The 72,089-nt window shown below is 35.7% G+C and overlaps 1 protein-coding gene across 1 annotated transcript; it reads left to right on the forward strand.

Annotated features, from left to right (window-relative positions):
• The first annotated feature begins 1,688 nt into the window (after positions 1 to 1,688).
• LOC149571479 (inositol-pentakisphosphate 2-kinase-like) lies at positions 1,689 to 50,477 on the forward strand. The gene is given in 9 exon segments (XM_089812997.1): positions 1,689 to 1,966; positions 42,701 to 42,834; positions 43,112 to 43,324; positions 47,632 to 47,779; positions 48,298 to 48,338; positions 48,614 to 48,724; positions 48,913 to 49,209; positions 49,211 to 49,567; positions 49,831 to 50,477. Coding segments are annotated over 8 exon segments (1,419 nt in total). The 5' UTR covers positions 1,689 to 1,966; positions 42,701 to 42,732; the 3' UTR covers positions 49,981 to 50,477.
• Positions 50,478 to 72,089: the final 21,612 nt, after the last annotated feature.

The following is a 72,089-nucleotide window of genomic DNA, read 5'->3' on the forward strand; positions in this document are numbered from 1 at the left end:
ATCGCGATTTTACTCAGATATCAATTTCTGAACATTTAATTGTTGTTGCAGGCCGACTTGTGGCATTTAATTTATGAATTTGTATTTAATTTGTGTTCTGGGTTGACTTGTGGCTTAGATTGGTATAAGTAGGGGTCTTGTGGAGTCTTTTAGTCAATGGGGTTGGGACGGAATGAAGGATAGATGCGAATTTGAAGAGTTAGAGTTGCGACTTAGGAACTAGAGGATCTCTTGCTGGACCTGAGGGTATAAGTGTGGATTCCTCTTGGCGTTCTTATCTAGTTGTGTATCTGGACTAGCTGAGATTGATTGTAAGTTGGATCTTGTTGGATCTTGTAGAAATGATTATATTTTGTAATAGTTGTTTGTATTTGGCCCTAACCCGAAAGGTCTTATAACCGGGCATATTGCATGTAATCAGTTATATCTATGAATAAAGAGTTGTGATTTGGTATTAGATCTTGCATTATTATTTCTTGCTGTTTTGTTTCCACTATGTGGTTATATAGTTGGGGGCTAGAACATCTCCTTTGGGGATTCTCTTGCCTTGCACTGCATTAGTTTAGTTGCTGGAATATGATTTAGAAATTGAAATTTGAAACCCTTGATTTGAGATTTTGGAACTTGAAATCCAGATTATGATTTTTGGAAATTGTTTTGGGACTATTTGGTTCAAACTTAAAAATATTTGATATTCAAAATTTTTTATTCCAAACACGTTTGGTTCAAAATACAAATATATGGTTCAAAAAATGAGTATAAAAATCACAGTGAGAAAGGCTATTTATATCTCCAATTTTTTCAAGGACCTATTTATGATGCTTCCAACTCTGCATATGCCAAAAATGTCAATGTTCATTGCAAAATAAAAATTGAAGAAAAAGTTAAAAGAAAGAGGAAAGAATTTAGATATGTGCAGTAATAGTTATTTTATTTAATCCAAACATATGAGCAAGTAATAGTAGAAATTTTTTTCTCCATTAAAAAAATTAAATTTCAAAAATTTGTGCAAAAATAGGTGCCCCCAAATAGGCATCTGAGGTCAAACCCAATTAAATTTTACTTTAGTTGAAATCCTCATTTAAAAAAAATGAGATTTAAAATGGAAATTAAAATAGGAATTTCAAATAACAAGTATTTTAAAGCCTTGTTTGGCAATGGGAATACAAGCAGAATAGGCATATGTAAATTCTTAAAATTTTGAATTCTTTGTTTGGATGCACCAAATCAAAATTGGAATACGAAATAAAATAGGAATACATATTCCAATTTTAGCCCAAAAATGAGGTTTTGCAATTCTATCCAAATAGATGGAATTGGAATACATATTCCTATTCCAGTTTTATTTATTTTAAACATAATTTTTTGGGTCCGTGAATTCCTATCAAATTTCTGGCCGAACCAAACAGAGAATAGAAATATGTACCCCCATTTTCTATTCCAGAATAAGTATTTTAGAATAGCTATTCCTATTCCCCTATTTCTATTCCCACAACCAAATAGGGCCTAAAGGAATTTCAAGTTCTTGTTTCAGAGTCAAATTGGAATACTGCGTTCTACTTTTCTCAATTCCAATTCCAACTGTGCATACCCAAACAATAGATTTGATTTTTTTAAAAATTCAGAATGCCAATTCCATTCTAATTCCAGTTACCAAACAGACAAAGTATTAAAAAAAAAGGATTTGAACCAAGGTTTCATTTCAATCTATCTTGGATTTCAGATTGGTGGCTGGCATTTTTGCTTGTGTAAAACCATCTGGCAACCAGCGGCGAAAACTAAGCATATCACCAAAATGAAGGTACTGGTGGAAGTGGCATTTGCAAAGCAGTTCACGTGTCTTTATTTTATTGTCACGCTTTGCATACATGCCAGAGAGCTCATGAATCTAATCCTTGCGAAATGAGCATTTGCATTCTTCAGTATCCAAATCATAACTGGTGGAAGCTTTCCTCTCGCATTCCAGGTATATACTAATATCATAACAAATGCCTTTGATCAATCATTAACAATGCCATTTCTATGCATTTGCAGTTACAATAACAGCTCGTAAGACTTATTTTGCTTTACCCTCTCTTTCTGTAAGTTAAAGCCTTTTCTGAAAATAAAGACCTGTTGTATTCTGCATGTTACATTTTTCTTTTCCATTTCGCATATTTGTTACTTGGTATGAAGCAGTCCACTGCTACCTATTTGCAGATTAGTATACGGACAGTTCAAGTTTGGTTAACTTTTTGAACTCATTAATAATTGTTACTGAATATGGTGTTGAGCGCACCGATGTTCGTATTGTTAAAATAAATTGACAAAGGGTTAACGGAATTCAATAATACAAAACAGAGATTCAAAAAGAGAACTTAATTTTATGGTGGTTCGCTGGGCAATCCTTTTTATTATAAACTGTTTTCGAATTTCATACAATGCAGCAACAACATCCTTTTATAAACAAGCAATATTTGGAATACGAACAGCCAAGAGATTTGGAGGGAAATTTGACTGTTCGGTTACAGATTATTACAATCTCCCAAACTCAACCACTGCTTCTGCAAACCAATAATCTTGCATTTTAATCAAGCCCGGAAAAGCTCTGCAACTTAGGCATCTCCAAGTTCTGCTCAAGAATACTCTTAATAAGTCTTTTCTAAGCAACATCAGATTTAGTAAAACTTAATGGCTGTGCTGACATTCCAAACCATAATGACAATGTAATGGGCACCTTGGAAATGCCCAAGAACTGAACCAACTGCTGAAAAAGATTCTAATGTTTTTGCATAGATTTTGAAACCATATAACATGAACAAGAAGGAATTTATGCAAACTGAAGATTGAACCACTGCCGAAATAATATAAGTTCTCAAACTAATAAAATCAAATACACAACAATAATTCCAAAGGCCAAACCCCAAGGGAATGACGTCTATAATGCCACAAGACAGGATAGATGTCCTCTAATGCCAATAACAAATCTGTAACTCACATATCCAAGTTCTTATCAAATGCCATTCACAATAATCGGATGCTAAACAATGAAGCTCCCACATCTATTTATACTTTTCCTTCACCCCTCTAGAGGGAAATAAAATATTAATTAATTGCATTTATTAGGAACTTCCCCTTTCCAATAATTAATGCACTCTCTAGAAACTTCTCCCTTGCAGTACAATAATTAATTGTGCTTTTAGAAAATTAAATTACTAGAGGCTTCCCCCTTTCCAATAATTAATGCACTGTCTAGAAGCTTCTCCTTGCAATACAATAATTAATTGTGCTTTTAGAAAATTAAATTAATTAAATATAAAGTCATCTTTTAATTTTAATTTATTTAATAACTTTATAAGAAATTAATTTAATCAATTTCTTATTTCTCCACTTAGCCTTTGGAGAACGTAAAGGCTAAGAACTCCACTGAGTTGCTAAAAGATAGGGACATTACAATCCACCCAACTTGAAATTGCTTGTCCTCAAGCAATCCAGCAACACAATGAACTCCAATCTCCACCTGGAACCCAAATGAAGTAGTATGTGATATCCTTGTAGACATTAAACAAACTGCAAACCAACATCATCAAGACCAACCACATGTTTTGCAACCTAGCACCCAAAACTTGTGCTGATGATGTAGAAGTCAGTCACCAAAAGACAACTCCGTAAAAGATCTATGAAACCTCTTCTTCCCTGTATCCACCCACATAATATATATTGGATTGGAATCTTGATCATCACCGACATGCATTGGAAAAGATGTAGCTACATCGAAATATATGGACATAGGAACAACAGTAACTGCCACAACAGAAAACTAAACCGAATCTGTAGTTGATGAAAACTCATAATCATCAACATGTGTGCCATCATTAGAACACACATCAACATCTGCATGCATATTGCTAAACTCTTTATTGGATGGTTCAACTGACACAAAAGTGGCTGCTGATATGACAGTATCCTCGCATTCTCCTAATCCACTATTGCTGCATCGCCATTCCCTGACAAAGCCTTATATGTGGACTCCTGACTCTGCACACATGATTCAACGCCAGATTGCAAATCAATAATACTAGAGCATAAACACACATCTACTAACTCCGCTAAAATGCCCACATCACCAACATCATAGCTGGGTGGCTCTATACGTGTCTTGATCCCACCTGAGGAATCAACTATCTCCTGCACTGGGGCAACACCATGAGATCTCACATACAAATCTTCAATAATAATCTTGTCCTCGAGAGAGCCGAAAGTATTAGTGGTAACAACTGCATCAATTGTCTCTGCACTAACTGTAGCAACAGCTCTGGGAGTCTCAACTTGTTGAAGCTTAGTGCTGCTATCCTCTGCTGCCACTAACACTACCACATGTCCCTGTGAAATAAGTCCATCATCAACACTGCAGATAGGACTAGCAGGTGTCATACTAAATATAGGTACATTTGCATCAGAGACTCCTGTTGCAGAAAACTCAAACTTCCTTCCTTGCAACCTTGATCTTCGCTTTCTAAAAGCAGAAACCATATACCTCGCTGCACTTTCAATTGTCTCTGGATTTGAAAAGCTCTCCCTCAATTTTTGTTGATGAAGCTCAAGTTTCTCCATACCCTCTCGCAAAGCATTCATCATCGCGCTAATTTCATCATTACTCCACTGACTTCTAGAACTGCCTGTCCTCCTATGCTTGTCCATGGCTAGAAAATGCTAGAGTGCTGGTCACTCTAAATGCAATAGAAAATCTAACAATAATATAAATTTCCTACCCCACCAGATGGTAGGAAACTGCTTTGATACCACTTTAATGGGCAGCTACCGGTTATAACTTCGTGAAGCACTTTGCAAGCAAGCTCTGATACCACTGTAATGGGCACCCTGGAAATGCCCAAGAACTGAATCAACTGCTGATAAAGATTTTAATGTTTTTGCATAGATTTTGAAACCATATAACATGAACAAGAAGGAATTTATGCAAATTGAAGATTGAACCACTGCTGAAATAATATTAGTTCTCAAACTAATAAAATCAAATACATAGCAATGAATTCCAAAAGCCAAACCCCAAGGGAATGATGTCTAGAATGTCACAAGAGTGGATAGACGTCCTCTAATGCCAAGAACAAATCTATAACTCACACATCCAAGTTCTTATCAAATGCCATTCACAATAATCGGATGCTAAACGATGAAGCTCCCACCTCTATTTATACTTTTCCTTCACCCTTCTAGAAGAAAATAAAATATTAATTAATTGCATTTACTATAAGCTTCCCCTTTCCAATAATTAATGCACTCTTTAGAAACTTCTCCCTTACAATACAATAATTAATTGTGCTTCTAGAAAATTAAATTACGAGAGGCTTTCCCCTTTTCAATAATTAATGCACTGTCTAAAAGCTTCTCCTTGCAATAAAATAATTAATTGTGCTTGTAGAAAATTAAATTAATTACATATAAAGTCACCTTTTAATTTTAATTTATTTAATGACTTTATAAGAAATTAATTTAATCAATTTCTTATTTCTCCACTTAGGCTTTGGAGAACGTAAAGGCTAAGAACTCCACTGAGTTGCTAAAAGATGGGGACATTATAGACAATACTCTTAGAAAATTGAGATGAAACCTCATTCCCCAAATGGAGACCACACTTCGTTCCATTCTCTGGTAGCCTGAAATGCTCCAATCCTCTGCTCACCTTTGTGTAATCTCCCCTTCTAAAGGATAGACTTAATGGGTCTTTAACCACCTAAGGTAGTGAAAGGGAAGGCATGTTTACATGCAACAATACACTCTTCGCTGTTGAAAGTACTTTGGTTGGACTGGAACACGAATTAGAAGTCCATCTCAGCATTCCATTTCTTGATGACAAAGCACTTTGGCTTCTCCATGGCACTAGAGATGAAGCTTGATCCCTTCACAGCTATTATTTCTATGTCAAATGCCCAAATTATTCTTTTCCCTTCATACAAATTCTCTACATGATATCTCTGTGCATTTGAGGGGGACATTTTGTGAATATAAGGGTCAAAACCTGTATCAAGCATATGGTCAGCCTCAATAGATAGTTCCCCTAAATCCCCTGAATCTGGAATCTATGCAAAAATTTGTTCCCATCTGACGGCATCATCTGGATTCTGTACAATGAGTGGTTGAAGCTAAATATTTATCTTTGAGGCTCTGTGCTGTAGCCGAGTTGGCCTGGCATTTCTCCTCAGCCTGTGGCTTCAAGTCCAGGATTCCTCCACTCATTCCTCTTGTCTTGGACGACAAATTCCACACTGAAACATTAGCTGTCCTTTGATATCTATCCTAAAAGAGAGAAATATGTACAGGAGACATGTCTGGTGTTGTGACTGTCATAAACATATCACTTTTTGGTTTGAAATCCTCAAGCGAGGCCTTCATTGGGAATGATACTTCCATAATCTCTTGAGGCTTAGCATCTTCGAAATAACTCGTAAAACATGGCAACTTCCTTCGGCTTGTGAAATTAGACTGTTCAGTCCCACGCTTACTTCCGCCATAAACTAGATCAATATTTCTTGAAACCGCCTCCTTTCCAAGCTCAATGGCTGCATCCCGATAACTACTCTTTTTCCCATGGCTGTTATCCCAAAATACACACAACCTCTTGAACCTCAATTTTCCATTGACATCTCCATTGTTTCTATGGCCATCAGATGCAAATCTCTTCTTCCATGCTTTTTTCTTCCTCTCTTTTCTTGCCCTTCACCAGCTTCAATGGCATGGTAATTTTCATTATCACCATTGGGCATAGCCTGCAACCTCGATGTTGCCCTTATTTTCAGTCTCAGCGATGGCACAGATTCTAAATCAGGATCATAAATACCTTGAGTTATTTCATCTCTCTTGTTGCCTTTAAAATCTTCATTGCCATGAGGAATGAAATGGTCTTGAAGCTCGGTGTTAAAAGCCTCATCATGAACACTGTCTTCCATAGGTGTCCTATCATCTGCCAGTACCTTTGTAATTGGAGATGTCAGTGTCTTTTTTCTATCATTGTGTGGGTCACAAACTGGGATCTGCAAATTTACAGGAAAAATTAAAACCAAACCTTTTACATTATAGCTGGGTCTCTTCAGCACAGACTTTATTATCAGGCCTTCCCAACACATGGTTGAGTTTTGAGCTGGACTTCACCCAATTGACATCTGCACTATCATCGCAAAATCTACTACCTTTAGTTGTGATACAACTCCCACTTCAGAATGAACCTCTACTACATACGAGGTGTCAGTCTTGCTGTTCCGAACAATTATTAAGGCCTCTTTTTTCACTTTCCCTATATTGGATTCAAAACTGATTTCACACCCTTGAGAACCCAATTGTTTATCTGAAATCAAATTCTTTGCAGCTGAGGAACATATCTAACATCTTTTAGCAGCCAAATATTTTCATTTTTTCGTTTTAGAAAAGACATCCTCTATGCCTATAACACCATAATAAACATTTCTACCAAGAAAAGCCTTACCAAAGTCACCAATTTGCAAGCTTTGAAAAAACTCTTTACATGGGGTGGCATGGAATGAAGCTCTTGAATCAAGCACCCAAACGTTGGTTGTAATTTCTTCTGATGTCGAGGACTTTGTAAAAAGCCCAGCTGGCTCGTTCTGTAGCTAATGGTGAAGAAGTGTTTGATTTTTGTTTTGTTTTGGGGTTTTGCAATTTTTGGATTTCTAATTGAATAATAAAATGCTGAAACAAACATAACACCAATGCAACTTCTAGCTATGCCAAAAATTGGATTCCAACAATAATTTGCAATTATGAAAGTTGTGATGTGAATATCACACAGTTAAATCCTGATATTCACATCACAATTTGACTAGCTGTGGAAATCATCTCCTACTTATCATTATGAAAGTTGCAAAGAATTATTCTCTCAATAACAATGAAATTACAATTGAGAAGAGGAACCTGGAGGAATCTGTATTGAAATCGTATTTGTAGCAGTTATAACATGAAAGGCCAATATTCCCAGCTGAATTCCAACGCCAAACAGTGAACGCTGAGCTTTCTGAAAGAAATGCTGCCTCACAAAATATAATTGCAGGCTCCCAATGTATATAAATGCAGCAGCAGCGAGTTGCCAATGATTGCAACAATAAGCAGCCTTGCAGTCACAGGAAAATTATAGTAGAGAAGATGCCCAAATCATATTATGGAAATGACTCAATTCACTATATCTCTGAAATGATTTGATTGCAAAATTCAGATCCAGGAAACCCAATCCAATTTGCTAGAGAACAGCAGCAAATTGTTGAACAATTCAAGAGGAATCAATCCTCAAGAAATTTCATAACTCAAACACTCACAAGAAATTATATCAAAAGCATTAGACATGAATGAATGAATTCCTCACAAAGCATTGCTTTTATAATAAATAAAGGTGACTTCTTCAGACACCTTTCACTTAAAAGCCTCTTTGCTTTATACTTAAGCACACAGTATAATTTATTAATTTCCTTTGGCTCCAAAAATGACATTTTCAACCATATTATGATATTTTGACACACAAGGTCATTGTTTCTTGTGCCCAAGATTTAAAACTTTTCAACCTGGCTATAATGAGATATGACACTAAGGTGGCCGATATACAATACCAACAAAAATAGCAACCTCAACATATTTAGTTGAATAATAATAATAATAAACCTGTCTTGCGAGAATGACTAAAGAAGCATCATAATCAAAATTTGACAACACGAGTGATCCCGATGAAGAAAGACAATGAATGAACTTGACGGGGTGACGTACTAAAAATAGATGCTCCATCTAAGATTTTTGGAGCTCAAACCGGAAGACAAAAATAAAAATTGAGAGCATCACTCAACTTCTCTAACTCCTCTCAGCTCATCAGAAGCAATTGTTGACTTACTATAAGTAGGAAGTCCCTCAAAATGGAGCCGAAACTTACCATAGGTGTAATGTTCCCATTTTTTAGCCTCTTAATGGAGTTCTTAGCTTTTCATTCTCCAAAGGCTAAGTGGAGAAGTAAGGAAAAGCAAGGTTTAGTGTTACCAACTTTATAAGAAATTAATTTAATCAATTTCTCCATATTTCTCCACTTAGCCTTTGGAGAATGAAAAGCTAAGAACTCTATTAAGAGGCTAAAAGATGGGGACATTACAATAGGCCACTGGAGAGCCTAATAACTCCACAACAAGGCCCTCTAAACACCAGTATTAGCCTACAAGGACCCAATAATAGATTGAATCCATCAAATCTGCCACAACTAAAAAATGGGGAAATTACAAACTTTTCATACCATTTATCCAATGCGCTCATCAAATCAGAAGTTGTGGTTCCCTTGGACATGTTAATTGCTATACAAAGATATAAGTATGTCCGAATAACTTCAAATGCTTTTCTCTAAAGAATATCCCAATTTTCATCTGACATGGCTGCTGGTTTCTTTTCTTTATTGTACATTGGGCGCCACAAATTTTCTACATAGAGATAATCCTCTTTACATCTCTCCTCGAATTTTTCTATCTTTCCTTCAACCGATATTGCTCCCACCCAAATTTCAATCTCTCCCGCCACCTAATCAAACACCTCCACAACTTTGATACCAATTGTTAAAATAGATTGACAACAATTCAAAGGAATTGAATGATCCAAGACAGATACAAAAAGAGAACTTAATTTCATAGTGGTTCACCATAAAGGCTATGTCCACTCTCAAGCACGACAATCCTTTTTATTGTCAACTAATTTCAAATTTCATACAATGCAGCAACACCAAGCATTATTTGGAATATGAACAACCAAAACATTTGGAGGGAAACTTCATTGTTGGATTTCACATTTTTGCACATACTTCCTAAAAACTCTGTTTTGTTACATTAGGAATTTGTGCTGTTGAGAGAAACTTAAAACGATACAACGATTAGTTTGGTAAATCCAAAATTCTAATTTTTAATTAATTTTGTAACATTTTTTAACATGCATCTTCGATTATTTTATTGGACAAAGAATTACCCCAATCTAGCTAAGGAAGTCTTTTACTATGAAAGCTAGAAAAGATAACGAGATACATGTATTCAGTTCATCTTCTCTCTAAATGTTTGTTAGAAAGTAAAGTCCACCAATATAATTGATGGAGGGAGAGGCTGAATCAGTTATGCATTTTAAACAACTTAAATTAACTTTATCAAATCTGAAATATATAACCAATAGATGGAACAACCACAAGATGATAACCATGCACAATGACACAAGATATGTTAGCTAGGGAAACCCTTGATTAGAGGGAAAATCCCAGTGGGAATGATGCCCACAATGATGTACTAATATAAAAGTTCTTCATGAAAGGATAAGGCCTTGTTAGGAGCCAATGAAATACAATTAGTACATGTAGTCCCTGTTAGGAGACTTTGAATCCCTGCTAGAAGATTCCAACCCTGTTACGAGTTGCTTCAACGCTGTTAGGAGTTGATAGGAAGTCAACTAAACTCACTGTCCAAATTGCTCTGCAAGCCGTTGATGTGATGGGAGTGGGTAGAGGGTCCATGGTGCGGTCAGTATACCCACAACAGTATCCCAGACCAAGAAACTTGAATGTACTGAAGCAGGAAGAACAATGGAGTAATGGAGGAAGCCCCAAACCAATTGTGTGCCAATTGTGAGGCGTAGCAGTGAGAGGTGAAGCCCAATGGTGTATGGAGGTGCACGGACACCAACAAAGCTAGGCAAGCTAAAATTGCAAAAAGGAACACAAAGACAATGCAAAGAAGCAATACATAGATGTTGTAGGAGAGTGATGCCCGAAGAGCAGAGGGAAACAAAACAAAACACCACAATAGGAAGCCTGCAAATGTCAAAAAAGGAAGAGGGTTGCCAGACTAATGCCCGAGGAGGGCGGGCAACCCGCAAGAGCTAAGCGTGAGAGCCAAAACGTAGATATCTAAGATTGCTAGTAAAAAACAGTGGGAGTAGATGGCTAGGGAGCAAAATAGAGCAAAAACAATGGCGGGAGCAAGTTTCACTAAATGACAATGCAAAGATCAAACCAAATGATAGGAACAAATTGCAAGGGAGGAATTGAAATGATACTGAGAGCAAAGTGGAAGAAAAGATGACATAAAGAACAAGCAAAACTACAACCACGGGTACAAAGCACATAAATTAAGGATGCCATGGATGAAGGGTAGCAGTATGGGAGCTAAGAACAAGGAAGTCATAACACAATAGCGCAAGAGCAATGTGGGAGCATCATGTTGGGACTAGTTAACTTGTTTTTCTTTCCTCATTCGTTTTGCGTAGTACCATTCTTGAGCAAAAGCATTATGCAAGGACATTATTTGAAATTTACATGACATAGACAACTCACATATATGCCTTGACAATCTTCAATAGCAGAAGAGGGAAGAAGGCATACTTGAAAGTTGGAGATCATATACATCAAAATTATTATTGCAGATAACATATATTACCAGCCACACAAGACTTTACGTCAATTGAATTCTCTTGACAAAAGAACTCGATCACTTGACCATGCATCAATGATCAATATTCTCTTAGTAAAGAGAGAACATAAGAGTGGGAAAAATTGAAATGACGCCTCCATGCCTAGGAGGAAACTGTTACAAAGAGAAGGAAGTGACACCATGATAAATGATTAATGAGACACAAATAATCACCATCAGGCAAGAATGAGAATCGACACAATAACATATCATAGCTAGAACACAAACATTTTATGCTGCTCAAGATACTTGAATGATGCCAGCTCAACACACAAAAGGCACATGCCGATGAATAGTCACCAACAATAATGCAACGTCAACAATGACGAAGTCCCACAAAGTCAGAGACAATTATGGTAGAAAAAAAATGGTACCACTCAGGAACAAGGAGTCACATTGACAATGAGTATAACCAGTGAATAGGAGAGGATGAATAGTTTTAGAGAAATTCCAACTGAGAACTTAGAGCTGATCTCTAGCGCAACTATCGAGAAATTCAACAGAACTGAGCTAGGTGCAAGGAGGCAATACAATAATCTAGTGTGCTATCTAAATAAAACTATTAATTTTGAAGTAAAAGATAAACGGTCATAGATCAATACCTTAGGTTGATTAACGATTCCAAACAAAAATCATACAACATTAAGTCTAATTATATTTTTTGAATTTTAGATTATGTAGAGAAAATTAATCTGTACTATAAAGTGATATGAGAAAGGCATTATTACTAAATAGAATTCATCCTACACAATATAATGATTAGGGATAGCTGATTTAAGGTGCATTTATATCGATTTCAATAAATTGAACATCTTCTTTGAAGAATTTATATATTTTGAAACCCGCTAACATAGTGGAGGACATTATATGCATGTGAAATAAATGTTGCATGTATAAAGATTGTGCTAATTTAATTACCATGAAGATGTAGGAATTCTATGTTAGCATGAATATTGAAGGCATTCGAAAGGAGGAGATTGTTCACATATTTGGGGAGATGACTGAGTGGTTGGCACTTGTATTGATTGCCTATGTGTTGCATTCATGCTTTGGTTTGTCATTGATGTCAACATATATGTATTTTGGCTATGACAGTCAGAGTTGTAGAGGTAGATTTGTTCAGCAAGGTCAAAGGATGGAGAGTTAAGGGGGCTTATATTTGTATTCAGGGATATGTCTAGATGCTATATCTATGCGTGTGGAAAGTTATATGCAGGATTGCATGAGTTTTAGTTGGATAATTGAAGACTGGTCACATGGCAATACAAAGGAAAAACTATTTACTGTTAAATCAATTGTATCTATTAAGAGAGATGGAATTCAGTTGAGTGAGCTTGGATTAAGGTTGAAGACATGTTTGTGATGATCCATTCGAGGTAGCAAAATCTAGAGTTCACTTGGTGTAGGCCGTTGAAGGATAACGTGTGATTTATTCATTGTCAACTGACTTTTTGGTTATGTTATTTTGAGATGTGTAAATGCAATGTAACATGTAATGTAATATCTTAATGAGGTCCCATATTATTCATTGTACATTGAGGAAGCCTCAAGGCTGACTCAATTAGTTATTAAGACAAGGTATAAATGAAAGATGTTTTCCTTGGTTGTAAGGGTATCATATTGTATTGTACTATTGATGTGGTTAGTGGATGTGAACTTGGTGAGATCAGAGCAGAAGATGATGATGGAAATGTGTTGAGAACTCTAAAACAATTGCATTGTCAAAGAAGTTGTATTGGTTAGTTCATCCTTGAATATATTATCCTAAAGATCTATTTTGTGGAACAATTCTAAAACAATTTGGACATTGGGTTTAGTTGACTTCCTATCAACTCCTAATTGGGTCGAAACAACTTCTAATAGGGTTGGAATCTTCTATTAGGATTCAAAGTCTCCTAACAAGGATTCACATGTACTGATTGTATGTAATTGGCCCTTAATAGGTTCACATACTTTTGCAAGAAATTTTTATGGGTACATTTTGTGGACATTATTCCCATCGTGGTTTTCCCTCTGATCAAGGGTTTCCCTACTTAACAAATCTTGTGTTATATGCAGTTGTCTTTCTGGGCCAATATTGTGTAAATTTTTTAACCATTTGATGGTTAAATTTTTTTACACAATCTTGGCCCAGAAAGACAACTGCATACTTCATGGATTGTGGAAATCTCCTATCTTCAAAATCTTGTGTTATTGTGTATGATTCTTATCTTATGGTTGTTGCGTATATTGGTTATAAGATTTGGATTTGATAAGATTAATTTAAGTTGTTTTAGCACACAACTGATCCACACCCCCCCCTCCTCAGTTGTGTTGGTGGACTTTACTTTCTAACAATTGGTATTAGAGCAAAAGGTCCTTGATCAGGAAGTTTAACATCTTAAGGAGACCCATGGCATTTAGGAAGGAAAGTCCTGAAAAAGAAGAAAAAGCATTAGTATCACATGTATAAAAGAAAAAGTCAAATTGGATCATAGATAGTGGATGCTCACATCATATGACTGGTGAGATGAGTAAATTTGTTGAATTTAACAGTTATGATGAAGGAGTAGTTAGAGTTGTTAACAATACACCATGTTCTATTAAGGGGAAAGGATCTGTTACACTTGATGGAAAAACTAACACAAAGGTTGTCTATTTTGTTGATGGATTGAAATATAACTTTACGAGTGTTGGACAACTTGTTGATGAGGGATATCTTTTGCAATTCACTGAGAAGACATGCATAATCAATGACAACAATGGTAAACTGATTGAAATAGGTACAAAGACTAAAGGTAATGTTTCTCAATTGAATCCTACCGAGAAGACATGTTTGGTTGCTAAAGTGGATGACGATTGATTGTGACGTAAGATATTCTATTATATAAACTTTGATAACATTGTGAAGATCAGTACTACAAATGCAGTAAGAGATCTACCTATGATTGTAAAACCCTCTAAATAGAGAAAGAGCTGTTTTCCAAGCAAGATATTTACTACATCAGGAAAATTGGAGATTGTGCACACAGATTTATGTGGTCCTACAAGAACAAGAGCATTTTATGGTGAAAGATACTTTATTCCTTCTATTGATGATTTTACAAGGATGATGTGGGTAGCATTTCTTAGAGAGAAATCTGAAGCTTTTGGGAAATTCAAGTTATTCAAGACTAAAGTAGAGAATGAATCAGAATTGAAGATAAAATATACAAGTTCAAACAAAGGAGGAGAATTTATGTCAAATCAGTTCAATAACTTCTGTAAAGACAATGGGATTAAAAGACAACCTTCAGCTATAAAAACACCACAATAAAATGAGATAGTAGAAATAAGGAACAAATCAGGGAGTGAGGCAGCAAGAGCTATGATGCTGGAAGGAAATGTATTACATATTTATTGGAGAGAAGCAATAAACACCGCAATATACACCACAAACATGTTAGTTTTTAGAGGACTGCTGCAAATTTATTGGTATTGCCTTAATGTCTGGTATGTATGTTCCAAATGTAACATCCTCTTAGATTTATATATAGAGAGAATAGACTATGAATAGACATGTCCCTTCATGGGACATGTCTATTCATTAATTAGATAATTAATATGATAACAAATTCAATCTCTCTCTCTCACATGCACACACACACACACACACACACACATAAATTTCTCTCATATAACAATAACTTTATATCTCAAATATAAAGAACACATATACATATATATATTATATCTCTTATATAATAGGTTTATCCGATTGAAGCTATCAAACATCAACGCTCCCTAGAAGGATAAACACATAAGAATAAATATTACTTCAACATAATATTACAAATAACTATTTTAAGGATATCTCATTTGATATCTCAAATGATTACTACCATTTGATATCACATTCAATATCACGAGTATTGGTCTTCCAAAATATCAATGATGTTCACCAAGTACTCAAAAAGATTTTTATATCACATTTGATATCAAGAGTATTGGTCTCTCAGAATATCAATATGATATTCACCAAGTACTCAAAAAAGTCTTGATATCACATTTGATATCAAGAGTATTGGTCTCCCAGAATATCAATAATGTTCACCAAATACTCTTTGAGTAATAGCCTTCTAGAATGTTGAGATGCAAGACATTCACCATATACTCAATTTGTTTGATCTCATAATACAAGTTATTGTAAGATCGTCACCTTATAGTAACTTCTGCAAATCTAAGTGACATCATTTGGAAATTGTCACTTCCTCATGATGTACACAAAGGGTAGGCCCATTAGAATCACATAGTCACAAGGTATATTCATGAATCACAGTCCTCTTTGTTGCTACATTTTATTGATTACTGGAGAATCCATCTCAACATGGTTTACTCCCTCTAAATCAATATGACCGAGATCACCAAAGGTTGATTGAATCATATCTTCTATCTGCTCCCTCCCTTTCAAGGTTACTTGAAATGTCAGTCTCTCTCTGAATCTCCCTCTTTTTCCTGCAAGAACATTCTTGGAGGAAAAGATTAAGGCAAATAATTTTTATAGTACATATATAACCAAAAATAATGAGTAGACAAATGAAAAATTTAAGAATAATAAATACTTATTTGCATATCCTTGATATTTTAGTAATGTCCCCTCTTATTGGACTCCTTGACTTCACTTCTAAATACCAATATCCCCTTTTAAGATTTCGCTTGTAAGGATACTTACAATGTTTCTCGTAAATATTCTCTAATAGTATTTGACAACTTATTGTGTGAGAATATCAACTAGTGCACTGTAACTTTGCATATGGGAAGCTCCATCTAAGAGGAAATTATTGTTGTTGACATATTCCAACCACCAACTCCAAAGTTCAACTATTGCTCTAACTTATATACTCTTGATAATATATTTAAAACAATTCAGTAACCAATAAATGGTTATTAACTTTGGTACTATTGAAATCTCTATCAACCCCTAAACAAACCATGCAGATACTGAAAATTGCAGATGTATAATGACTTTCGATATCTTCAGCGTGAGTGTTAGTGAAAACTTGTGAATAGTAGATCCCATTGGGCATTCTAGTTTGATAGCTCCTCAGTATTCGCTTAATGTCATTGTTAATGATAAAACATTATGTCGTAATTTTATTGGAAGGATCCATATCCCACCGAGAATGATTTCCAAATATCCCAAGAAAATGATTGGTGCCCATATGTGATATCGGGTGCTTCCCATCATGTTAGTAGTCTGTATACTACCGTTATCGGTCATAACCAATACTATTCATGACTCGTTTTAACGTGATACTTTTTAATGGGATAATAATTCACAATACATGAATGACGTAGTTGTGCATTGCCATAGGTATCTTCCTACGTAGACAATGATGAATAGTCAATGGACTAATTAAATCAGTTGGTGCAAGTTTCAGGTATCTCTCTACAACGTTCATAATTTGCTGGTCCTCTTCTAGATTCATAGTTCTCACAAAGTCTCTATATTTCGTTTTATCATTTCCTGTTTGTTTTATATCTTCTGCCATGTGTTTGTTGCGGATATATATTATCATTCCCTATTCGATTGGATTAGCAACCAAGGCACATTTTGAATCTAAATTCTTCTCATAATGCACTTGAATGATCTCCATACACTTTTATAAAACACTGCCATGGCTAATTTCCCATCTTTAAGTGATGGTTTCTAAAATGTCAATAGTTCTCTATGTAGGCGTAGTAGTTCAAACTTGGACCAATAAATACATAGCCACATTGTCCGCAGTGTTAGCTTGGTCAATATTAAAATAGACTCATAGTGATATTACTCCCAAGAAGCATTTTTCATATTTCTACATCATAGATCTCATTGCAGTAATCTGCAGGCTCTCCTTGCGATAATAAACATGGGAGGATCTGCACTTTTATGTTGGTTTATTCAAAATCTTTTTGATGAATTTTATTTTTGAATCCTCCAATGAACTTGGCTGTGATACCATGTTAGTTTATAGAGGACTGCTGCAAATGTATTGGCACTATCATAATGTTTGGTATGTATGTTCCAAATGCAACATCCTCTTAGATTTATATATATCGAGAATAGGCCATGAATAGACATGTCCCTTCATGGGGCATGTCTATTCATTAATCAAATAATTAACATGATAACAAATTTAATCACACACACACACATACATACATACACACATACATACATACATACATATATAAATTTCTCTCATATAACAGTAACTTCATATCTCAAATATAAAGAACACACACACACACACACACACACACATATATTATATCTCATATATAATAGGTTTATCCGATTGAAGCTATCAAACATGAATACAACAGAGTACAAATCAGGCAAGGTATTGGTAAGACACCCAATGAACTTCAGTTTGGGCATACACCTATTGTGAAATACTTAAATAAATTTTGGAAGCAAATTTTATATCAAAAGAGAAGATGACATAGGAAAGTTTGATCCTAGAATTGATGAATGCATTTTTCTTGGATATTCATTGAAAAACAAGGCATATAGATGTTTTAATAAGAGATTGAGAACAATAGTTGAAAGTAGTAATGTGAAATTTGATGAGAAATTCAAAATACAAGAAAGGATTCTTGATTACGATTCTAATGATGATGCAAGTACTAGTCAAATGTCTAACAATCTGAATGAACAAGAACTATTCTATGGAATTGATAATGATTTGCAGATTGAAGAATAGAGAGAAGAACCAAGATCACAAGTAAGAGAAGAACAAGGAACACCTGAACAAAGAAGACGTAGATATGTAGCAAGGATTCATCCTAAGAAGCATTTATTGGAAGTGCAAACAAAGGAGTTTTGACAAGAAATCATGTAAGAGATGAAATCTGTTTGATATCACAAGTTGAACCTAAGACAATAGATGAAGCATGTAAAGATAAATATTGAATAAAGGCTATGAGAGAGGAACTTGATCAGATAGAGAAGAACAAGGCATGAAAGCACTTCAGATTCTTAGATAAATGGCATCTTTGTCATTGATGTCCATGGGGAGATGTATACATGGAAAACCTTATCCAGTATATGGGGGAGAGTAGTACCTATGAGAGAGAGTATTCAAAAGCAAATTGATATCAACGAGGGAGCTTTTCAGATCTTTATTGAACCATCAATCCAGATAGGGAAGTTCATTTGGCAGTCATGGTTTTTCATCATATGTTGCCATCAATGCCAAAGGGGGAGATTGTTAGCATGAATATTGAAGGTATTCCAAAGGAGGAGGTTGTTGGCATGTTTGGGGAGATGACTGAGTGGTTGGTGTTTGTATTTTTTTTTTAATGTGTTGCATTCATGGTTTGGTTTGTCATTGATGTCAACATATATGTATTTTAGTTATGATAGTCAGAGTTGCAAAGACAAATTTATTTAGTGAGGTCAGAGGATGGAGAGTTAAGTGAGCTTACATTTGTATTCAGGGATATGTTTGGATGCTATATCTATGTGCGTGGAAAGTTATTTGCAAGATTGCATGAGTTTCAATTGGAATAGTGAAGACTGGTCATAGGGTAGTACACAGGAAACTGTTTGTAGGTAAATCAATTGTATTTGTTAAGCAAGATGGAATTTAGTTGAGTGGGCTTGAATTAAGGTTAAAGACATGTTCTTGACGATGCATTCGAGGTAGCATAATCTAGAGTTCACTTGGTGAGGGCCGTTGAAGGATAACGTGTGATTGATTTACAATCAGCCAACACCTTGGTTATATTATTTTGGCATGTGTAAATGTAATGTAATATCTTAATGAGGTCCTATATTATTCATTGTATATTGAGGAAGCCTCAAGGCCAACTCAATAGGACAAGGTATAAAGGAAGGATGTTTTCCTTGGTTGTAAGGGTATTATATTGTATTGTATGTGATAACCCTAATTGGTTATAGTTTAGATAAATGCTAAATTCTTCTACTAGTTAGTGGTTTGACATTCCATCAAACAGTTTGCAAGCGAGCTTGTGATATCACATATATAATGAACTAGACAATCATATGCAGTAGCTGAAATGTTTGAGCTTTCTAAGATATAGAATATTGAAATTCATCCAAAAAATGGACAACTAAAATGCCATTGAATTTACTCTACAATTTAGTCCACTATTTGATGAAATTTGAATTTGTTTAAAAATGCTAACTATGAAATGCAGTTACATTGACTAAATTAATATAAAATGAAATATGATAATAGCCGGTAGCAGCCACAATATCAGAAATATCACGTCTTCCTCAAAGAAAATCATAGCCCTTGTGGATAATTGTGTGGCCTTAACTCCAATGACGTGGGCCCTCAAAACAAAAAATGCAAGCTTGTAAGCATGAATGCTGATGGTATTCCAATGAGGAAGTATGTTAGCATATTGTTGGAGACATGATTCATTGCTTATGTGTTGCATTCATGAAAATGTTGCCATTGATGTCAACATTCACTTTATTTTATAAAGATTACTAAAGTCACAGAGGTAGATGCGTTTGGCACGATCAACTGTCAACGAGTTCGGTTTTGCGCTCATGAACATTTGTTTAGTAATGTGTATAGATGCTACAATTATGTGTGCAGAAAGAGATGTGAAGATATGTCAGAGTTATGCGATATTTTCTAGAGGTAGCTTTCAAAGAGATTCTGGAAAGTAGGTATTGCTAAATCAGCTATATCTTTTAGCTGAGATGAAATTGTACACAATGTGTTCAGAGGATGCTCAAGGACATGTTCAAGATGCTATGTTCCATATGGTGAAATCACAATTGTAGTTTGGATCAACTTATGAAGTCTGTTCAGTATGTTGTTTCTTGTGAGCCAACTATTGTAAATATCTTCGAGGAAAAGAGTATAATTGTAATGTAATGTGTATTGTAATATCATAATGATGTCTTATATTACTTATTGTAAATTTGAGAAAGCCTCAAGGTCGACTCAATACTTGTTTTAGGACTTGGTATAAAGGAAAGGTCATCTTCTTGTGGATTGGTATCTAGTATGGATGGTTATTGTTTATGCAAACTTGAATGCAAATTTGGCTAAGGTCAGAGCAGAGATTGATGTTGAGGATGTATTGTGAGCTTCAAAGGAATTGTATTGGTGAAGAAGTTGTTATTTAGTCAAATTAGAACATGGATAGATTAAAAAAAGTCTTAGGCTATTTGAATAGTGGGTTTAGTTGTCTTCCTTTCAACTCCTAACTGGGTTGGCACAACTCCTAACAGGGTTGGAATCCTACAACAACGATTCAAAGTCTCCTAATAAGGGTTAGGACTCATATGTAATGATTGTATTTCATTGGCTCCTAACAGAGTCCATCCTTTCACAAGGAACTTTTCTATTAGTACATCATCTTGTGGGTATTATTCCACCGGGGTTTTACCTCTCATTAAGGGTTTCCCTAGTTAACATATTTGGTGGTATTGTGCATGCTTATCTTTCTATGGTTGTTACATCTTTTGTTTACATGTTTTAGAACTAGTAAATATATTGAGACTTGTTTTAAATGCATAAATGATTCATCCCCCCCCCCTCTTAGTTATCTTGGTGGACTTTACTTTCTAACAAATGGTATCAGAGCATCAGGTCCTTGAAAGAAATGTTTAACAGCTTGAGGAGATCCATGGCTTCTTATTTCAGGAAAGAAAGTTCGAAGTTTGATGGAATCAATTATGATAGCTGGAAGGAGAAGATGAAGACTCACCTATTGTGTATGGGTTCAGAATATTGGCTAGTTACATTGAATCAGAAGACAGTGATAGGAGAAGAGAAGCTTGACTTCTGTCATCAAGATGAAAAAGATTTATTCATGTAGAATATGCTTGATAGAGAAGCACTATTATCATCTCTTCTTGAAATTGAATATGGAGAGGTAAAATCTTTAGGAGTTGCACATGAAATTTGGATTACTTATAGAAGATATTTGAAGGCAATGAACATGCTAAGAAGGCTAGATTGCAGAGTTGGATATGTATGTTTCAAGATGCTAAAATGCAGGAAGATGAAACTATAAGAGGTTACTTTGGTAGAATAGTTTAGATTGTTATAGGAATCAGAAGTTGTGAAGACTGAAAATGAGATTGTGTGGAAGATTTTGAAGACTTTGACACCTTCTTACTATTAGAGGGCACAAATGATTGAACAAGTTATTTCTTGTACACCTAACTTTACAAAAGAGACTCTTCTTGGAAGGTTGTAGTCATCTGAATAGTGGATGAAATAGAATGAAGATTGCCTAGAGTGGAAACTACTTTTAGCGTATAGAGAGACAAACCTACATTGACAAGAAGTGCGAGTGCAAGTGGAGATTATGCTGGTAGTAGCAGAGCATCAAAGGAAGAAGATAAGAAGATTAATGAAGGACTTTCCCTGCTATTGAAGAGAGAACTTGAAGGTAACAAAATTCTTGTTTGTTGGACATGAAAGAACTTGGTCATTATTCTTCTAAATGTCCTAAAAGAGAAAAGAGGTTTAAGCCTAAAAAGCCTTACAAGTCAAGAATACCTAAGGATTGCTTCTTTGTTAATGAGGATGACGAAATTGATTTTAAGATGGTGAATTTCCTAGATGATAGTGATGATAAAATAGGACTTGTTGCTATTAAAGAAAAAAGTCTTGAAAAAGAAATAAAAGAAGTAAAAGAAGAAAAAACATTAGTATCACAGATTGAGAAGAAATAGTTTGATTGGATTATAGATAGTGGTTGTTCCCATCATATGACTGGAAATATTAACAAATTTGTTAAATTCAATATTTATGATGGAGGAATAATTAAGTTGGAAATAATGCAGCATGTCACATAAAAGGAAAATGATCTATTACTCTTGATAGAAAGACTAATACTGAGGATGTTTACTTTGTGGATGGATTGAAACATAATCTTTTGAGTGTCGGACAACTTGTTGACAAGGGATATCAGTTGCAGTTTACAGAAAAGACCTGCATTTTAAAGGATAAGAATGGTACATTGATTGGCACTGGTACAAGAACAAGAGGTTATGTAATTTAGTTGAACCCTACTGAAATGGCATGTTTGGTTGCTAAAGCGGATGATGGTTATGGCATAGGAGATTTTGTCATATCAATTTTGATAACATTGTGAAGGTCAGTACTACATTTGCAGCTAGAGATTTGCCTAAGATTGTGAAACCTACTAATATGATGTGCAAAGAATGTGTTGGCAAAATAGAAGAAAAGTTCATTTTCAAGCAAGATGTTTACTACTTCAGCGAAGTTAGAGATTGTGCATATTGATTTGAGTGCTCCTACAAGAACAAGAGCTTTTTATGGTGAAAGGTATTTTATGCTTCTTATTGATGATTTCACTAGAGTGATGTGTGTTGCATTTCTTTTTCACCAGAATGATGAGGGTTGCATTTCTTAGAGATAAATCAAAAGCTTTTGAGAAATTCAAGATATTTAAGAGTAGAGTTTAGAATGAATTTGGTTTGAAGATTAAATGCTTGAGATTAGATAGAGTTGGATAATTTATTTCAAATGAATTTTACAACTTTTGTGAGGTTAATGATGTAAAGAGACAACTTTCAGCTGTTAATGTTGTAGCTTCAGTCGAATTGAATTGATCTAGAGTTAATTCCCAATGGTTATTATTTTTGATTAATCATCAATTACACACACACACCCATATATATTATTGTTAATAATGTCTAATGAAATTAACTACCATAACCAATATTGATTAACATAGAGACATGTCTCTTTTACTCCTATTTATATGCATTCAAATTTGCACTTGGAAAACACATAACATATAGATAGTGCCATTACATTTGGAGTGATCCTGAAAATCAACATGGTATTAGAGCTAGGCTGCAAGATAATACATTGCTTTTAAAATGTTAAGAGGTGAACACTCCATGCTTTGAGCCACAAATATTAAAATTATCTTCTTTGTACCCACAAAATAGTATAGCTACCATGGAAGTTCTATAGACTACATGGAGTACAGTCCTGCGTACAATAAAAAGATATATATATATATATATATATATATATATATATTATAGGATTTAGGCACCCTGTAAAGACTAACATATTTCCAATGCATAAACAGAAAAGATATATATATTACAGGATTTAAGCACCCTGTAAAGACTAACATATTTCCAATGCATAAACAGAGACATTACGAAAGGCAAGAACAAAAATTTAATTTATCAAATCAAATAGGGGACTTCTATAGTGAATAGCAATTGGAAATTATAAATCTTCATTCTCTGGGTATACCTTGCGGTAGAGGATTGTCAATTAACAAGACAATATAGAAAAGCATCAGATCTTCTTGGAAAAGAAACAAAGACATCAACAAATACAAACAGGAGTATTAAGGAAAATAGGGACTCAAAATCAGAATCATATCAACAAAAAATAAATTTATCAGCATATCTAACGTGACCATGTTATTCAACACACAAGATTGGATACAAGAGCGCTGTCAACAATTCTTTAGGATAGAGAAGGAAGCATACCGAGTCATTGTTCCTTGCTAGAGTTAACCTCTATGCAGAAGGAGTATTATGGGCAATTAGATATTACAGAGGGAAATTAAAATAATATTAGATTGATACCCACAATTTGTATTGGATTACTACTCTCATGATTTAAACAACACAGATATGCAACTAGAAAGAAGAGGAGGTGGAATTGGTTCAATTTATGTTAACCTCAATGATAAGAGGACAGAATATGATCAGGCTGCTCAGATAGTGAACAAATGCAAAATAAATGTCTGTCAATTTGAGAGTCCCACACAGAGGCTTGTATTTGCAGCATCCTGCAGGACAAAATCCACCATGAGACTCTCAGAATGCTTTACGAAGCTAGACAAGTGACAGATTTTGCTTTCAATATTTATAGTGAATACGACAAAATCGATCTTTGTAGTCTTATTGCCTACTATATTAGAGTTCTACCCTATACTAAACCACTAGTGTTCACCTTTGTGCAGAAAAACATAGACATAGTGAGGAGTGAAAGAAAAATTCATGTAATTGACTTGGGAATCATGAAGATCATTGATGCATAGAAGTTAGTTATCTCATAAAGTCGAAAACAAGCCACCAAGGTTCCAGAATAGATAATCAATAGAGATATGGAAATGAAATATAATTGGATGTAACATTACAATCCACCTTATAACACACCCATTGACCAAAAATTAATGACAACACAAAAACTGTGATCAAATTGCGCATTGAGAAACTTGTAGTAATGTAATTCCCGCTCATCTCATATCCACATTCGAAATGGAGGTATGGTTGTTCCCTTCTAATATTGGTGCTTCTGTAATCACTCGAATACCAATGCCTTTATAGACTAGTAAATGTCTATCATCATATTCACCTTTCGCATATCTGGATGAAGGGATGTGTTATCATATACAGTGGCAAATGGTTTATAAATAATACGTCACTCCTCCATGAGATACGCATAGTAGAAAAAGGCAAGGAGTTCATCCTACATGGAGGTGGCATTGGATTTGAATATGATTGGGCACTAATTTATATGGGCAAGTGAACAAGAAAGGTCCCTAGGCAGTAGAAAGTTCATGAAGATTCACGCAACATGAGGAATACCCTTGCATAAACGGTGACTTGGAAGATAATGAAAACATGGTATTTTGGACATTGAGAAAGAGCAAGGATAAGTATTCCAGAAAATATTTATTTGAGTGGAGACATTTATGTAGTGGAAGAAAAAGTAGTTTTGCATTTACCAAAAAATGGTAAGGGAATGACATATGCAAGATCTACTTGGAAAATATGTGTTTGAGATATGATTTTATTCTTACTGTCATCGATGCATTGTTGAAGGTTTTGATTTAGTAAATTTATGGACTAGTTGCCATGTAATCCTTATATCCCCAAGGGGCATAGTATTTTTGAATTAATTCTTAATGTGATATCTATTACAAGAGATATGCAAGATTGAAGAATAATGGATCACGTTGAAGACAAAGGGGATTGGAGATAAATTTTCCATTTTTCTTAAATAGAGTTAAAAGTGGTGGATTGCATTAAGTTAAGATAATATGCAAGTTATGTTAATGGGAGAAAATGGTTCTCTTTAGAAATATTATGAAATAATAGAGGAACTAAAAGAAAATATTTATTTTTTGCCTAAAAGAGGAAAATATATAATTAAAAGATTGTGGAAAAATGAAACTAAATTATTCTAAGTTTAGAATAATTGTAGAAGAAAATAATTTGGAGGTGGATTTTCCCATTTGAATTAAAATAACTCTACAAGAAAAAATATTGAAAAGTGGAATAAACTTTTTGGAAGCTTCTAAGGTATTGAAAGATACCTTAGAAAAGAAGTTTGGCATACTTGAGTGTGATGCAAAATTTTTTGATGATATAAGAGTGAGAATTTCATGTTGTGGGGGGAAATATAATTATCAATGTTACATTCCCACTTGAACCATCTTTAGAAGGTCACTGTTCCATTTTCAAATAATCTAAGAAGACAACTTTTGGTTTAATAGCTATGGACCTTCATGTGCAGATAAAGTATTTCTAATCCTTGAATATTACACTTATCAACCTATTGTAGTCTCTCTCTTAATTGTATTTCCATATGTACGATAAGAGTTATCTGTCTTGATCTTTTCCTTTATGTCTAGGGAAATCCTTGCAGGAAAAGAAGGTTGGTACTTTACACATGCTACCAAATATTGTGTAGACTCAATCTTACGATAGTAGCTTCAAAGAAGCTGTGACCTAGAATTCATTAGTCATTTGATGATTAGGTTGGAAAAAGTGAGGCTCTTGAAGTGAATATCTTTGATAATTGAGATTATGAGTATCCTTCTATATTAAGAGGAAGTCTAAAGATACATCTATGTGATTGCATAATTTTGATGGGCCTACCCCTATGTACATCATGAGGAAGCGACAACTTGTCACTAGGAAGTTGAAAGATTAATATCAGATTTAGAGGGAGTCCAACAATTTATCTCAGGCATCCTTGGATGAAGAGAGCTTCTAAGGGAGCAACTCGAGGATATGACTTCCTAGAATCTTTGTTTAGAGGGAGAATTTCGACGTGCAATTCCTTGTTAATGAGTTCTTGTCTATGAAAGAAAAGTTCGAGGTGAAATTCCTTGTAATGCATTATTCTCTGTAAGTGAGAAGTTGAGGTGAAAGCCCTTGTTTCACCCTCTAACTTGGTTCATGGTGGTTACTATTTTGCATATGATCTTAACAATAGCTTGACTTGTTATCATTATTGACTACATTAAGTTGCTGTCGTAGAGTGCGGGATATCATGATAACGAATGTATCATGATAGACTACATTAAGTTGTTGTCCTAGAATGTGTTGGAGATCATGATACTACATTTGTTGTTCTTGAGTTCTTGATGTATTGTCATGATAGACTTCATTAACTTGTTGTCTCGAAATGTGCTGGAGATCATGATAACTAACGTATTACAATAGACTACATTAAGTTAATGTCCTAGAGTGTGTCGGAGGTCGTAATACTTGTCATAATGGAGACTACTTCGTTGTCCCTGAGATCAAGGTTGTTATCTGATAGATTACATTTTGTCTTGTCCCAAAGCATGCTAGAAAACAGATAACTCATATCTTTCTAGGATATAATATTCTTGTTGATAAGCATTTTGATGTGGATGCTAGTACTCATATCACAAGAATGTGAGATTGATAAGATTGTTCAGAATCAGATCACCATTTTGTGAGATGGTTTTGTTGTTTTAATCCTTCCTTGCCAAGAGGGATTATATCTGATTTGATGGATATATGTTGATATCCTTAATTATGTCAGTCCAAGAATATCATATTGAGATGATATCTCTCTATATGCTTGAGAACATAATGTCATCTATATGCATTCAAATCTGCACTTGGAAAACACATACCATATAGATAGTGCCATTACATTTGCAGTGATCCTGAAAATCAACATCAACCCTTAAGACTCCGCAGCAGAATGCGATAGCAGAAAGAAGGAACATATCAATGATAGAAATAGTTAGAGCAATGATGTTTGAAAACAATGTATTACTGATATTTTGGAGAGAAGCTGTAAACACCACAGTATACACTATGAACATAGTGCAAATTAGACAAGGTACTAGTAAGACACCTTATGAACTTTGGTTTGGACATACACCTACTGTGAAATATTTTAGAATCTTTGGAAGTAAATGCTATATTAAGAGGAATGATGATATTGGAAAATTTGATGGAGGAATAGTTAGAGTTGGAAATAATGCTACATGTCAGGAAAAAGGATCTATTACTCTTGATGGAAAGAATAATACTGAGGATGTTTACTTTGTGGATGGATTGAAACATAATCTTGAGTGTTGGATAGCTTGTTGACAAGGGATATTAGTTGCAATTTACAAAGAAGACTTGCATCATCAAGTATAAAAATGACACATTGATTGGTATTGGTACAAGAACAAGAGGTATATTTTAGTTGAACCCTACTGAAATGACATGTTTGGTTGCTAAAGCAGATGATAGTTGGCTATGGCATAAGAGATTATGTCATATCAATTTTGATAACATTGTGAAAGTTATCACTATATTTGCAGTTAGAGATTTGGCTAAGATTGTGAAACCTACTAATATGATGTGCAAAGAATGTGTGTTGGCAAAATAGAAGAAAAGTTCATTTTCAAGCAAGTACTACTTCAGTGAAGTTGAAGATTGTGCATACAAATCTGAGTGGTCCTACAAGAACAAGAGCTTTTTATGGTGAAAGGTATTTTGTGCTTCTTATTGATGATTTCACTAGACTGATGTGGGTTGCATTTCTTAGAGATAAATCATAAGCTTTTGAGAAATTTAAGATATTTAAGAGTAGAGTTGACAATGAATCTGGTTTGAAGATTAAATGCTTAAGATCAGATAGAGGTGGATAATTTATTTCAAATGAATTTAATAACTTTTGTGAGGATAATGGTATAAAGAGACAACTTTCAGCCACTATGACTCTGCAGCAGAATGGGATAGCAAAAAAAAGGAATAGATCGATGACAAAAGCAGCTAGAGCAATGATGTTTGAAAACAATGTATTACATATCTTTTGGAGAGAAGTTGTGAACACTGCAGTATACACTATGAACGATTGACAACTATTGATGAAAGTGCTAATGTATGAGTTGATGAAAAGTTTAGAATACAAGAAATGATACTTGATTTTGATTTTGATTGAGAGACTAATCAAAGGGCTACCAATCAAAATATTGAGTGGGAATTATTTTAATGAAATTGACATTGACTTGTAGACTAAATTACAAGGAGAAGGATAGAGAGAAGAACCAAGATCAGAACCTAGAGCATAAATTAAAATTGAGCAACACCCAACATAAATGTGGCAAAGAATCACCCTATGGAACAAATCAATAGAAGTGTGAACAAATGAGTTATGATAAGAAACAAGGTTAGTGAAGAATTGTGTTTAATTTGTCAAGTTGAACCTAAGAATGTTGATGAAGCTTGTAAAGATGACTTTTTGATAAAAGCTATGAAAGAGGAATTAGAGCAGTTTGAAAAGAACAAGACTTGGAAATTGGTTCCTGGACCTAAAGATAAGAATGTAATTGAAACTAAATGGGTATTTAGAAACAAAATGAATGAACAAGGTGAAGTTGTGAAAAACAAAGCAAGACTAGTTTGTAAAGGATATTCACAACAAGAAGGAATCGATTTCGAAGAAACTTTTGCACTTGTTGCTAGATTAGAGGTAGTGAGAATGTTTTTGGCATGTGCAGCAAACAAGAACTTTAAAATTTATCAAATGGATGTTAAATCGACTTTTTTGAATGGAGAACTTGAAGAGGAGGTATAGATTGAACAATCTGATGGCTTTCCTTTGACATATGAAAAGGATATGGTTTGCAGATTGAAGAAGGCGTTGTATGAACTGAAACAAGTACCTAGAGCTTGGTATGCAAGATTGGATAAACATTTGAGAAATTTGGGATTTGTGATAGGTAATGTTGATAGTAGTTTGTATCTGAGAAAGAATGAAGATGGTTTGCTGATTGTTGTAGTACTTGTGGATGACATTATTTTTGGGGGAAATGATGAAGCTAGCAAGACATTTTCAGAAGAATTGAAGAAACAATTTGAGATGATTATGATTGGAGAGATGAAATAGTTCTTGGGATTGCACATTTTACAAAACTAAGATGACATTTTCATATCACAAGCTAAGTATCATAAAGATTTATTGAAGAGATTTGGATTAAAGAATTGTAAACCTGTTGGAACATCTATTGTAACTGGATGTAAGTTATCTAGCACAGATGAATCCTCTAGTGCAGAACAAACAAAGTACAGATCTAAGATTGGTGGTGATGGAGCCCAAATTTTTTAGGCTCCACTCATGCTATCATGACCCCTTATTACAAGGAAGAAGTTTTATATTCAATACAAGAACTTTAGAAAGAAAATGGAACTGGAAAGACTTACAGTTCCAACAAGAATATATAAATTCACAGCAAATATATGAACAAACAACAATAACCAAACAAGTTTCATTCCATATTCTTCATTGACTTCAAGTAATGATGCCAAAGAACAAAATCCATCACATGGAAGAATGGTTCAATATTGAACTTGTGAACATTTAGGATTATAATGATGATGATGTGGCAATATGATGACTGACGGTCATCCAGCATTGAAACAATCATCATTCATTTGCATTAACACTATCAGAAGAGGGAAGAATGTATACATTTGCATGTTTCAGCACACAAGGCGGGCATATAAACAGTAGATAACAGGATTGTGAACTTCAGAGAGAAACTTTGAGTTTGTAACAAAAGATTGACCTAAGCTTTCTTGCATGCCCGCTTGTTGAATTTGAAGGCAAACTTATTGAGATGCCTATTGAAACAAGGCTAAATAAAATGGAAGTAGTTGTCATTTCCACTAGTCCACATTTAATGGGGTAAATTTGCCCAGTTGCAATTGTTGAAAGTTTATGATAAGATTTACACACAACAATATAAATAAACATTTTGCAAAAGCCATGGAGTATATCAGGTAGATGCAGAAGTTTTTCTTGGGCATCACTAGCAGCTATAAGATCACATATGTAGAAGACTGGAATCCTCCCTCTCACATCAAAGATCTACATTGGCACCTGTGAAGAAGTTGTGAAGATATTATCTTGATGAAAATACAGAATTATATGAGAAACAAGTTTCCAGGAGAATTTACATTCAGATTTATGCATATATTTCTTCAAGTGTCAAGTTCTTACAAGCAGATTTGAGTGTTGTTCAACACAAATTAATGCAAAAGGATTTAGACTCAGCGTTTATATAGAAAATAACGAACTGGAAATATACGATGACATGAATACATATGTCAGTGATATAATTGATATATATGCAACATCAGCAATTAAACACATGGAGTTTGGACAGATTGATTTATAAGCCCGTGAGCCATATGCTGGAGATATAAACGTATCACAAATCAGGTTAAGGTGGCAGATGTATACAAGTAAAGACCGGTCGTTGTGAGGAATTGGGCAAACAGTATGGGTGTTTTGAACATAGACTAGTAGCGAGTTTCTCCTTTGGTATTGTGTATGCTAAATATGAAGAGTTGCATGTATCCTTATTCTATACAAACCTCGATATCTTTAAGCCATGATAAGATAATGATAAGCAGATGACATGAGTCTTGTTTGGGTAGAGAATGGGTGTGGAATGATCTCCAGTATTGACAACCTCCAACATCATGGAAGTATCATCTAATCAATTCCACACATCTACTTTGCATAATGCATATGACAGGACAGTTGGGCAGTTGCTGATTGCAGGAGACCTCTGTGCAGATAAGTTTACATGAACTCGTGTATCAAAATCTCAGAGAAGAAGATATTGGTCTACAGGAGGCATCAAAACATCTTCAGTTTTGAAAGGCAGCGTATGCTCCCTGACAAGCACAGCATCCAAAAGAGAGCACTTCATATATTGGAGAAAGAGATTGAACAAGAAATGTAAGTCATAGTCGACAGACATCTGCATATGCACCTTCTTGCCACGCTATAACCAGATGATAGAGGAATGTCATCTGCAATTTTTTGGGTCATCTAAATAGCCGACAATCACAAAAAAGATAGGCATAAATGAAGCCTGATAAAAGCAATAGTGAATTCAGCAAAAGAGAAGGTTCGAAAGAAATAAAACTGTTTGTTAATAAATTAATAAGCAAAGATTGTGTAATGTTTGAGAAACCAAAAGGGGGATGCAATTAATCAAATACGATAACAATTAATTTGAGGAAAAGATGTGATTTGTTTTTGAAAAGGATACGACTTTTGAATTGAAAAGTCACCCTCTTTCTATTATAAAATATAAATATGAAGTAAGATGAAGACACGAGACATATTTGAAAAGAAGCAAAAAGTTGGAGAATAATATAAAAAGGAGTAGTGAAGGAGATATTATAAGACGAAGGAATAAAAATTATCTGTGTTTGGATATGCTAATTATTGTAAATAAGTAAAGACCATTTGTACTCATTTTACAAATTTAATGCAAGAGCCCTGTTTTACTTATTCTGCTTGAAAAAATTGAAGTTCATAATATTCTTTCAGATTTATCCCCCAGTGATTATTAAGTTTAAAATTAATAGCTGTTAAAGTTGAAAAATTGATTCCAATACAAGGCTTGGATCATTAGAAGTTGCATACAAAATGTTGTCTATGTAAGTTTTGTCTAGTAGGTTTTCCCAAAGAAATTAAATTCAACTAGACTAAGGTTTGTATTGCTAATTGAAGCTTCAGTCTATAAAGTAGTGGATGGTGTAAGTACTGTCATCTTAGGGTTGTATATAAGGATCTGGAGAAGTTTGACTCTATTCGCTTAAGGTGGAATAAGGGATTGATTTGTATTTTGTATTAAAAAAATGGGTTAACGTCTAAAGTCTTGAAGTTCGATATTCCATCATATCCATAATCCATAAACATTATTCCTTCCATTCAAATAACATTCATTTCACAAACAAACATTAAAAGCATTCATATAATTTCATCTTGAACTAGTTCTAAAGATTTTGCCCACCTAAAGAATCTACCAAAGCTTAAATTTGCTATAGAAAAGCCTGGAACCATATAATAAGGGTTTGAGGTAAAGGTTCAGCCCCCTAGGTTTAGAGAAGCCCAAAGTGTAGGGGAATTGAACTCATTCCCATTCGTAATTGATTGGGAAATCCTATCGGAGAATTGGCAAAGCTCTTGGATTTTGAATTTGTGGTTTTGGGAAACAAAAGGTGGATGCATTATTTGACACATACTAGACTTGATATAGCTAATGTAGTTGGAATTGTGGCGAGATTTCAAGAAGATCCTAAAGAGACACACCTTGCAGCAGTAGAAAGAATTTTCAAATACTTGAAAGGAATGATTATGGTTTATGGTATGACAGATCACATGATTTCACATTATGTGCGTACACTAATGCTTATTAGGCAAGAAGTGTAGATGATAGAAAGAGCACCAATGGTGGAGCATTCTTCTTGGGAAGAAGATTGGTTCTTGGCTAAGCAGGAAACATGATTGCATTTCACAAAGTACAATAGAAGTAGAGAATGTAGCAGCAACAAATAATTGTAATCAAATTATTTGGATGAAGCAGATGCTGAAGGACATTGGAATTGAGTTTACTTGACGTATTATCATACATTGTGATAACACAAATACAATATGTCAAAAAAATCCAGTTTTATATTCAAAGACAGCAAATTTCAATTAAGTATCACTTTTTGAAAGAGAAGGCAGCAGAGAAAGAAGTCAGATTGTAATATGTAAGCACAAAGGAGTAGATAGAAAACATATTTACAAAACCTTTGGTTAAGGACATATTTGAGTATTTGAGAGGTATGCTTGGGTTTATGCCTCAACCTACTTCAAAATAGTTGATGCAAAGATTGCATCAATCTAGTATGTAGCAGAGCACTATTTCCTTTGTTTGGATTGGATGCTTGATGCTTCTCCTATGAGGGAGTATCTATGCTTGAGCTGAGTCATTGAGGACTCTTGGTACTAGTATTTAACAGTGTTTTTGGACACTTTGTTGAGAGCTTGAACGAATTTTTTTGGAAGTGGTTGAACTTCGAGAATTGACATAATGATACCTTTGTCATTGATGTCAATGGGGGAGAGATGAGTGCATGAAAAACATTATACATTCCTTATGGGGGAGAGATATGAGTAATATATTGGGAAAGAACTTGATTATTTGATGTATTGTATGGTTGTGATTTGAACATGAAAAACTCTTTACAACTTGTCTAAGATTGAGATGCATGTTTACATTAATGGGCAGCATGAATAGGGGAGTAAAGGTAGATGAGGAAGAGATATATTTGGTATTCATGGTACTTAGATGTTTTTCATATATGTTGCCATCAATGCCAAAGGGGGACATTGTTAGAATGAATGCTGATGGTATTCGTATGGGGGAATATGTTAGCATTGTTGGAGACATGGTTTAGTGCTTATGTATTGCATTCATTACAGTGTTTGTCATTGATGTCAACATACACTTTTCTGTGAAGATTACTCGAATTTCAGAGATAGATGCGTTTGGTGCTGCCAACCATCAACGAGTTGGGTTTTGTGCTCATGAACATATATTTAGTAATGTGTATAGATGCTACAGTTATGTGCACAGAAAGAGATGTGAAGATATGTTAGAGTTATATAATGTTTTTTGGAGGTAGCTTTCAGAGAGAGTTCTTGGAAAGCAGCTACTAGTAAATTAGTTGTATCTTTTAGCCGAGACGGAATTGTATTCAGTGCGTTTAGAGGATGGTTAGAGAAATGTTCAAGATGCTATGTTCTAGATGACGAAATCACAATGCAGTTTGGGTTGACTCATGAAGTTTGTTTAGCATGTTGTTACTTGTGAACCGACTATTGTAAATATCTTCGAGGAAATTGTGATGTAACGTGTATTATGATGTATTAATGATGTCCTATAATACTTATTGTATATTGAGAAAGCCTCAAGACCGATTCAATACTTGTTTTAGAACATAGTATAAAGGAAAGGTCATTTTCTTGTGGATTGGTATCCAATGTGGATGGTTCTTGTTAGAGCAAAGATTGATGTTGAGGATGTATTGTGAGCTTCCAAGGAACTATATTGGCAAATAAGTTGCTGTTTAGTCAGTTCAAAACTTGGATAGATTATCCTGAAGATTGTTTGGTGAAGACAGTCTGAGGCTATTTGAACAATGGTTTCAGTTGTCCTCCTTTCAACTCCTAATCGGGTTGGCACAACTTCTAATAGGGTTGGAATCCTCTAATAAGGATTCAAAGTCTCCTAATAGGGAGTCATATGTACTGATTGTATTTCATTGGCTCCTAATAGAGTCCATCCTTTCACAAGGAACTTTTTTATTAGTATATCATCTTGTGGACATCATTCCCACTGGGATTTTCCCTTCGATCAAGGGTTTCCCTAGTTAACATATTTGATGTTATTGCGAATGGTAATCTTTCTATGCTTGTTGCATTTATTGTTTACATGTTTCAAAACTAATAAAGATATTGAGAGTTGTTTTAAATGCATAACTGATTCACACCCCCCACCTCAATTATCTTGGTGGATTTTATTTTCTAACAAGGTTTTTTGAGATGAAACACAAGGCTTAGAGCACAATTGCATGCCCTTCATTCCAAACACAGCCTGCTAATACCCAACCGTTGCCTCTGTAAGATGATTTGTAGACCCTCGATTAAGATCGCAGGTTATGGAATGGGTCCAGACGCAGCCACAGATGACAATCACAACTTTCCAACGCTACCTAGTGAACACTTCAATTTAAAACATAGGTAATCACTTCTTCCCAAGCTGCTAGTGATTTCCTAAGTGATCGATTACCACAAAAGTTAAATCCCTCCTTTGACACAGTGAATAAGAGTAAGGAGTGATGGCAAAATGTTTTTCTTAACAACAATTTGTAAAGCAACTTTTAGACAATCTCCAGAATTCAAAACCCTAAGCCAAATACCAAAGCAAGTAATATTCAATTGGGTTCAATTCCCCACAAATTCTCAACACAATTGTATTCTCCAAGCAATAGTAGTACATAAATGGTGATTCAAGGAAATTCACAAAATAATTAAATCACTATACCTCAACAATGATTCAAAAACAGTACTGAGCTTCAAACCTGTATACTTGAGTAAGGGCATATAAATCAATAACCTCGAAAAATCTTCACAATCAACATAAGTAAATAGATAATCAGATTATTTTTCCTCCATAATGAGCTCATATTTATAATCCCCCAAAGGCACTCGTTTCCCAAATGAAACTCCACTAAACACAACATCACTTTATTGTTTACTGTACAGGGTAAAAGCTTAACACGATTCAACTCATAACAGATACTTTATTCATATATGCACTTGCTGATTACAATCCAAATACAATGACACAATGATCACACCGATTACAACGATCCTTCCAAAGTCCATCTCGGACGTGTACATATACCTTTCCGAAGGGGTGACTCAAGCGTCACGCGCTTGTTCGGATACTACTCTACCCGTTGGCTACACTATACATTTTATCGACAACATCATCCCCCCCAAAAGAAAAAGTTGTCTCCGGACAACAATTACAAAATATCTAAGATAAATTAACAACAAAATACATTAACTGACTAACTACAACAAGATATATCTATTTTTGTCACATCACTTTCACATTCATCCCGTGTCTACACCAAACTGGTCTCCAAACCACGTTGCATCTGTAGCCTCTGCTAACACAATACTATCTTCTTAGCTGATATTGATAGCCACCCATGCCGCTTTCTTTGTTTCCAACTCCTGGTTACACTGAGCCAAGTGTCGCCATACTGCCTTCAACTGGATGATCAGCTCCTCCCGAGCTCTCTATGCATCCACCAAGATGGTCTCACGCCCAAACACCTACTCCGGGTGCCACCTCTGACACACAGACACTAATGCCTACAACAGTAGTTCCAGGTCTCATCAACTGGTCACACTTCCCATGACTGATATCTGCATCGACTGGGGGTCTAGAGGGCATTGCCCCCGTGGGGTCCTGGGGCTCACGATACAAGGCGGGGTCAAGGGGCAGTGCCCCTCGCTGCCAAGACCAAATTAGCACTCTGAAACTCACACAAAACTGCATGGAACACACTATTTTTGTCATTTTCTTCCGATTCCACACTCTTTCTGGTAATGGCTTGTGTTTTACTACCTTTTTGTGTCCTTCTGTTCCCTTTGGCATCATGCGTTACTCATTCTGAATTGTTTCAATTTGTCGTTTTTTTTTTTTTTTGCTCCTTCCTCTTTCTTTCTGCTGCACGGCTACATCCTCTGCATCATTCACCTGCTACAAATTCTTCTCTTGTCCATACGAATCTTTCACCCTAAATTTGTCTTGCTCTACTGCTGCATGACTCTTACTCCTTTTCTTCTTGTCTCAAAGTACTGCATCCATATGGCCCTCCTTGGTTCCTTAATCAGCTTCTGCTTTCTGACGCGTGCATCTTTAAGACTCTTTTTCTCAGCCGTACGTTGCTACTTCAATGCTCCTTACTTGCCATACGTTTGCTCTTCTCTTGGCGAACTATTCTTTTCAGCCATACATTGTACAACTTCTCATTTTATTTCCTTCCTTTGTACGGTCACAATTCTGTATGTCATTGAGACTCAAACCTATGTATTGTTTTGCTTGGGACCGTACGGTCTTTTCTTCCTTTGCACTTTATTTCCACCATATGACTTTACTTGCCCCTCATGAGTTCCCACGTACAGGCCTTTTCCTTCCTGTGTTCTATTGTTCGTACGGCTTAATTTTGTTCTTCCTATGATTCCCTCTTGATCGTATGGCTGTACTTTTATTCCTTCTATGCTTTTCCTCTTGATCGTATGGCTTGTATGCTCTTTGCAGCCTGATTTGCTCCTTGACCGTACGGTCTTTATATGGCCCACTCACTTGCAATGTTCTTGTACATGCTTCCGTAGGGTAACAATCTCCTATCCTCGTATGACTGTTTGGCTTCCAATTTTCACCAACCAATCGTCTTGAAGCCGTACGGAAATCTCTCTTCCTTCTGTGAAATGTTTCCCCTCGTATGGCTATGTTCTTTCTGTCAATGTACGGTTTTCTTGCTTTTAATCATGCTCTCCCCTGGCCGTATGGCTTCTAGCTGCTACTCTTGCTCTCTTCTAGCCGTATTGTCTTTCAAATGTGATTGTTTTTATGTCATGGCTTGTATTTTATATTCCTTCCAGGGCGTACGATAGGCTTTTAACTTCATATTGCATCTTCTAAAGCCATACGACAGACTTTTGCTCCCCAAGTTCTCTTAATTTTTTAAGATTCCCATTATATACATTTGTTTGCTGCTTCATGTTTCATAATTTTATTACTTCATACTTCTAAAATTCTAGTTTATCACTTCGGCACTTTAAACCTATCCTGACTTCAATATTTTATTATACACTATCTACATATATACATTATTCTTAGTCTTTTTTTTCCTTAATTGTTTGTCGGCGGAGGGCCATTTCTTTCACGGTATATTTTCAACTTCGATCCATTTATGACATTTGGTATTTCTTTTCCGTCTAGTGTCCACAACTTCCCGTATCTTATACGGTCCGACCCATTTGACTTTGAACTCACCAATCCTGATTTCATTCCGTCCATTATACTTCAGTACTAACTAGTCGGGTTGAAAGTTGTTTAATTTTAAGTGCTTTTGATGCCATACCTTCCACTTGTTTTGTGCAACTTCCGTGGCCCATGCTGCATAGTTCTTATTCATTTGGTACGACTTCTTCCGTATGGGTATTGCACCTTCAATCAATGGTATCCCATGGACACATAGCTTTGGTGGTACTCCTTTTAAGTCCTTATACTTCCAAGCAAAAACATCTTTGTACTCCATGAATTTTCTGAATGCTGCCGCCTTCAACACTAGGTTCCAATCATCTCCTACAAGAATGTTCTTCGGATTTTCTTCATCACCCGAGTTCATTGTTTTCACCGTAGGCTCTTCGTACTTCATTAGTTTATCTTCATTGAACGTATGGGCTAGTGTTTCATCCACCTGCGCTTCTCCCTCCTTTAGTTCACTGAGCTCCTTCGAAAACTCATTGCCTGCTTTTTCTTCCTCGACACTCAAGATATTGCAGCTTGGAAAAACCTCGTAATCTTCCATTTGCCAATGTAGTAGTCCATTTACAAAAGCTAGGTTGTCATCAGTTGACCCTCCTAATCTCAGCACACCTTCTTCATTTGGTTCCATCCTCTTTTTCCCTTCGTCGTCACTCTCGCCTTCGGCTTCTCCTTCAGAGTCCGACGACACTGCTTCTCCTACCATTTGCATATGCAAATCAATTATGAATCTATTGCCTCCTTGCTCCATGGATAGGGTGTTCCTTTTTCAATTATGTTTTACCTTAGCTTGCACCAGCCATCCCCATCCCAGGATGGCGTCGTACCCTCTTCTCTTCAGTGGAATGACCACAAAATCCAGTATTAAGGGTTGTGTCCCAATTGTTATCGGCTGTGCCATCAAAGTTTCCAATAGCTTTATCCCATGTTGATCTGCTGTAAGTAATTGGAAAGTAGGTGGCCATAGTGTTGGTTGTCCAAGTTTTTTCCAAACATCTTCCAGCAACACGTTCACCCCTGATCCTCCATCTACTATTGTATCCGTCAGCACAGTACCCAGAATGCCCATCTCTACCACTGTCGGGTGTCTACCTGTCGTAATTGCCAACAACATCGGGTCTGTTGCTGCTGCCATTGTTTCCTTACTATCCTTTGCTTCCTTCGTCACCCTCGGGGACGGCGTCATATTTATAATAGCCGTATGCAACTGTGGCATCGTGAGAAGGTCATTCAGTTTAATCGGCACTTCCATTTGCATTATCTGTTTCACCATGCTTTGTTCCGCCAAGTTCCTTTTTGATGTTTCGGCAGTGTCCTTCACTTGTAGTTTCTTTTCTTTTCATCTGCTTTTCTATTTCCGTTCGAGCTTTTTGTAACCTTTCCTTCTCTTCTTCCGCATTCGGATATTTTGCTTTCCTCACCTGTTCCCGTGTGATCGCCAGTACCTTCTCATCACACGTTTCAATACTTAATAGATTTACGCCTTGCTTAGGACATTTTGAATCCTCATGGTCCCTTGGACCACACCATTTGCACAGTAGCTGTGGCGTCTCCTTCGTAGGACAGTCCCTAATGAAGCGACCCCAAAGATTGCATGCCTTGCACTGTATAATCGGCCGTCCGCTTGCATCGTACTGTATTCTACTCCGGCCTTCATTATTATTATTGTTTCCACCCCTTCCGCGTCTATTATTATTTCGATATCCACCCGAAGTGGCATCGTTGCTCGTGTTATTGCTATTATTGGACGCCTCTTGCATTAGTAACACCTGCTAGTGTCCTTTTGCTTTCAAGTTAAATGGACACTCCTTCAGTGAATGTCCCGCTACCTAGCATATGTCACAAAATTGCTTCTTCGGGCATGAACCCTTCGTACGGCCATCCTCCTTGCAATTTGTGCACCACAGTTCTCCTTTCACGGTGTCCAGATTCTTTTTAAATTCTTGAATTCTTTCATCATTCAAAGCGTGTTTTTCTATAATGCTTTCACCTTCTTGTTCGACTCTTCATTGCTACTGCTACTCTCCGAGGATGAATCATTCAAATCAAAAGATTTATGCTTTTTCTTCTTACTCGTCTTTTGTTCACTTTCCAAATCCATAGCACGAGTATACGCGTCGGTGTACAACGACGGTGGTACAATCTTTATTTTCTTTTTTAAGAGCCGGCTGTAGCCCCTCCACAAACCACTGCTTTTTCAAACCATCTATTGGTTGACTCTCCATCTTTCCAATCAGTTCTTTTAATCGTCTAGCATAAGTCCGGACTGTTTCATTCTTTCCTTGTTTAGTACTGTATATTTCTGCCACTATTTCATTATCATCTCGGAGCAATCTGAATTTTGCTATGAATTCTTTTTTAACATTTTCTCATGTATTGAGTTTCTGAGGACTAGTATCTGAAAACCAATCTATCGCCACACCCTGCAGGGTCGTTGGAAATTGTCTCACTCAGTTGTCCTCATCCGTTACACCATTCACCATCCATATGGGTTCGCACGTTTTACAATGTCTGATAGGGTCTGCTGAACCATCACCATGAAACTTGGGTAATTTCTCTTTAGGACTTGCCATCGTTACTTTCCTTTGATTCTGAGGTACTTGTGTACCCACGCTGTTATGAGCTCCCGCGCTGTTCTAAACTCTCGCGTTGTTCTAGTCTTCCACGCTGTTCTGTATGACAGTCTTGTTTCCAACAACCGCGTTGTCTGGTGAAAAGTTTTCAAGTGATGTTCTATTCTCCGCCTGTATCCATTCGTCCGGTGTATCAGGAACGAAGAGATCACTCCACGCTCGTGCTCCCTCGGCACTCTGAGCCGTGCGAGTTGCTTCCCTTCCGTTCGGATACTCTCCCCTCAGCGTATATAGGTTAAGGAACTCTTCCCTTGTTTCTTTCACCAAATTTAAGCGTTGTCGAGTCTCCTCCAACAATTCCTCGGCACTCCTTAGCCTACTAGGTGAGTGCACTCCCTCTGTCTGTGCCCCTTCACCCCTTTGGTCCCCTCGGCAATCTACAGAAGCCTTTGCTTGCGCTCTGCTTGCTGTGCTAGAATTAAAACTTCTTGCGCTGTATGTAGTTCATCCTTATCTTTCACCTTGTTCCTATCCTTATTACGCAAATTTGGCATTAATCTTCATATCATTCCTTCGTTCCAGGTCCGTCTGGCAATAGCGCCAAATGTTTACCGTATAAGGTAAAAGCTTAACACGTGTAACACGATTCAACTCAGAACAGATACTTTATTCATATATGCACTTGCTGATTACAATCCGAATACAATGACTACAATGATCACACTGATTACAACGATGCTTCCAAAGTCCATCTCGGACGTGTACATATACCTTTCCGAAGGGGTGATTCAAGTGTCACGCGCCCGTTCGAATACTACTCTACCCGTCGGCTACACTATACATCTTACCAACAACATTTATAACATAGAATAATAATAAAGTGCATTTATAATAATATAAACTTTAATAATCAACTAATAAATATGAGCTCACACAATAAATAGTCCCATCCACTACAGGTGATGACCAATTGCCAATGCCTGCCAAATATAGCAATTGCTTGAATTGGACTTACTAAAAATAGTATATCCACAATTGAGACCCTTAAATCTCCTTCTCAACTCATGAGGGTCACTATGATGAACTAATTGAATCAACTGCAGAAGCTTGCAAAAAATGGGGACATTACATTGTATTATTGATGTGGTCAGTGGATGTGAACTTGATGAGATCAAAGCAAAAGATGACGTTCGAAATGTTTTGAGGACTTCAAAGAAACTGTATTGGCAAAGAAGTTTTTGTATTGGTTTGTTCACCCTTGGATATGTTATCCTAAAGATGTATATTGTGGAACAGTTTCAAAGCAATTTGGATAGTGGCTTCAGTTGACTTCCTATGTTGGAATCATTTAATATGGATTCAAAGTCTCCTAATAGGTATTGTATGTAATTGGCTCTTAACAGGGTCACATCCTTTGCAAGGAATTTTTTTATTAGTACATCATCTTGTGGGCATTATTCCTAGTGGGGTTTGCCCTTTGATCAAAGGTTTCCCTAGTTAACAAATTTTGTGTTATTGTGCATGATTCTCATCTTGTGGTTGTTGCATATATTGGTTATAAGATTTGGATTTGATAAGATAAATTTAAGTTGTTTTAGTACACAACTGATTCACCTCCCCATCCCCCCTCTCAGTTTTTTTGGTAGACTTTACTTTCTAACATTTTAGTGCATTGAGATTTGCTGCATCTCCTCTTGACTTTGATAGGGTCATGCTATCATGGTGTGATGTATTGATTTGATATGTATACGCTCTGTTTAAGTTTTTGTTTTTATTTTCTATGATGTGCAAAAATCCAGTATCAATCTTCTATATGTCATTAATGCATTCATTTTCAGGTGCCAAAGTTGTGATTGTTTCTGTTGCCATTGACTTGTCACCTTGTGTATTTCCCAAAACCCAGTATTCTTTAAAAGAAATTTCCAAATTTAGTAAAAGTTGACAGTATTCTTCTTTTTTTTGCAGGCAAAGTGAAAGGCAAATAGGGGCAGAGAAACATGGTATTTCTTCTGGAAAAAAAAGATGCAGAGGAATGGTGTTATAGAGGCGAGGGTGCAGCCAATGTTGTAATGAGCTATCATGGGATATCACCAGAATTTGTACAACCTTATCTCACCATAGTTTGTTTTTACTTTGTTTCTATGTTTTTCCTATTATAAATAATTTGGATAACATTTAGGCATGTTAGTTGTACTCTGTTTTTCTCTAGTTTTCATTTACCATGTTGAATAATGTATTAGAGAATTTTGTGGATCCTAGAATAGGTATGCTGATAGTCTCTTCTTTTATAATTAAAACTTGGTATATGCATTTTTCTTTCCTAGTTTGTTGTCAGGAACTCCTTTTTCATTTTAAGAAGCAAGTGCCCCTTTGCAGGTTGGAAAAATACTGCGTGTGCAGAAGGCTTCTCCAGATAAGCTTGGTGACGGTAGCTCAGAAAAAAATGCTTCACTTTTGTCTGTTGAAGAGCAAGTGCTGTGGTCTGAGCTGCGAGAAGTTGTTCCATCAAACTCTAAAGAGATTCTAGCCAAGGGATATGCACAACATGTCATAGGTCCTTTATTAGGTTCTGATCATGTTGATCCTGGGGTATGTTCTGTGCCAGATTTATGTTCCTAATATTTGAAAAACTATATTGCTATAACATGACTATGCTTGTTTTCATCTGCATTCATAAAGTCAAGATTTAATTGAGCAACTTCTATTTTGAGTAATTTCTTAATTGTCCTGAAATACTGCATGGGATTTCCTCTGATGAATGCAATTTTCTTTTGATTTGTTTATATATGCATTTCAGAAGTTTTTAAGAGGCCTAATTTTTTACCAACTCATGTCTTAATACCACAGGATCAAATGTAAGAAGTCTATCCATGAATGAGTTATTAAGTTTGTCTATGACTTCTGTTAGAATAGAGATGACATGCTAATTAGTTATGCTGTATGCCTGACTATTTATTATGTGAGTCAGCTTGACCAAGGGATTTCTTTTTCTGTTGGTTGAGAATTTGCTTGATTTTATAACATTATTTTCTTTTCAATTGTTAATTATCCTAGTGTAAGTGTTTTTATCACACACTATTGAATTTATCTAGGTCAATCAATCAGATGCAATCAGTTAAGCACAATTAACCTTGACCAAAAAGTTGTGATTGATAGTTGAAACAAATATTAAATGCTAAAATTAATCTACTAAAGGCACTACTTAGCTTGACAATTGATAATGGGAAGGTGATGTCCCAGATGTCAATAACTGATTCACCTTGGTTCAGGATTTTAAATTGTACTCCCAGTGATGAAGATCTCAACTTCTGAAAATTGACTGCCTGTCCCTCTGGTTTAAACCTGCAATTGGAGAGCTAATCTTTGTGAATGCAGACCTGATTTAAAACTCGTGGATCTGAATTGGCAGGGTGTGGTCCAATCTATTTCACCTGCCTTGAATTTGATATGTGAGCTGGTGTAAGGACGAGACTGCATTTGTGAACACTTTTAGTGAATTTTCTGAATCGTGGAGTCAATTGTCTCTATTCAAATCCCTGACAGAACAGCTTTACTGCTCTTATTGAGATGATTGAGAATAGAAGCCAAACAGGCAATGGGCCTAGGATGAAGTGATGTTTGATTATATGCTAAATTCAGAATTTTCCTACGCATATTGAAATTTAGATGTGCTCAATGAATTTTCCGTTGATTTTCAAAAGAACGAGTGAATGCCTTTAAATATCATTGGAGCAAAAATTATTTAGGGAATTAATTGGCAAAACAAAAGTAAAAGATTTTTTGAAAAAAATGGAAAAAATCAGGGAAAAATCAGATTTTAGAACAAACTGTCTTTTTATAAAACTTAAGGTCATGTCCATAACATAGAGATAAAGAGAGCAAATAAAATAGAGATCAACTCATGAATTGTAGATAATAGATTTTGTTATTTCTATTCATATATCTGATTGCATAGGTAAATATTCAGTTAACTTGAGGGCAGTCACCAAATAGTTGCCCAAGTCTGAGATCAAATATTAAGTCTATGAACTAACTGAGATCAAAATGAGCTACAGAAATTTGATTTTATTGTTTATATAGTATCGCTGATTGCACAGGCAAATATTCAGTTAACTTTTTAAGAGGGCAGTCACCAAATAGCTATCTAAGTCCAAGATCAGGTATTAGCCAAGTCTATGAAGTAACTGATAAATTTATCAGACTTTTTAAGAGGACAGCCACGAAATAGTTGTCTAAGTCTCAGATTAAATATTAGCTTAGTCTATGAAGTAACAGAGATCAAAATTTATCAGACAGCAACCTATCCACTGTTAAGCTTTTATATAATGTGGAGACCATTTGGAAGTGATCCAAGACTTTCATTGTGATTGAGGTAAGGAGTTTTGTAGGGTAGTTACAATATTTGAGAAAGCTTAACAAATCATATTCCACAATTGCAATGCTTAATATTCCATAATGGCAATTGGTAAGCCCTTATATGGGGTACAATTCAACAAAAGACATTTGATGGAGTTAAAAGATTAGCAAGCCACTGGTTTTGGTAACTACTATTTTAGTTGGAGACCATCATTAATGATAAAATTAAATATATTAATTATCATATGCATACATATGAAAAATTGAAAATATCAATTATGTATTAAGAATAAATATATAAATTTTAAATTTTAAAGTAATTTTTTTTTTAATACTATTAATATATATTTATAGTCAATAATAATTTAAATTTTGAAACTACTTTATAATATTAATTGTGAACTATAGGGGTGCTGCTTCCTGATTAAAGGGCCATCTTTAATAATAATGCATAAAAGTTATAACTTTAAAATTAGTGAATAAATATTGATTATATATTTGATCGCATTAGAGTCCATGGGGCGAGGCGTGCAGAGAGCTTGGGTCATTTAAACTGTGATTTAGAACAAATTCATTAGCTGCTTCAAGACTATCTCACGTGGCCCCCACAATTTAGGACGATAGAGGCCCTTCCTAAGTCGGTTGATGACTGACTGTCATTGCTTCTCCCGCTCCTTTGTTTAGGGTTTTCTAGAGGATGGAAAAAAAACTGGAGGGACAAAATAACAAATTCTTTCTGTGCTAATTCCATATTGACTTCGCTTTCATCCTGGAATCAACCCTATTTCTGAGTGATTTGTCAATTTCGTGAGTTTGTCTAGGGTTTCCTATGTTTTTGCAATGATATGTCTTTTTGCCATTTTATAGGGAGCTTAGTATGATTTTAATGTGCCTCTAAAATGCAAAGTAGTTATTGAAAATCAAGTCAACGATTGGTCAACAATTTTTTCATGAACCTGGATTTTTCCAGGAAAAAAATCAACTGGCTCTAGAACTCGGGATATATTGGGTATAATCAGGATTATTTGCAGATTATGCTTCTATGTTAAACACAGTATCCAAGTGCACAAATCAACTTTATACGCACTAAGTTTGCTCGTAGCTGCTAGCAGTCAGTAGTGAGTAGTTTGAATTAAAAATTTTAAAAGTGAAGGACAGAGATCTGCGAGTGCAGAAATAACCTTAGTTGGGTCCACACCTGCAAATTCAATTGAGGTGGTGAATATAAACTTCAGCATCAGTGATGCAACTTTGGGAATTGTTGATGAAGGGGATCAGGATATAAATCAAAATGTGTTGAGCCAATTTCATTCACAGTTGTGCCAATTGTAAGCTGGTTATTACATTTACAAAACTAATCAAACCAGGTCCCAGACAAATTTTTACCATTACATATTGCGCTCACTTTGATGTACATGTGAGCAACTAGGTGGATGCACATCAAAGTAACCTTGTACTGCATATTTTAAAACAGTAAAACGATAAGTGATTTGTTTAAAGCAACACATCATTATTTGAAATATATCTATCTTGAGTGCTCTGTTGAAACTTGTGAATCAGAGGAAATATGCAAGGAGTAGCTTTTTTCAAATATTTTTAAATACGTATAGACCACAACTTGCATTGAAAATTCACTCTCCTGAAACTAGTAAAATAAAGAGAGAACAATTAAATATTTCCCTTTTTACGGAAATTGATACAAAACTCTGGCTGCAGATAAGGACATGACTTTGTAGGTAGTTCAATGAGAGAGGACTCCATTTGTGTGTCAATGTTACTCTGGAGTAGCAGCTAGAGATACCACTCCTAAACAGTAGTTGCTCCTAGCTTTGTTACTAGTTTCTTGACCAAACGGAAACTACTACTACCATTATCACAATACCAACAAACTATTCTCTAAGTCACAACAATACCAATTCATATTCAAAGCAATATATAGGAACTGTGAGACACTTCACTTTCATGCAAACTCACTAGATTAACAATGGCAGTACATAGAAAGAGAAGAACATAAAGGAGCTGGGAATTAAAAGAAAAAAAGAAGAAGCTGCTGCCATGCAGCTGGAGTTCCTAGCTTTGTCGAAACAGAATATATGTAGAAAACATTTGAGCGTTACAGGAAATAATTGATTGCAGTGGCTGATTGCAATGTATGATTAAGGAAACAGTTGTTTTGTGCATTGGAGTGGAATTAAAATGTTGATTAGCCTCTATGTTGTATTGAAATGTTGTACTGAATTTATGTTTGAAGGAATCCAAAGTTCAAACCCAACAATTACGGATCATTCGGGCTTCAAAAGTGAAAATTTGATAATAGGTTTTGGAGTAGACCACTTTGCAATGATGGTTTATGACCCTTTTCATCTTTTTCTGTAGCCAATACCTTTGTCAGCTTTTCTGTTTAATTTGAAGTCTGCCTTATGCGTCTTTGTTTTGATGCTATTTAATATGCAAATTGTTATTTCAAGTGGCAATATTCATCTTTCTGTAGCTTGTTTAATCTAATGTCTAAAATTTGGAAAACATTTGAGTTGTTGCAGACACCTGTTCATGTTTCAAAGGATTTTTTAGAAGCTTTGGATCAAAACATTTATAAGAAACGTCCAAAATGGAGGATTAGAGATACCAGGATTAATCTCCAGAGTGGCTATGCACTTCTCATCTCAGATCATGCATCCTTTTCACAAGGTAGATTTCTATTCGTGTGGAAGTTTCTCTCATTTAATTTGTTGTTCTTTCAACTCTTTTTATAGCATCATTTCTCATTTCAAAAATATTTCTCCATTTTCTATCGCTAAATGCGCCAAGGTATATTTCTGAATTTGTGAAACTGTCATCTTTTTCATAAGATATGATCATATTGCTCTGGATTTTTGTTTCATTTTGTTTCTCTCATTTTAACTCTTTTTGCTCTATAAATCAGTCCTTTTTTTAATGCTGCCTTGTATCAATAAACATTTTTGAGAGGTATTCCCCAACCCACCAATATGTCTCCGTAAATGACTTCATATTTTTCATAACACTGTCACATACGTGATATCTTTGTTTCAAGCGTTTTGCTGTTAATATAGCATCAAATTCTCAGTTGGATATCACTTCTGAGGAATTTTACCAACAAACATTGTGGGATAGCACAATTTTTATCTCTGCTATTTTTGAAGTGAACTTAGTTCTCCTCTTAAATTGTTCTCCATTTGAATTGACAGATCTTGATGGTGCTGCACCATGTATCTCTGTAGAAATCAAGGTAATCTTTCCTATCTTAATATTAAAACAATTTTTTTCATTCTTCAACTGCTTACAATTTCTTTCCAGGATATATGTGGTATACCGAATATCCTTTTTAATCTACACTATTGTGTTCTTTTTGGTTAAACATAAATTTCCTATTTCAAATTACAAATATTATTGTCAATATTCAACGTTCTTTATGTACATTTTTACACGTTGACTAAAAAAAATTTACGAATGTTCTGTTTGATGCCACATTGGTGACATTTTACTCAAATCTTTGGAAGGCAGCCGAAATGTGGGTTTCTTCCTTGTTCAAGGTTCATATCATCAGAGAATCAGCTGAAAAAGACTGTATCTCGATTTGCAATGCATCAACATCTAAAGTTATTCCAACAAGAGGTGAAACATTATCCTGGATTCCCTTAAAAAAGCAACATATATGTATTTCCTCCAAACATATATGTATTTCCTCCAAATTAAGTATGAACTATGAATCACTGAAGGAAATCAGAGGGGATTATGCTTCCAACTTTCTTGTAGAGTTGCAGTGTTGATGTTATGTTATAATGGATTTTCCTTTACTCCAGGTAGCCAGTATCAGCAAATATTGTCCAATAGACTTGTTCTCTGAATCACGTGACAGAATCCGTCAAGCAATTGGGAGACTTTTGGAAACCCCTCAAAATAATTTACGGATATTTTTGAATGGCTCGTTGGTATGTGGTGGATTGGGAGGTTATGCAGAGGAAGGCTTGCTTAACGGTTCCATCACTGAACAGACAGTCCAAAACTTGGAAGACGCACTCGAGAATGTAATGACATGCCAAAAGGGAGAGCGAATGACATGCTTCAAGGATCTTATCACAGAATCTCTTCTCAAAACTAGAATGTTGAGCTAGAATGTTGAGCAAGCTTCTTGATGTTCAGAAGATGGACCTTTATGACATTGAAGGTGCAATCCATGCATATTTCAATATCATTGGGAAACCATGCCAGATATGCACTTCTTCTTCAGTCGAGTCAGATAATCAAATGCAAAATCATACCCATGATTATTTTACCTCTCTTTCACTTGAGGAAAGCAGAAAGATTGTCCGTGATTTTCTGGTATCCACAACTGCAAAAGATTGTAGTTTAATGCTCACTTTCCAGCCCGTGAATCATGATGCCACATATGTAAATTCATTAGATGGAAATAATATGATGCACTTTACAGCAACTAAACAAACATTTCGCTTCAAGGTTTGGAAAAAGTCTCATTCATTTTCTTCAAACTGTACCAGAATTTGAGTTAGATAAGCTAATTTTAACATAAATTTATGAGGTTAGTGATGCTAATATTGTAAGGTCAAAAATATTGACCTATGAGAAGACATTGATTTTTTATTTTTAATCCCACTAAAAACTTCAAACATGTCAGCCCGAGGGTTAATTAATCATCCAGTTGTTTGTAATTAAGTCATCGACGAACTAACATAACTTGTTGCTATTAACTGTATTTGCAGGCTTATTATGTAGACTTGGATTTGAAGCGCTTGGAAAAAATGACCCACTATTACAAATTGGATCAGAAAATAGTAAGTATTTACAGCAGAAGGGATGAGACAAATGGGAGTTCAAATCGTGAAGCTTCTAAAGTCTGTGAACCAGTTTGATTGGCCTTTTCACATCATTGTTGAGTGAAAAATAGAAATATGCGTCTCATTGGCATTTTTTATGTAAGCAGAAGCAGACATGGCAGGTGCTATGCCAGGGCAACCAAGAGATGAAGCCATTCATGTGCATCATTTTATATCATAATTGCCACAAAGTGATCAAAACTAGTAGTTTCCTTAACCTCCAGTGTGGAAAAAGTGTTTATTTTCTTTGTAGGTAATTTGGACAAATAAATTGTCTGCGCTCTGCCAAAACCTGTGCAATGTCCAGGTCACGTTTTCCGGATGCCATCACTGACAATTCATTGTAAGTGCGTTCCACAAAGGATGTAGACAGTACCTGCTTATAGGATATATAATGAAAGTATGCTGATCCATGCATATGTTTTTAGACTAGCACTTGCACCCATTAGAGGTGAAAAGCCAAGAGGTATTTGAGTGGAAATTGTAATTGAAACTTTACATTATATAAGGTAGTGCATAATAGTTTAGATCTACTAGTATGTATCATTGTTAAAGGTAATTTATCTAAGTCAATAAGATTCCTTGAACAGATAACATTTATTATTTTAGATGAGTTAAAGTAACATTAGCATTAAAATGCATTTAAAAATGTTAGAGGATTTATTTTTAACAATTATGTACCAAAATTTTCTTTTCTAGATCAAGTGTCCAAGCGTAAGAGAAAATGTTGTAATTGATTAGCAATACTATTTTTGACAAATTAAAGAAAGGGAATTTTAGAATGGAGAGGACTTTAAAAGTGAGTAGAGAAAATTTAATAAGAATGTTGTATGGATTATTGGATTATTTTTCATTACAAAGTCCAAGATATGGAGGTGTGGATGTGTTTTATATATATATATATATATAATCATTTTTTTTTAATATAAAGAGAGCCATAATAAATTTAAAAAAATTCATAAATTCTAATAACATTCATAAGATGATAAATAAATAATAAATAAATTTTGATGAAGAAGTAAATATATGCTATTTGAGTCATCAATGTATTTGGAAGACAAGTTTACCCTTACAAGAACAATGAAAAATTGATGAAACATGATATATTCATTTTTGGATGTGGCTATCCTCCATCTAAACTGCACAGTTGACCAATTTTAAAAAATTGAAAACATCATGGATTTCTCTGAAAATTTCAGCGTTTGATCTTCATGATCTATGTAGTTTGTAGTCAGAAACAACAAAACATTTGGAAAAAATCACCACGTTTTCATGAATTTGGAAAAAAAGAAAAAGATAATCTTTGTTTTGTCTTTAGTGCATTTTGGATGGAGATTAGCCTATCCCATTTATTTTTGCTATCACTATGAAAGACAATTCACCAAGATAAAATAAGCTACACTAATATAGAAGATGTAAAGATATAAAGAGATCTCTCAACCCGATAATTTATTTGGGAATTCTTGATAGGAATTAGTTGATTAAGAAAAGCTTAATCATGTGGTCAAATGATGTTCAAATAAAAAGAGAAAATGATAATGTCCTGAATAACATAATAAAGTAAAAGATTTAGTTAAAGTTGGCTTTGATGCTAAGCTAGAAATCTAATATATGTATATTGGCATTCAAATATTAAATAAGCTTAATTATTGAAATAATTATGGGTTTACAATTTGAATAATCTATTTTATAGCATAAATTAAACTTCTATTTTATTACACTTCAAAAGAGGGGTAAACCAACAAATTTAATGTTATAGTCTTTAACTCTAGATCTATATCGTTGAAAAAAATTGGAACAAACAATAGGTGTCTAATTGAAGTCATCCACATTGTAGCGACAACATAAATGCCTATATTTACTACACAAAAATAGGGTCAAAGAAAAATCTTTAATGTGCAAGGGTTCGAAGTATAGATCATAAAAAGTATAAATTAATTCTAAAACTATTAATACAATTAAATTTTAACATATCTTGATAAAACATAAAAGATAGGAATGGGTGATTGTGATAAAATTAGAGAAACCAACTTCCAAAACATTATTTATGTAAAAGGGGTGCCACTAGTTAAGATCTTGGGAAACAACACAAAGAACTACAATAACATCATACTACATATGATTCATATAGTCTTGAAATAAACACACAAGGAACTACATATACACTGAATTATCTACAATTAATATATCCTTGAAATGCACAATGAATATTAGTTAGGATTAGTGCCTTGTCCATAGCAATAATTAAAATACATTTCCATTTGAAAGTACAAAAACTAGATAACTTTATGTTTATTGCATGGAATTCATTCACAATATCCTTTAAGTTCAAACTCTTGGTGTAAAGTTTTTGATTTCTATTTCATTTAACCCATTCCAATTGATGGATGCATTTGGTCTAGTTGATGACAATGAAGCATTGACTTATGAGTCATTACTTGAAATGTCAATTACTTTATTTGGCTGTATATGTTTTTTCATCTCCTAAAAAGATTGAAATAAAAGTTAACTATAGTGGACATAATTAGAAACTTTATTTGCAATATGATGACAATTTCACTGTGCACTTGTTCTCTATTACGAGTAATTGAAATTTTCTAGAGACATACAAAACAAATAAATAAAATATTGAATATACAAACGACTTTGCTAATGTATTATAAGTAATGGTAATGTAAGCTATAGTGGATATCAAATTTACAAACATATAAATTAGTTGCTATAAATACCAAAAACTTTTGAATTAGTTGCTATAAATACCAAAAACTTTTGAAATTTACGTAAGACAAATTTCTATTTTGAACAAATTGACAAACTACAAAATTGCAAATAATTTCGCATATATGTTCAACCATAAAAATAATTGACAAATTGAGGGACAATTTCTAAAATAAGCACTGCACATTAGAAGTAGAAAGATGATTATTAAATATAGACTATCTAAAAATAATATCATATATAGTTTGATAATTATATATAAATGCATTAAATATTAGACATTAATGACACATATTTTTAAAAAGAACGGTTTTTTTTTTTTTTGATGAATAATCCTTTTCTATTAATAATTAATATACTAAGATTACAATTGACAAAAAAGGGTTGGGGGATACAAGATCACCCTGCGAGAGTTCACACGACCGAAGCTGGAATCATAAACTATTCATTAAAAAAAAACAAATAAAGCAACCTCAACCAGCTAAAGTAGTGCTTGCTGAGGATGGTGGCTCATCATGATCATGAAAACCCCAATCATCTTTGGGATTGGGGGTGGACTAGGAATAGTCCAGCTGTCATCGGTAGTAGCAACAACAGGATCAGTGACTTGGTCATTCTATAGAATACAATGATTAAAAAACCAAATTATATGAAAATAACTAAATAAAATTGATTATTTAGAAACACAATAAAACAAAAATTGAACTACCCAAACATGTTAATATTTTTTTATAGGTAATAAATATACTTCAAATAGATAACACCAACTAAATTTATTTCTATAAGAGAATTATAAATTTCCATAAGTAATTTAATCTAGTAATGATAACTTCAAGAATGATAAGCATAAGCCTATGATAAATCTTTGCTACTATGTAAAAGTCTACTTTATTTCTTTTCTCATTTCATGATAGCCAAAAGAAGAATATTTTAGTTGTATAATGGACAAGAAAAGAAAAATCTCCACTGAAATACAATTATTGTTTTTAGTTTTATAATGCACGAGAAAAGATCTATTATGCATATTTCAAGGAAAATAACAAAATTCTACCATAGGATGACAAATTTAAATATCCAAAATTAAGTTGGGAAGTGAAATCTAGCTCTACTCAACCATTATTAAACATTTCCTACACATTAGAAGTTAGTACAACACAAAGAAGGCACCAATTTCATCTATGAGATCCAACTTCATAATTCCACTAGGTGATTCATTTCCATTGTTCTTAAAATTTGTGGCTCTTTATCTTTTCATTTGAATCTTTGAATAAGATTATTATAAATCAACTAATAAAACTTGACACTAAAAAATAGAATTCAAAGGGCGACCCCCAATACTCATTTAACCAATTTGAGTTTCAAGGATATTTAATGTTGAAAGTATGTACTACCCAACCAAGAAAATCAAGTTTGCAAAGCATAGAAAGGTTTTTTCGCTCTGGAAAAAAGATTAGACGGCATTGACTTGACACAAAAAACCCATAGCCACATATTCAATCACTAGATGTCTGCCTAATAAATTAAGAGATCCTTGAGAAAATTCCATAAAATAGGTAATTGGAACCTTCTTTTCAAATAGGAAGAGATAAAGCTATTGGTTTTTCACCATTCAAAGGAATGTAGTGATTCTCTCGCGATTAAACCATAGGTTCACCAAAATCATTTAGAGATGGTGTACAAGTGTCTAACATGTCTAGATAATTTCTCAGTTTAGTAAAGATTTGCAACTCTAGTCCTAATAAGTGTAGCTAAGCATCCCTTAGCTCCAAAAGAAAATTGTGTAAATAAATCCTCATAAATGAGTTTAAAGAGTATTAAACTTGAGCGCATAAAACCCTTAGATGTGCCTTTAACTTATAACTTTTAAAAACGAGTCACTATAATTATCAAGATCTAAAAGACAATAAGAAAATTAAAATCAAAGTAGTGGATCAATATTGTAGTCAATCTAGATATCATTTTCCTTAGAAATTTTGTAATGAAAATATAAACCATTGTATGAAACAGAATGGGCCTTAACCCTTTGTGGATTAGATTTGGGTGCTAAAACTAAGACAAGAAAAAAGCCAGGTATATGTATAGAGAATAGAATGGTAGGTGGGGGATTCATGATTAAGGAAAAACAATAGTAAACCATAGTGTCAAGGAATGAAATAATGTGTTGATGGACAAGTGATTTTTGTTCATTTCCTCCTCCTTCCATCATGGAAATTCATGGTAGATAACCATACACAACAACATTCAGAATGAGTTAGCAATCACTTTAGCCAATTGTATAAATCTCATTTGTTTCAAAAGGATTAAGTGCTCTCACACAAATTGCAATGCAGGACTACAATGAAGACAAAAACTTTTGAATCAGGTAGGGACATCCATCCAAGCACATGCATTGTGGAACATTTTGTAATTTTCCAAATCATAATATCCTATTAAGGGAACCATTGAGAAATAATTACTCCACTCATGTTTTTATCGTAAATCATGAGTCTTACCCATCACCCATGTTGGAAATCATTGGCCTTTGGTGTAGGTGCAAGCCTTTAGCAATTATGAAGCCACATGTTTGAGCATAAACACATTCAAGAAACATTCAATAAAAACATTTTAAGTTGATGCATTAAAGGAATCCTAGACCATTTGACCTCGTACTTATCTATTAATATTTTTAAAGGTTAAGATCAATTATAAGCTTTCAATTGAACCATTAATTAGAATACTTCAACTTTATTTTTAGTTTTTTGAAATCTTTAGACACTCTGTAAATTCAGGTGCAGAGAGATGTCTGATTTTTTTTAGGGAAATTCTACTCGCTAGTGTAAAAGTCCCATCCCTCACGCTATCCATGTCATTAAAACATTGTGGTTTAAATAAATGCACAACTACAATTACTGGGTAAGCATGCCCATACTGTCATACTGTTCAACTATTGCATGCAATGGATGAATAGTAATAATATGAAACCATGATCTCAAAACCATTTATTGTAGTTGTTTATGGGTGTGAGACAACTTCTAGTTTCTAGCAACTCTAGAAGGGAAGCCTATTAACTAAAAATTCAAAACAATCACCAAATAGTTTACATTTTAAATTATCTCTACGTTGGAAATATGGTTAAGACAGATAAGTTGGAGTTGTCATTTATGAAAATGAAATGTCCCTTTCTGAATTTACATGATATTTCAAACCTCTAATCAGATCTTTAAGATCAAACAACCAATATTATAAAGATCCACCAATTTCTCAATAAACCCCAAATCGGGTATGTCCGAAATAGTGCCAAAAACTTCACAACTTCACAAATTATTAATAAGTCTGAAAATGGACATTTTTACAAAAATTTCAGTAGCATAACGGCCTACAAAATGACATTTCCAGATCTGTATAGCATTTACACAACAGCTCACAAACGTAGGACAAAAACTATGCTCATCGGGCTCTCGAAAATAACACAAAATAGCCGAAAATACCACAAAAGCACTGATAATCTATCACAGAAGTATAATCATGACCAAATACATATATTCAGCTCTATTTTAACATCTAAAAGTCTGAAATACAACAGAAACCCAAACTGATATGAAATACTCAACTGGAAACACCAAACTCTTACAAAAAACACACCCCAAAACACACAAATCTGCACTGTTTAGCACAAAGGCAAACTCTGCATGAGAATGCACATGGAATGGCTTCAAACTCCCATCCTTAGCCTTCCTAAAAACTTACAAACTCCCGTTCTTGGGTCTCCTTCTCCACAGGTTTGGCAGCCTCTGAAGAACAACAAAGCAATGCGCAAAAATCAAGTTCTGGAATTAGTTCAAAATGCCTCCAAACCCCTTAAAAGAGGGCATAACCCTAACTCACGTCCAAGAGGTGTTAATAAAATATAATTTAATAATAATTTTATTTATTAGTCCATTGGTTTCCAAAGATTAGCCCCCTTTTACTGAAACTTCACTTTTTTGGAGCCTGCCTGCCTTAGCAAAGTTTATTATTTTTAATTATTTGAAAAGGGGACATGAAAAGTCCTCCCCTCCCAAATATTGCTTGTCCTCAAGCAATGACGGTTGGAATTCTCAAGAATATGTGCTCCTTCCCAAGTTGCATCCTCTAGTGGTAATCCTTTCCATTTGACCAAATGCTCTATGACGCTCCTGTTTCTCAATCTTTTCTCTCTTGTATCCAAAATCTCTTCTGGTATCAAAACTAATTTCCCTTCATCATCAAGAGGTGGTAATTCTATAGATACTATGGTTTGCTGGCTTAGAACCTTCTTCAGGCAAGATACATGGAAAATATTATGTATTTTGCTATTTGGTGGGAGCTCCAATTCATAAGCTACCTCTCCTACCTTCTTGATGATCTTATAAGGCCCATAGAACCTTGGCTTGAGTTTCTCTGCCCCACTCCTCTTCAAGGTGCTTTGCTTATATGGCTGCAACCTAAAAAATACCAAATCTCTTACCTCAAAAGATCTTTCAATCCTTTTCCTATCAGCATATAACTTTTGTTGGTTCTGTGCATGTTGTAGATTATCCTTGAGGGACCTTATTATGTCTTGGCTTTGCTTGACGAAATCACTTGCTGCAGGTACTCTGCTATCGAAAAGTATTAGATCAACAAAGGAAAGGGCATCATAACCATAAAGAGCATGAAAAGGAGGCATACCAATAGACATGTGATGAGATGTATTGTAACAATACTCCCCTAGGTGTAACCATTTTACCCAAGCATGTTGTTGATTTGAAACATAGTTCCTCAAATATCCCTCTATCCATTTGTTAACTATCTCTGTTTGTCCATCTGTTTGAGGGTGATAGCTAGTACTGGGAGTGAGTTCAGTTCCTACCAAATGAAAGAGCTCCTTCCAAAAAGAGCTGAGGAATCTACTGTCCTGGTCACTAACAATGTTTCTAGGCAAGCCATGTAATCTAAAAATTTCCTTGAAGAACAATTCAGCCACTTGTGATGCCTTGAAATCAGATGTGATAGGAAAGAAATGTGCATACTTAGTTAGTCTATCTACCACCACATATATGCAATCCTTACCTTGAACCTTGGGCAACCCAGTGATGAAGTCCATAGAAATACTTTCCCATTTTTGTTCAGGAATAGGAAGTGGCTGCAACAACCCTGCAGGAAAATTTTGCTCACTCTTGCTTTGTTGGCATACCATACATTCCTTAATGTGTTTAAGCACATCCTCCTTCATACCCTTCCATGAAAATCGATCTCAAATTTGCTTGTATGTCTTGAAGTATCCTTGATGACCAGCCAAAGGTGTGTCATGAAAGGCCCTCAATATCCTCTCCTTAGTTTTTGATCCTGGCACTAAGAAGATCCTGTTCTTGTCATAAATCAATTCATCAACAACCTTGTACCTGTTATCATCCACTAATTTATCCAAAATCTTGGTGGCAAAGGAATCTTTAGCATATTCTGAAATTATGGAGACTTTCCAATCAATAGAGATAGATGTTAAGGAACACAAAGTGGGCTTTCTTGAGAGAGCATCAACAACCACATTATTCTTTCCTTTCATGTATTCAATATCAAAATCATAAGCTTGCAATTTGCTTACCCATTTTTGTTGAAGATCATTCAAATCCCTTTGGTTCAAGAAGAACCTGAGGCTATTATGGTCTGTCTTTACAATGAATCTCCCACATACCAAATATTGTCTAAACTTATGAAGTGCATGCATGATTGCCAACATTTCCTTATCATAGATGGAGTAACCTTTCTCTAATTGATTTAATTTTATACTCTCAAATTCTATTGGATGTCCCCTTTGAGTTAGGACAGCCCCTATACCTTCTCCAGAAGCATCACATTCAACAACAAAAGGTAAAGAGAAATCTGGAATTGCAAGCACAGGGCATGAACTCATTACCTCCTTAAGCTTATCAAATGTTTTTTGTGCCTCTTCTGTCCAAACAAAAGCTCCTTTCTTTGTCAAATCAGTCAAGGGGGCAGCAAGCTGAAAAAATTCCTTGGCAAATCTCCTATAGTAGCTACACAACTCGAAGAAACCTCTCAACTGTGTAAGATTAGTGGGTGGAGGCCAATCCAAAATTGCTTGGATTTTTTGTTGATAAACCTGTACTCCTTTAGAACATATAATATGTCCCAAATATAGGATCTCTGTCAAACCAAACTCACATTTAGATAGCTTAGCATAGAAGGATTGCTGCTCCAAGATTCCCAAAACAGTGTCTATGTGCTTTAGATGCTCTTCCCATGTTTTACTGTAAATCAAGATATCATCAAAAAATACCAAAACAAATTTTCGAAGATGCTGGTTGAATACCTTATTCATACAACATTGGAATGTTGCAGGTGCATTAGTGAGGCCAAATGGCATAACAAGAAATTCAAAGTGCCCATAGTGACATCTAAAAGCAGTCTTTTCCACATCTTCACTCCTCATTCGGATTTGATGGTACCCTGATCTTAAGTCAATTTTTGAGAAGTATACAACACCATGTAACTCATCAATGAGTTCATCTATGCGTGGTATGGGATACCTATTTTTTATGGTCTTCTTGTTTAGAGCCATGTAGTCTATACACATTCTCATTGTACCATCCTTTTTCTTGACAAGTACCACAGATGATGCAAATGGACTAGAGCTAGGCCTTAAGAATCCCATGTCTAGGAGTTCTTTAATAGTTTTTTCAATTTCTTCCTTATATCCTCTTTGATGGCGGTATGGGGTTGCTATAACTGGTTTGGCACCCTGTTCTAACTCTATAACATGCTCAAAACCTCTATCTGGTGGTAATCTTGGAGGCAAGTCATTGAAAACTATACTATGCTTATCAAGAATATTTTGAATTTCAAAATGGAAATTACCTTGATTCTTTAGAGAGCTTGTTGGATGGATTATGACTCCTGCTGCCCATGCTACTTGTCCTCTTCGAAAAGTCCTCTCCATCCTCTTTGCAGAGACCGCCTTAGGTGCTCCATTCGATAAGCCTCTCAATATGACTTCTTTCCCATTGGAATGAAATTTAAACTCCATAGTTTGATGGTTCATGTAAAGCCTCCAATAGAGTGCAACCATTGAACACCCAATACAAGATCTGTCTCCCCAATACCAACCACATAGAAGTCATCACATAACTCATAATCTCCTAAAGTCATCTTGAGTTTTTTCACCACCCGTGTGCAAGGCATAGTGAATCCATCAGCTACAGTAGCATTAAATCCCTCAAAATCTTTTGCTTTAAGCCCTCTTTTCATGACAAATCCCTCATCAATAAAATTGTGAGTTGCCCCACTATCAAGAAGAACTGTCAACCTTTGCCCTGCTAGTACCCCTCGAATTCGAAAGGGATGGTATCTTGGGACTCCTGATAATGCTGCTAAAGTGCCATCCTTTCTGATTTCTTTTTCTTTCTCTTTTTCTACCTCCTCCTTAGTGTCATGAAATTCCTCATGCTCATCTGAATTAGATTCTGAAGCAACTTCAATATAGTGCACTTGACCTTTCCCCAAACATCTGTGTCCTGGAACCCATGGTTCTCTACAAGTAAAACAAAGCTTTTTCCTTCGTAATTCACTCCTAGTCTCTTCATCTACCTTTTTTTTGCCACATTTATCACATCTTTTGGTGGTAGTGTTGGGAAAGTCTTTTTCTGAAAATTTCCCTTATGTTGCCAAAGATTTGGGGGTTTTTGATTAGTGACTGATTTCATAGGCACGCAAGTTTCAAGTTGCAAGCTTCTTTTGATAGCTTCCTGTAAGGTTGAGGGTGAGAAAGCCTTAACCAAACCCTTAACAGAATCTTCTAAACCATCAAGAAAAAGATAAACAATCCTCTTTTCACTCATATCAGGTACCATAACAACCACTTTTTGAAACTCTTCTATATACTCATTAACTAATTTGGTTTGCTTCAACTTTGACAATTCTTTAAATTACTCTTCATCATCCTTGAGGTCAAATCTATCTATCACTCGTTGACTGAAATCATTAAATGTAGTTACCTGATCATGACCTTGAGTAGTCATTCCATGATACCACCAATCATAGGCTGCATCTTCCAAGTGTAGATTTGCAAATTGAACAACATCACTCTCCTTCATGGGGTTAAGTGTGAAGAAAGTCTGTAATTTTTGTAGCCATGCTCTAGCTGAAATTTTATTTGTTCCATCAAAAGTAGGTGCTGTAAACTTGCTTATTTTATTTTTGAGCTCTCTTCCACTTATGTCATGCTCCCTCCTATTCTCTTTCTTGGGCATCAAAGTGTTCATCATATCCACATATTCTCTAAAAGGAACCGAACTACGAAAGTCATCATCTAAGCCATTGTAAGTAGCTCTTAATACAATCCAGTTACCTATAACCTCTTCCACGGGATTAATGGCTGGATTTGGTACAGGTGGCTCATCTGTAGGCAAGAAAATAGTTTTAGTTGATTTAGATGGTGTGGATTTCAGATTTCTTGGCTCCTCTGAAGTGCTCCCTTTCTCATTAATAGATGCAACTCCTTGTAGTTTTTCTGTCAATATTCACAAAGCCTCTCTAGTTTCTGCCAAACTATCCACTGTTTGCTTCTGAGTATTTTGGATGTCTTGGAAGAATTTCTTTGCCATATCATCTAGATCAACCATACTTTTCCCTTCCTTGGATTTTGTACTTTTACTTTCAACTGGAGGTTTGATCAAAATTTCTTTATTCTTTTCTCGCTGCAAATATCTTTTTTCTCTTTCACTTAGTTTCATGCAACCATAAATTTTGACATGCAGCTGATTAGAAGCAACTGGCAACCACCAAATTCACCAAGAACTAACATGCAAATGATTAGAAGTAGCATGCAACCATAAATTTTGACATGCAACTGATTAGAAGCAACATGCAACCATAAATTATGACATGCAAGATCTGGGTAGTTGTCAAAACTGACATGCAAACTTCTACAAACCCTCAAGCTGGCAAGATCATAGCTCTGATACCACTGAAATGTCCCTTTTTGAATTTACATGATATTTCAAACCTCTAATCAGATATTTAAGATCAAACAACCAATATTATAAAGATCCACCAATTTCTCAATAAACCCCAAATCGGGTATGTCCGAAATAGTGCCAAAAACTTCACAACTTCACAAATTATTAATAAGTCTGAAAATGGACATTTTAAAAAAAAATTCAGCAGCATAATGGTCTACAAAATGATATTTCCAGATCTGTATAGCATTTACACAATAGCTCACAAACGTAGGACAAAAACTATGCTCATCGGGCTCTTGAAAACAACACAAAATAGCCAGAAATACCACAAAAGCACTGATAATCTATCACAGAAGTATAATCATGATCAAATACATATATTCAGCTCTATTTTAACATCTAAAAGTCTGAAATACAACAACAACCCAAACTGATATGAAATACTCAACTGAAAACACCAAACTCTTACAAAAAACACCCCCGAAAACCCACAAATCTGCACTGTTCAGCACGAAGGCAAACTCTGCATGAGCATGCACATGGAATGGCTTCAAACTTCCATCCTTAGCCTTCCTAGAAACCTAAAAACTCCCGTTCTTGGGTCTCCTTCTCCACAGGTTTGGCAACCTCTAAAGAACAACAAAGCAATGCGCAAAAATCAAGTTCTGGAATCAGTTCAAAATGCCTCCAAACCCCTTAAAAGAGGGCATAATCCTAACTCACATCCAAGATGGGTTAATAAAATATGATTTAATAATAATTTTATTTATTAGTCCATTGGTTTCCAAAGATTAGCCCCATTTTGCCAAAACTTCACTTTTTTGGAGCCTGCCTGCTTTAGCAAAGTTTATTATTTTTAATTATTTGAAAAGGGGACATGACAGAAAACATATATCTTATGTAAAGAAGGTACTATGTATAGATGAAGATTCCTTAGTTAGACATAGAAAATTGTCTAAGTATTAGATAGTTATCTAGCTGAACAAAGATAATTTTGATGTGTACGGATGACAAAGTTATTATTGGCACGTGCACAGTTAGATACAAATAGTACATAGTATGAGGGTGACATATGTAAGTGCACAAGACAGTGCAAACAATATGCAAGGAGTTATGAAATAAACACCAATAGAGGCAGTGTATAGAGCAGAGCAAAGGATATCAGTTATTGGGTAATTATGACTTAAAAAATTATTTTGTTTATGAAATAATTATTTAACTATTTAGAAATGACATCCTAGATGTTAACTCTAAGAAGGCAAGAGTTAGTTCTGTGTTTTGTCAAGTACATGAAAGCTTGAAGGCGGACTTGGCAATTTTGATAAAATGTGAAGGCATAAAGAAAATATTGTAATATGCGAAGAAGTGTGAATGTGTAAGTAATATGCAAATTCATATGTGAACTATATGATGCAAATTCTAATGTATGATTAGAGGTATGAAAAGAGAAACAAAGGAAAGACTAGATATTGAAGATATCAGTTGTAAAGAGGTTTTTGTATCTAGGAAATGCATTGTATAATTGCATGTTTGTGTAGTGGGCTCATCTTGCATACATTTTGTAATTATATATATAAACTCTTAACATGGTTGGAACAACTCCTAATAGGGTTGAGGATTTTAATAAGGCCTACTCCTCAAATAAGGACCGAGACACTATATGTATGTAATAGACTTCTAACAGGGTCAACATCCTTAACATAATACTTTTTTTAGTGGATTATTTTGTGGGTACCATCCCCATCGAGGTTTTCCCTTGGCCAGGGTTCCCCTAGTTAACAAAATATGGTGTTATGAGTTCTCTCTGTGTATGGTTACTTTTACTGTTCAACATTGTTAGTTTAATTTCATATGCATGTTATAAAGTAATTAGAAATATCCAGTTTTGGGCAAAATTTTGTAGAATATTGATTGACCCCCCTTCTCAGTATTTCCTATTTCTAACACTCTATGTGAAGAAACAAAGAGGCATTTAATGCCAGGTGTTACATAATTAGATATATGAAAACATCCCAACACAAAAGAAATAATTTAAAGATAATATGATAATTGTCTTAGAATGAACTAAAGGGGGAAAATCAATTTAATTATGCACAAATTACTGAAAACATTATCACTAAAACCATGGCGGGTAGCTTATCTTGGATCATGTTGTCAATGACACCAATGAGAAAGTGGATAGAAGTTGTAGGAAATATATTACAAAACCTTATGAAAGAAAACTTTTATGAGACGAGGTTTTTTCACTCTACTAGGGTTTTCTTGCTTCATGCGAACTTTCAGTTTTTTTTGCGTACGACCTTTCGCTTGCACTCCCCTTTTGTAGGCACTTGTCATACCACATTTACTGCGGGAGCTTGAGGTTAGGATATAATGGCTCCAGCCATCGATGAACTAGTTGTTTCTAGTGTTCACGCTTCTGCTTTGGACTGCCATGGTGTCGCCACCGAAAAAACACCCGCGCAAGTTTGTCCCGAAGGTTTTCCAGAAGGTAATCCTGATATTGTCCTTCCTTTACAAGAATTTGATGCTGCATGTGACTGGTTAGAAAAACATACCTTGATAGGGTATTTTGTTGGTAGGACTCCCCCTGAAGCTATGCTTAGAGAATGGGTCAACAAAAGCTGGACTCCTCATGGCGTCCGCCTTGATGCTGTGCAAAACCTTACCAAAGGTTTTTTTTTTATTTCGCTTTGCTAACCCATCGCAAGCTGACGTGGTTTTTACCAACGACCCTTGGTTTGTGCGTTCCTCTCTGCTTGTTTTTCAGAAATAGTCCCGAGACTTCTTTGTCTCAGACGATAAAAAGCTTAGGGTTCCTGTTTGGGTCGAATTCCCAGGTCTACCCTTGCCCTGCTGGCCTTTTATTGAGTCTATTGCCGAAGCCCTTGGCAAAGTTGTTACCAAGGAGCCAGAGAAAATTTTTAATGCTTGCCCTCAGCGGCGTGTTTGCATTGAAGTTGATCTTTCTAAAGATCTCAAAGATTCTGTGGAAATCCAGATTGGTGCTCAAACCTTCGCACAGAAGGTGCTTTATTTGAATCTACCTAACACCTATTATAGGTGCTAGTCTGCAAAACACAAGATCAGGGATTGCCCTTTGGCCAAGCCTAGGGTCAAACCCCAGCCTAAAGCGATGCCTGTCAAGCAGGTCGAAGGAAAAAAAGAAGAATGGGTTACTGTTGGGCGCAAAGGCAAGCGTGCGTTGAATCCTTTGGCCCCCAAGCCATCCTATGTGGCAGTTACTGTGATTCCTCCTGCTTCCACTATAGTGTCAGCGCCTGCTAGTGTGGAGATGCCAGCGGCTTCTGTTGCACTTGTTTCAGTTTCGCAGGTTTCAAACCCTGCTGGCTCACAGGGGATTAAGGCAGCCATCAGGACCTCGTCCTTGGCTGGGGCTCGTTCTCCTCTTGCAGTCTCTTCCATAGTACCACTAGCAACAAGGCATTCTCGTAGTCCTCCTGGACGTGTGGAGATATCAGGGGTCAAACAGCAGGCTGTAAGTTCAGAGGATTTCCCGTCTGACTTTCACTCGGTTTCTACCTTTTTGCAGAATAGTTACTCCTCTCTTGAAGACGAGGATGATATGGAAGAGTTTTCATAAACTTCCTCTCTTGGAATGTTCGAGGTCTTATAGACCTCCCCAAAAAATTCTATGTCCGAGATACCCTTCATAGACTTGGGAATTTAGATTTTCTTTGCCTGCAAGAAGTTAAGATTTTTGGTTTCATGCTTTCTGCTGCATGCTGCGTCATTTGGTAGGATAGCGTCATGTTTTCTTCTCAACATGAAGCTGGCCGAGGTGGTGTAGTTATTCTCCTATCACCTCACCTTCATTCTGCTATTATTTCACACGGTTCTGACCCCACACACCGTATTATTTGGCTTTTGCTTTCCATTAACAATCATTCTTTTGGAGTCATTAATGTTTATGCCTCCAATGATGCTGTGGAAAGGGCGCAAATGTGGGTTTGGCTTGTTGACAACCTGCCGCTAACTACTTGGGTCTTGTGTGGGGACTTCAATATGGTTGAAGTGGGCTCTGAAAAAGATGGTATTCTGACTTTCTGTTGGAAAGTGGGGAAAGAGAAGCCTGGTTTTGCATGCGTCATAAATTGCGCTTCTTTGATCCCAATACTAGCCGCCGTCATGATAATGGGGCTTGGAACACTTGGTCCAATTTTCGAGCCGATCTTGATCGCATATTGAAATGTCTTGATCATGCTATGATCTCGGCGCAATCTTTTTTTTATTTTTTTGAAGATCGTGATCTACTTGTCATTCCCCTGACAGATGTGACATTGTCAGACCACTATCCCATTTATTTTGGCATTTCTTGGCAAGCAGCTGTCCCCAAAGTGGTTAAGTCTCAATTCTTCCTCAACACGTCTATGCTATTGCATGCCTCCACCATCTCCCACATACAATGTGTTTGGAATTTGGAGCCACGTCCACATTCCCATCGAGATTGGATTCAATGGTGGAATGTTGCCATTACCAGAACGACTCGTTTTTTGCGCATCTACGGGCGTCAGCTAGCAATTTTCAAAAAATGATCTTACAAAGCCAACACCCTTGCCCTCAAAAAAGCCTCTAAAGCGCTCACCTTCAACCCCTTTGATGTGGATCTTCAACTTCAGCTTGCCAAGCTTTGCCATGAAAATCAAATTGCTTATAACTATGCTGCCCGAGGAGCTCAAATCAAAGCCCGTCTCCACTGGTTGGAGGTTGGCGACAAAGCCTCGAAGGAGTTCTTCCAGGCTCTCCGAGCCCGTCATACCAATATTGGGATTAAAAAGATAAAACAGGGAACTGATGTTCTTTCCAGTCTGCCAGACATCCTGCAAGCTTTTGTTCTTCACTATGAGAACATTTTTGCTTCGCAGGGCCATTCGGTTGCTCAGAAGGAGGCTCTCAGAAAGTGTATTACTGTTACTCCAAACCTCCTCGTGGTTGAGCAATGCGCTTTTTGTGAGCAACTTCTTTCCCTCCGAGATCTTAAAGAGGTAGTTTACTCCATGGCGGATGACAAGTCCCCTGGGTGTGATGGATTTCCCTATGAATTTTACAAACATCTTTGGGAGAAAATTGGTCCTGATCTGCACAAAGTCTATCTTGAAGCATACCATTCTAAAAGCTTAGGAGCGATCATAAATAAAGGCAATATTAAATTCATACCTAAAGTTGGTGATCCTGAGGACATCTGCAACTGGAGGCCCATCACCCTCCTGAATGTGTCTTATAAGATCATTGCTAAGGCACTCTCTCTCAAAATTTGCCATATGCTTCCTCTAATTGTGCGGCCTGAACAAACTGGCTTCATCAAATTTGGGTATATTCTTGACAACATCATTGCTGTCTAGGAAGGTATGGAATGGGCCCGTAAGTCCAAGCGGCAGGCTATCTTTTTAAAGATAGATTTTGCTAAAGCCTATGATCGCATTGAATGGCCTTTCATTTTGGCTATGCTTCAGGCTCTGGGTTTTGGTCCCAATTTCCTTCAGTCAGTGGAGATGCTCTTTGGTGACGCCAATGCTTGCATCACCATCAATAATTCACAATTTGAAGCTTTTGGACTTTTTCGTTCCATCAGACAAGGTTGTCCGTTAGCTCCAACTCTTTATGTCCTTGCTGCTGAAGGTTTTGGTTATTTACTTGCTCACTCTGTGTCTTCAGGGCTGGTCCGCGGCATTTCCTTGCCTGATTCTTCCTCCCAGTTAGTCAATGGTCATTTTGCTGATGATTCTTTTCTTACTCTTCTTGAAGAAGAAGAAAACATCAAAAATGCTTTAAATTGTCTTGACACTTTTTGTCAAGCCTCTGGCTTTGCCATTCAATGGCATAAAACGCTTTGTTACCAACAGTCTTTTTTGCCAGCTCCACCTTGGCTCAGCCAATTCCAATGGAAATGGGTTACTCATGGAGAAATTTTCCACTTTCTTGGCATGCCCTTTGCTTTCCAGGCTTCCCTTGTGGAACTTTGGAATGCTGTGCTTACAAAGATTACCAAAAAGCTTGATTATTGAATCACTAAGCCGCTTTCTCTTGCTGGTAAATTCCAGATTTGTTCTAAGATTTTGGCTGCGACCCATGTGTTTTATTCTTCTTGTTGGGCTCCCTCCAAAGCTTCCTATCTCAAATTAGAACGTTTTCTTAGAGATTTTCTTTGGGCCTCTAGTTCTGACCATCATGGTTTTTACAGAGTTGCTTGGGATTTCTGTTGTCTCCCAAGGGAATCTGGGGGTCTCGGCTTGCTTTCCACTCGAAAGCAAGGCCTTGCCCTCTATGCTAAATGGATTATCAGAGCTATTTCTGGAGATGAAGCCTGGAAAATTCTTTTCAGGCATTGCATCTCTTTCGACTTCCTTGCTAACAGATCGGCGTGGAAGGGAATTGGTTTTCAGACCCTTCTCACTATGCGTGAACCAGTGGTCATACAGGGCTCTTTTGTTATAAAGAGCATCTGGAAAGCTTGGGAAGCTGTTAAACCTTGGCTTCGTTGGGCTGGTGATGAGTTTCACAATGGGCTGTCCTTAAATCAACAGAACATTTGGTGGTCTCCCTTGTTTGCCTTCCAGGGTATTCCTCTTGCCAAGACTCAAGGTGCTAGTCGTGGCATTCACACTACCAAGGACATTTTTTCAAGAGTCACCATGAATTTCAGGTTTTGGGAGGATATGCAAGTTTAATACCGCCTTGTATGTGCCGATCGCCAGACTTATGAGCTTCTGTTGTCTTCCATCCCTGTGCACTTACTTCATAAAGTGGGGATTCAGTCTGTTTGACCTTGGTGGTATGATTGGAAGTGGTTTCCTACCACTCCATTTACCAATTATAAGCCCAATATGGGATACAGATGGCTTTCGCCCCACCTTTCGATGGTGGACACGCTTAATCAATGGTGGCATTTGCATTCTTTACTTTCTCAATGGAGAAAACGGTTCGACACCATTTGGAGTGCCATTACAAAACCTAAGATTGCTCACTTTGCTTGGTGCCTTACTTTCTAAGGTCTTCCCCTCGGGCCTCGGCTCAAGCACATTGGGGTTCCTGATCCCAGATGCCCCTTCTGTGGCCAACCTGAGTCCTTTTTGCATATTTTTTGGTTTTGCAAGCGTGCTCAGAATTATTGGCACTGGATCCATGATTTTTTCAAGCCTTTCAGGCCCGAACCTTTTTCATGGCACATTATCCTGCTGGGTGATTCCCCCAGATTTTCTCGAAAGTTTTCCCAGATTTGGCTTACCTTCAGGATGGAAATTTTGTTTTCTCTATGGAAAGATAGGAATGCAGTTTTATTCACTCACAATTTTTTGGATGTTAGCATTGCAATGTACACTAAGGCATGCATTTGTAACAATGTCATTATGCAGATACAGGTGCAATCTAATAAAGTTGCCCTAGAGGTTGCCCACTTACAGGAATTGTTAAACCACTGGGGCAATGCTCCTTGTACCATTGCCAGAGTGCCTCCGGATGCCTCGGCTGATGCCTCCTCGTCTCGCGGTCACTGTTCCAGACGCTAGTCCTCTGGTCGCCATTCACACACGTCGCGCTCCCAGGGTCCCCCCCACCACTCTCCCAGCGATGGTCATGGTGGTTGGAGGTGCTACTCCGCTTCCCCACCACATGGTGGTTTTGGCTGGTCCCCGACTCCCCCCCCTGGGCGGGCTTTTGGCTGGTCTCCAGCTCCTCCCATTGGATGAGCGCACTTTGGCAAGTTTCCCTGGCTGGCCTTGGCTATTTCTCCTCCGCAGCCAGACAAGAAGGATGTGGAGACTGCAACTACCCCAGATCCTGTAGATGCTACTGACGGCTGGACTGTTCCTAGTCCGCCTCACAATCCCACTGATGTGTGGGGATTTCCTGATAAAGATGATCCTCCTCCCTCTGTTGGTACTGCCTTGGCAGCATGAGGTTGTTTTAAATATTTTTTTTGATGAATAGTTTATAGTTGCTGGCTGCGGCCATGTTGTTTACTCCGACTTCGGCCGATTGAACTCATTCGCGGGGTGATCCTGTATCCCTCGGCCCTTTTTTGTGAATTGTAATCTTAGTAAATTTTATTAATTGAAAAGGACTATTCATCAAAAAAACTTTTATGAGACAAATCAAAACCAATCCTTCTAACTGTATATCCTCCTAGTAACGATGTCACAATATTCAAATTCAAATTCATATTCAATGACAATAAAAATATGAAGGAAAAAGAGAAAAAAAAAAACCATAATTAGATTCGCTTTTATAAATCTTAAGTGAAAAAAATGATTAGAGAAAAAACCATAAATAAATTCGCTTTTATAGATATTATATTTTAAATATAATTAATAATTCTATAAAAATATCATATATATATTTAAAAAAATAAAAATTAAAAACTTGAAATTAATAATTATCATTATAATAATGCAAGAACCTACAACACAATGATAACTTGTGACCCTCTCACGTAGGAGGTCCTCTATTTGAGTTTACTCAAGATTAACACATAATAATAATTAATTTAGACTTTGACTCATTACTGATAATTTTTTTTATCATTATAATATACAATAAATAAAAATCTAAACAATTTAAAAAAAAAACAACAAAAAAAAAAAAAAAACAAGTAGACATGGTTTAGTATATAAAAAAGATAAAGATTTATATGAGAAAATAAAGAATAAAAACATAAATTGCACATTAAAATAAAAATATATTTTTTATTTGAAAATAAAAAATAAAGAGAAAACATAATCCCAAAAATAAAATTGAAACATTAAATATTAAGGAGTAACTTCTTACCCTTCTTGACTTGACACATTGTCATTTTGTCTTCCTACTAGAAACATGTTGAATTGAAATCCAATGTCTTAGGTGAGAGAGGAGTTGAAATGCCCAACTCCCTTGTCCGCTCCTAGATGTCCTCTAGAAGATATCCATGATCCAAATCCATTTCTTTTTCAAATGTCATACAAGGTTTGAACCTTGTGTTGAGTTAAATGAAATAAAAAGAAATTTAAAACATCTAAAATACACAGACAATAAGCGCAAAGAAGAGAGACATGATTTATAGTTCATCTAGAGTACTAGACTACATCCACTCTTTTTTCACAAAACTCTATTTTCACAATTTCCATCAACATCATCACATTGTAGATTACTCTTCACTTCTACACCGCGCTTGTTTTTACACAATACCATATAGGAAGATGAAGCTGTAGATTCACTTTGAGAAATCATTACATTGTAGATTAGAATCTTAGTGATTGGGCTTTAGCTAGGACCATTATAGTCTCCCACTTGAAGTCCAATCTATACTACAAGAAGAGTTGGATAGAGATATTCCCCACTTGGAACCTTGTGGCTATGTTGTGACAATGTTGAGAGAAGTTCTAGAGAATTCAAACTTCTAGTATACAACCTTTGTTAACACTGTTAGAGAAAAAGGATAATTTAATTTAATTTATTAAATTACATTTTCTTCCTTCTTAAGATTTCACTTTATGTGTTTTTTAGCTTTCTTTATTTAATAATTATTTTGTAATTATTAATTAGCTTTCACCTTTAGGTTACCCTTTTTGGGTTTCGATCTCCTTTAATAAGGATTGATCTCTTTATAATTATTATCTCTTCTTCATCTAAATATACAATTTGCATGTTTTCAAATCAAACCCTTGCCTCTTCTTGTGTTTTTCTTCTCCGAGACAAGTTTTCTACAAGTAGGTATTCTTGGGCTTTGTGGATTTGATTTGCCTATTTGCTCAAATACTACGTGGTATCAGAGCCAGATCTGTTGTAGCTTGTTTGATATTTGGAGAAAAAGAAAGAATAAGGGTTTGACGAATCAGATCTAGAGTTTTTCAGGTATTTCTTAAGAAAATAGGGGGTCACCAATTTTTGAAGTAGTTTGAGGCTAAATGGACTTCATGGATGGATTCATAAGGCATCAAAACCCTTGTTTTCATATAAAGTTTATCTGTTTTGTACAATGTTGATTTGGGAGGCAAAATATTTTTTGCTTATTAGGGTCGTATGGCCTCTAGCACATGTCATGAGGTGGAATTTTTAAAAAAATACAAAAAAAATTAAAAAATGGCATTTTAACGTTGCGCTGGTTAATTAATCGCTAGCGGTGCTGCTGTAGTCACCACTTGGGGTCACCGCTTAGCGGTCTGCTAGCACTCCACCCACTGGCCTCCTGTGAGTGGCTCCACTGCCCACCTTGCTGCCCAACTGCCACTCCGTCGATGGTGCGAAATATTTTTTAAAATTTAAAATTATTTTTTATTTATTTTTTTAATGCATTTCCAGGGGCATTGACATTTTTTCTCTGTAACTTGAGCATACAGATGTATTTTTTCGATCCAAAAAATACACTAGAAAGCTAGTTCTGAGACAGAGACATTGGTATAGGAGTTTTTTTAGTTTTGACGTAGTTTGGTTGCGTGTTTTGGTAGTCAAATTTAGATGTTCTATTTTTCACTCCGG

Source organism: Cupressus sempervirens, chromosome 2 (genome assembly GCF_028749045.1).
Source record: "Cupressus sempervirens isolate cs-2001-9-10 chromosome 2, ASM2874904v1, whole genome shotgun sequence".
Classification (NCBI taxonomy): domain Eukaryota; kingdom Viridiplantae; phylum Streptophyta; class Pinopsida; order Cupressales; family Cupressaceae; genus Cupressus; species Cupressus sempervirens.